This window comes from Siphateles boraxobius, unplaced genomic scaffold, assembly GCF_051911475.1.
Source record: "Siphateles boraxobius isolate OS27281-9 unplaced genomic scaffold, OSU_SipBor_1 12, whole genome shotgun sequence".
Lineage (NCBI taxonomy): Eukaryota > Metazoa > Chordata > Actinopteri > Cypriniformes > Leuciscidae > Siphateles > Siphateles boraxobius.
In genome coordinates this window covers 9,776,581-9,848,669 of record NW_027508722.1, presented here as the reverse complement: position 1 = coordinate 9,848,669, position 72,089 = coordinate 9,776,581, and the positions used below count along the sequence as shown (strand labels likewise).

Here is a 72,089-nt window from a genome sequence, read left to right as displayed (position 1 = left end):
GTACACTTATTTTGAATTTGGTTCAAACCACAGTTGAATTTAAAATTTAAAAGTAAGCAGTTACAGTTTCTGATGACCACTTAGGAGGAATGCGCCCCTTTGTGGCCTCCCCCCTCTACGTCAGCTCATCACTTAGTTCCTAACAATCATTCTTTTCTGAAGTGGCTTTCTCCCAGTTGGTTTTATTTTGGTTATTATCATTGATACCTCACCGTAGTCGTGATCATCATCAAATATAATGCCAACCTTTAATTTCCTACACTTAATCAAATTTGGTTTGAAACAAACAAATTTCAAGATCAATTTGAATTAAGTCTCCTTTCCTGTTGGGAATGGTTTTATGGCTTTATTACTATATTTCCTTTTTCAAATTATTTTTAATAATTTTGATTTGATACGTTACGTTATGTATTTGATACGTTATGACAACTGTATCCTTACTATTCTAGAAGTTACTTAACATCTATGCATACGCTTGATTTGAATTGTATTTAAACCAGTTTGAATGCAATTTAAATCAAGTTCTCTGTCAGCCAGGTTGACCACTAGGAGGAAGTGGCCCAAACCCTTAGTGGCCCAAACGCGCCACTACAGCTTGCTTCCTCCTGTGCTCTTCCTGCTGCACTTAATCTCTTCTCTGAATGGAGGCTAGGTTGTTCTGATAATTAACATTGTCATAATTCCCTTTTTGTTTGTACCATAATTTTAGTAAAACCGTTGCCTTTGATTTTTCTACAAAAAATAGACACTCAATTTGATTTAGATAGAGAGAGCTTTAATTCACGTTGAGGTTCACTTGTCCTTCATCCTGTTTTGTGTTTGTAGGTAGAAATTTCTCTCGTGCTGTGGTGATTTGACAGTCATCTCTGCTTGGGGTCCAGCTGGCTGGTTCGTCTGACCTGCGTCACCAGCGCTGACTGAGCACGGGTCTCGGACTTTCCTGTATTTCTCCGTTGGTGCAGCCCGCAACACGACATCACCAATTTGGCACTGCCGGTTGTGTTCAAGGTCGGGTTGCGTGAGGGCACACATCGGTACAGATATGCGGAAGGGCCCGGGACACTGCTGTCAAGTGTTTGGGGACGACAGAGAGACCAACCAAAATGCTGACTCCAACCCGAATGACCTCAGTTCACCCCAGGGAAACTAGAAAAGGTATTAAATCCATCACTTAGTATTGGCCACAGAATCTAGAGATTCCCCCGGTCATTGAAGTGTTTGGCTCCCTCCTACTCTCCTAGCCACAAATCGCAGGCTTAGGCCTCCTCTTCCCCTGTAACACTTCCTGTGTACTATTAACGCCATTTCATTACAGACCTTTCCGTCTTGGATGGTTGCATGTTACTTAAAACTTTGCTATCTTGCCATTGCTCTTTTCTGTTGTGCTCTGTTCCTTTCAGTTCACTTAGAGACAGAACCTATCTGAGACAACAAGGAACGCTGAATAATAGTTTGACAACCAAGCCGTTAGCATCAACAGGTGACCCCTAAGCTACCGCCCCGTTAAAAATCTTTATTCAGGCCATGCTGACCTACCCAAATTGTCCTACCAAATGATTTAACTGTCGGCATCAGTTAACCAAAATTTTCTTACGCGGCATAGCCCGTATTATAGCTTGTTAAACGTAGAACGAACCTGCATACAGATAGCTTTATTAATCCCCAAGGGGCAATTTAGTTCCATTGGTCTCTCTGTGTGTGTGTTGTGTTCCTCTCGCCCACAGTGAAGCCAGTATGTTCCGGTCCTACAGTCCCACAACCCGCTGGGACAACCTGGAGACATGGCTGAGATTCATGAAACCTCCATTCCTGACCAAGGTCGCCAGTGACTCAGAGCCCCGAGCCAAGAGCATCGCAGACGTGGACAGGCTGATGGCGCACAAACCAAGCCAAAGCTCCCACGACAAAGACCGGTCAGATACGTCAACCTCACTTGCCAGCTGATCGCACAAGCACGTCTCCACGAAAGGAGCCGCATCGCCCTGGAGCACGAAGTTGCAACGCTAAGGATGCAAGCCGAGGATGACAACGACCCCGAGCTACAGAAGGAAGTGGAAAGACTTCAAACTGCCCTATCTGATCTTCATCTGCACATAGACCAAAGAGTGCAGTCAGAGAAAAGAACCAGAGAGGAACTCAACGAGAAACTCCGACAAAAGTGAAGCCCCTTGCAAAGAGCAGAGACTGAACTTAAAGAGACTCGAAAGCCACGGCCTGCGAAAGAAACTCGCAAGAGGCCCGTGCTACCATCCACAATCACGTTCAGCAGAGACAAGATCTCGAACACGAACTTGACACCGTTCACACAGAGTTGAAACCCTCTTATAGACCGGGAAGGGGAAACGCACACCACAAAGTTTCCCTGACCAGCCAGTCCGCACCTTTCAGCCAAGAACCCAGAGCTGTACAGGGGGGTGAAAGCCCACTGTTCAAAACATCACCAGCCAGCCCACAAGAACCCCCGTCAGCAGCGAGGGGGGAAGAGCCTTTCCAGGAGAGCCCCGGCCACTAACCACGGCATGGCTCCCAAAAGACTTAACAAGCTGGCCAGAAACATCCCTATGTTCACTCCGAACCATGCAGGAGGCCACAACATGCACGCCATCCGCAGGACATTGACTTTAACTTACAAACTGTTACCAACGTCACCGCGTGGGACAGATTGTACCTGCTCAGAATCACGTCCAGTCGTGATGCGCGCAGCTTCCTCGACCGTCAACCAGAGACAGCCCAGAGCGGAACCCCTCTCGACATGCCACTGGTAAGCACAAGTCTGAACCCACATCAAAAAAAAAACAGTGCCGCCACATCTGAGACAGCTGAGACCCTGAAGTCGCTGAAAGAGCTTCTTCACAAAAGACTTTCCAAAGGAGACAAGAGGGACAAGACAGACATCCTATGTCTAAGCGTAAGACCTGAACCAGGCAACCAGAACACTGCTCGTTAGCCTCAGAGCACAGAGCTAACTGTCACATCACAAAATGACAGCATCACCCAGCCACCACAGCTGACAGCTGCACAGCCTGAGCGACACAGCACAGTTTCCCACAGCTGGGTCCAAAAGCCCAAAATACCTAGAAATGCTGCTTGTCTGTCTGTCTCTGCAGAGAACTACACAAGACCGGCCCTAACCGCCCATCGATCACCACACCAGCCCCTACGCTAAGACTCCTGGGGAACCTGATCGAAAAAGGGGGTGGCCCGGAAACTCTACCTAGCCATCACTTTGGAAAATGAGGTGAGCTTGGAAGCCCTGGTAGACACCAGCTCAGACCTCACTTTAATGTCAGCTCAGCCCTTTGAAAGACTCGGCACTAAAGCTAAGAGCAAAGATCGAACTCTTATACCCCAGACGTGACAGCTGAACGTGCAGTCGTACAGCCAGAACAACATCCGGCTCGAACAAGTAGTTCCCAGGAACTCCAGCAGCCATCCATGGGTACACAGCCTCAGCACCAAGTCAAGATTCAAGTTCACTACCCTGCACCTTCCAGCTCGCCAGAGACCAAGAAATGCTGCTCAACGATGCGTGAACTGATACAGAAGGCCTCTAACACATAAGGCCTCCTCAGAAAGGGTCCCCTAAGATCCCATTGTTTCCGAACTGCAAAACCAGAAGGCACACAGAATGAACATAATGCAAGACTCTGTAAAAGGGTCCCTGGTCAGCATAAAACATAAAACTTTTAAAGTAGATGAAAATGTGTGCTCGAAGAGAAGCAAGACTCTGCATTAGACAATTTAGAATTTAACTGATTTAAAGAAAATCTTGAATGGACGTGTATGCCTCACCTGCCAACACACTATGCACAACTTTTTCGAAACAAACATTTGCTACATGCTGGTTGAAATGACACTGCTAAACATTAGTTTCCATGACAATAAAGGGTTACAGGAAACCCTAGCTCCAAATAAGGCATACGTCACCTTGACGCCATAGTGTAGGAAAACCACCTGAGTTGAAACTACTGTTAACCTACAGGTTTAATTTGATCATTGCAATCCAAACGGAACACAACATGCGATAAGCATTTTGATCACTGGTTGCTGGCTTGTCTAAATGCAGATAAAACAATAGCTGGAATTGACATCTCTACTGTAAGTGAAAGAGTCTTAGATTTCCTTAATATAAGTAAGTTCAGCAGTAAAGCGTAAGTCTGTTTGACAAAAAAAAAAAAAAATCTCATCTCAGCAGCTTGTAAACTGTACCGATATCTATCCTGCTTTGGTTAAAGAAATCCAAATTGCAGTATTGCTAAACCTGTTTCTGACAAAGGAAGCTCAGGACAGTGTTATATATACGTAGACCTGGGTGATGCTCCCCTTTCTACAATGTAAAGGCCTTACAAATTATTGTTAGATTGATGTAATTCACCTAAAAATTTTAGCTGCATCTACAAGCAGAGAGCTACCTAGCGATCAAAACTGTTCACTCGCTGAAGAGCCAGCATTTGTGCATGAGAGGGACGTAACTATAGATGCTTAGACAACCTTTGACTTACAGCAAATCTATTTCCTTACTCGGTAAACAAATAGAATAAGTTGTGTTAAGTAAAGAGAAGAGTTACATGAGTAAAACTAGCAAATGCCAAAACACAGTCGCATTTTACTTAATGTAACGTCAAGTTCTCAAAAGACTTTAAAGTATAGGCGCCCCCTTATAACCCTTTTAACCCGTTAAAAGGTGCAGACATTCGTCAGGTACTGTCGAATTGTTCTGACATGCTCTAGTTCCCATGACAATGACTTGTCACAGGAAGTGCTAACTCGTGATGTCACGTTTTAAACAAACCAGCCTAGGTGGCTAAGCTAACCTAACCTAGCGTCCATCCAGCTTAGGCTAAGCTAACCTAACCTAGCATCCATCCATCCAGCTTAGGCTAAGCTAACCTAACCTAGCATCCATCTAGCTTAGGCTAGGCTAACCTAACCTAACATCCATCCCGCTTAGGCTAAGCTAAATAATAACTTCTACAGTTAGCATCATTTACTTTAAGCCTTAATTACAGCTGCTGTTTATACAGCCCAAAGTATTCTAGAATACTTTCTTTAACCCCAGTTAGGGTTTGTAGTTCTTCACTTTCCGTACCTTCAATTCTGCTCAGCTAAAGTTCACCTTCACTAGTTTAGGCATAGGCCTTGCTGAGCACTGTAGGCTAAATCGCCAATTAAACTTAAGCTTAAGTACATGTAAAATGTGTAGCTAGAGAAGAATCTGTATAGTAATGAGAATTTTCATCAGCATGTTGACTAAACATTTGAAGGGACACACAAAGTGGTCTTGAACACGCAACCGCTGTAACCCACCATCGAGTGTTGGTCCAAGCGAATTCAAAGTTTAGTCACTAGTGCTACTGACTATTCTCACATTCAGATCATTCCCGCTGTTGTGACCACTCACCCACGTTTTATTTTTATTTTTACTTTAATAATAATAGCATTCAGCTATTACCTTGTCTTTTCGGTCATCTATATGATTCAATTCCATTTCCTCTCTTGTTGGAATGTGGTTCCATTTCCCATAGGGCCCAGAAAGGAAACAGAGACACCTTTATTTGTGATTTTGTTTATTTTCAACAAGTGCACTAATTTTTATGACCCTGCAACACAAGTAATTTCAACGATTACTAGGGCATAACTATAGTCCTGAGGATTGATAATAAGCCTAATTTGAATAGGAAAGCTGTCCTTTTTCCCCCTATCATTCACTTCGTCAAGCCGTAGTGAACCACTAGTTAAGTCCTGAGAAATAATTTAGTCATAAGAACCATCTTAAGTCAGTTATTTCATCTCGGCTATGCCCTTTCCGGGAAATACTCTCGGAACCACATAAGTCTTAGCCTCCTAACATCCACAGCTAAGATGATAAGGATACAAGACACACTTCACTAGCTAGATACACGTGAAACGCATAGCTTTATGCTACATTCCTAGCGAACCCATTAAACCTTGGTTCTGAACTTTTAGGGTCATGCATTAGTCTCACCCCAAGTGCGACAAAATGTCACAGAGCCTCTGCTTAACCTGACCTTAACGTTCCAGCTTACCAAAGACTATGACAAACAATGGACACTATGAGAAACCACCTCTCATACCCCTCCAACCACCCACGAACGCCGTCTGCACCCACCGACAACCAATGCCCCAGACAACCGACGTCTACCGGCACATGCTGCGTGCACAAGACAACATTCAGCGTTCTGCACCTGATGCCATCACTGCGCCACAGCTTGTGGTGCCACAGTGCAAAAGGGGGGTCATGCCAATGTATGCCCATGACGCACCATGTGCTGCACACCGCAGCACCAGAGACACTTGCAAGACACCGAACCAAGTGGCATACCGGCGTCCTCAAAAGCGGAAAGACTGTCCTACCCAACCAAGGACGACACTCGCTGAAATTTTTCCTCCCTTTCTCTTTCTCTCTCCCTTTCACTTTTACCAGGATGCTGCTGTGGTTTGCCATCCTGTGCCTTCAGTCGACCAGAGGCCAGCCGCGATCGGAGATCATCTCACCAGGTCCGGCATCAGGCATCGTCCTGAGGGAACAACCGGGACTCCTGATCACCAACTGCCGGACCCACACCCAGAAAGTATATGTTCGACTAGACCCGCGTAATGTTTACAGAGCACATTACCCCAGCGCAGTGGCCCAATACAGTTGGGCCGGTGCCCGATGGACAGAGGACTCCCTCACTCACGCTGAGGCCGATGTCAGGCACATGCTCAACCAACTTGAGAAAATGACTGTCACACAAGCGGAGCTAAGTGGACACAACCGCCGCTCCAAACGGTTCCTTGGAGCTTTGCTCGGAGCCGCCGCTGCCGTCGGAACTCTGTTTAACATCGGTATGTCTAGTGTCAACTCAGTGAACTTAGCCACCGTGAGACGGCACGTGGCCGAAATCCGGACTGAAATCCCACAGATAAAAGAGCAACTCAACACACAAAGTGCCTCCCTTCAGACCATCGGCAAGACTTTGAGGGGAACTGTGGTGGTTCTCAACACTCACAGCGTCCTGCTGAACCAGACCGTGAACTCTATGAAACAGCTGTTTACGGTTTTCCAGAATGACTTTGCTCAAACTCAGCTGGTCACAGCCCTGATGGCAGACATGCTGCGGGAGGTGAGCTCTTCCATTGACAGCCTAGCCAGGGGAAGGATTCCACCGTACCTGATACCCTTAAGCCTTGTCCAAACGGTGCTGGCTTCCGCCGTCACCACGCCAACTGACCCTCTACAAATACACCTCACCTGTTGTCCAAGCCTGGACCGCAGCCGACACCGCGCTGTGTATCTCTATGGTAGTCAGCCACATCCTGTCACTAGGCCTGGCCTTCATCCTGTATAGGAGGCTCAACGAGATGCGAACATCGACAGCCAAGCTCACGAAAGCCGTGTCTGGAGGTTTCCGACGGAACCCCCGGAAAGAGGGGATCACACCAGACACCGCTTTGAATCTCATCGAGCTGAGCCCTCAGCCTCAATAACCACCTGCTACAAAACCCTCATGATTCACCTGCCATCCGCCATTGTGATGATTGTCGTCCGATGATGTCTCCACAGAGACGTCATCCGACGAAAAGGGGGAATGTAGGGTATGAGCGCAGAATCATGGAGTCAGCATTCCTTAACACAATAAACACACGTTAACAGGGGTTTCTAAAGCCCCAACCTATGACTCTTCCAATTCTAAATCTTCCGTTAGCGCCAGCCAGTCTGGAGGGTAGATTAGTTTGTGACACCTTTACAGCGTAATGAGTCCCCAAAGAGATCCTCGCGCGATCCTGATTTGTTCGCGAGCCAACATCCAAGAAGACCGTTATCTCCAAACCCCCCCCCCCCCAGCGAGGAAGGAATGCCAGATGCGCAAATGGACAACACACACTCACACACACACATATATGCATCTATAACATTAAAACCCAGAAATGAGTGATTATGAAATGTATACATGATGTATTCCTGTATGTTTGAAGTTTATACTGTATCCTGTCTATCTAGGACTGTTAGTTATGTAGTTGAACCTTGCGGACTTCTATAAAGGTCTAAGAGTTTATATATATCCTTGTATGCGTAACAGACACGGAGTGATTGGTATTAAACGAAATCGCTCAACTTGCTCGAGCCAAATATATGTAAGAAGTTAATGAAAAACATAGTTTACTATGTTTTCCATCTTTGGAGTGAAAAGAGACCAAAACTAACATCACTGGTGTTCTTAGATAACGGCGTTTACGACCCAAAGGAATGTTCACAGAACTGCCACCCTCTCTGAATTCTAACCAAGGAGGAGAAATGAATCCTGTATTCATATATATACAGTATATGCTATTATATATCCACTTGAGAATTGTATGAACAATGTATCTAAGTTCCCTATTTCATGAGTTGCCTTTTGGTGGTTTGGTCTATGTTTCTCGACAACTCTAATGCGATAATGTTTTAAACTTGGCCAACTAATGTTTAACCAAATCCATTTGTGGCAAGTTTGGTCTTGATAAACTCCAATCTTCATTCCCCATTTGTTAATTGACATTACATTTAGCTAAACTTGTGACGCATTAGTATTATAAGAATTGTGAAGATTCTGGTCTTAAACACCCTAATTTCGTCGGTTTCAAACGTCTCTCTCTTAGACAAAGAGCAATAAAAACCAAAGTCCCGCCTGTGAAATTCCAACCCTCTAATTGGCCAAGTCAACAGGAAGAGGCCGGATTTCTCCAAGGTGATAAATGACGCTTCCCCCCTCCGCTCGTCTCTCTGTTACTCTGACTGTCAAAAATGTAGGGTCTCGCCTCCGGGCGAGCTCTTCGCCTTTCTTTTATTTGTTTCTAGTTTAGTTTGTGTTTTTCAGTCTTAGATAAGTCTCCGTGTTTAATTCCAATCGACGAGTGAAAAGAACACCGCGTGACATATCTCTTCAGCAAATCCATCTACAAGGGACCTTTAAACGAGCGCGCGCTCGTTTTGAAGGATAAACACGCGCACGTGACCATGTGGCGAGAGACGCACACACGCTTCTTCACCAGCCATGCGAAGATGTGACGTTAACTCCGCGTGATTTCCCCGTAGAGATCTTTATTTCTTTTCTTTGTTAGTCAGTTTTGTTTTCCGTAGTCGACTTCCACTTCCACAAAGTGAAACAAACTTAGCCGAACTATTTTCCTTTGGTAATGTTACCCCAAAGACTTGGAAACTCCGTTCAACGCGCGCCAAGCAGCACCCAGTGACGCTTCCTAAAGGACTCCGCTCACGCACGCGCAGGAATGCCGCGACACAGAGAGACCCAGAAACTTAAGTATATCTCTTTATAGAGCTTCTAAGAAGCATTAAGATGATGTTTTCGTGTTGTCACAGGCAGGGGACTGTCAGGGGAATGTTGCCAATGCTCTCTCTCTCTCTCTCTCTCTCTCTCTCTCTGTCCCTTCCCCTCTCACACGTGTTTCCATTGTCCACACTCTATGCATTTCTCATTCATCGATGCCTTATCGTGTATTGTTGTTTATTATGTTTGTAAATACATATATCCCATGTAACCGTAGTAAATACATAAGTAGTTCTGCCTTATTAAATTCATTATATTCATCTGATTGATGTACTGCCTTTTTGCTCATTTAAGTCCCTTAAGTGCCAAAAGATCTTATAGCAACAAGCTTACAAATTAAAGATACTTTAAAGAGTATGTGTTTATAGGGCAGGAAACCCAATTCTTGTGGCCACAGAATTGCTTTTCCTGAAATCCTATAAAGTAAGATGATATTGTGGATTCCCACGGATATTAGTCTGACAATTGAGCTAATTAATTTTGCCTGGTTTGTAAAACGTGGTCCGTGCAGGTAATTGCAATCAACTTGTGGTTAAGTGCAAGGATACACAAGCATGCATGCAGGTAAAATTACATATCATCCCTTATCGGGAGTTTTATTAACATGTAAGACAGATCTAATCCAAACATGTATGAATAATTATTAATTACCAATTATTAATTATGATATGCAAATTCCCCACGGATTAGATCCGCCCAGAGTCTTTACAGAGAGCTCGATTGCTTACAGAGAGGCTTTAAAAGCTGCTAGATCTGCTTATTTTTCAACCCTATTAAAAGAAAATAAACATAATCCAAGGTATTTATTTGAAAAAGTGGCTACACTAACGAAAAAGAAAGCTTCAAGCCCAGAAGTTTCCAAGAAACACAGCAGTAATGACTTTATGAACTTCTTCACTTATAAGATTGATAATATTAGGGACAAAATTATAACTATGCAACAGTCTACTACAGCATCACCTCAGGGAGTGCATTATAGTCTCCCTGAGGTAAAATTTTATTCATTTGTTGCCATGGGAGAGGAAGAATTTTGCAAACTCGTTAATTCATCTAAATCGGCAACATGTATGTTAGACCCTATACCGACTAAACTACTGAAAGAGATGCTTCCAGAAGTCATAGATCCTCTTCTTAACATCATTAATTCGTCTTTGTCTCTAGGATACGTACCAAAAACCTTTAGCTGGCTATGATTAAACCGCTTGTTAAAAAAACGCAACTTGATCCTACAGAATTAGTCAATTATAGGCCGATCTCAAATCTACCTTTTCTGTCAAAGATACTAGAAAAGGCAGTATCCTCACAACTATGTTCCTTTCTTGAAAGAAATGGTACCTGCGAGGATTTCCAGGCAGGATTTAGACTGCACCATAGCACTGAGACAGCTCTCATTAGAGTCACAAATGATTTGCTCTTATCATCCGACCGTGGTTGTATCTCTCTATTAGTGTTACTTGATCTTAGTGCTGCATTTGACACCATTGACCACAACATTCTCTTAAATAGACTAGAAAACTATGTTGGCATTAGTGGAATTGCATTAGCATGGTTTAAATCATATTTATCTGACCGCTATCAGTTTGTAGCAGTAAATGAAGAGATGTCTTATCGATCACAAGTTCAGTATGGCGTACTAGGACCGCTGCTGTTCACTCTGTACATGCTACCTTTAGGAGATATCATTAGGAAACATGGAATTAGCTTTCACTGTTATGCTGATGATACTCAGCTCTATATTTCTTCCAAACCTAACGAAACTCACCAATTCACAAAATTATCGGAATGCATAGTTGATATAAAAAATTGGATGACTAGTAATTTCCTACTACTAAATTCTGAAAAAACAGAGATTCTAATTATTGGACAAAAAACTTCCACACGTAATAACCTAGAATACCGTCTAACACTTGATGGCTGCTCTGTTAAGTCTTCGTCGTCAGTTAGGAACCTGGGTGTGCTCTGATACCAATCTTTCATTTGAAAGTCACGTGTCTAGTGTCTGTAAAACCGCATTTTTCCATCTTAAAAATATATCTAAATTACGTCATATGCTCTCATTGACAAATGCGGAACAACTAGTTCATGCGTTCATGACATCAAGGCTAGATTATTGTAATGCTCTACTGGGTGGTTGCCCTGCACGCTTAATAAACAAACTACAGCTAGTTCAAAACGCAGCCGCTATAGTTCTTACCAGAACCAGGAAGTACGACCATATTAGCCCGTTTCTGTCAACACTGCATTGGCTCCCTATTAAACATCGTATAAATTTTAAAATATTGCTGATTACTTACAAAGCAGTAAATGGTTTAGCTCCCCAGTACTTGAGCGAGCTCTTAATGCATTATAGTCCTTCACGTCTATTGCGATCTCAAAGTTTTGGCCAGTTGATAATACCTAGAATATCTAAATCGACTGCTGGCGGTAGATCCTTTTCCTATTTAGCACCAAAACTTTGGAACTATCTTCCTAACATTGTCCGGGAAGCAGACACAGTCTGTCAGTTCAAAGCTAGACTAAAAACACATCTCTTTGACCTAGCATTCACGTAACACTCTATAGACTTCTATAATTCAATATTAGGCTGCTTAGATTAGGTCAGCCGGAACTGGGAACACTTCCATTAAATAATGATGTACTCGTTACATCATAAGAAGAATGGCATCTACGCTAATTTTACTGTCTTTGTTTATCCCAAGGTTTTCCCGCAGCCTGCCGGATCCAGGCCGTTTCCAGATCTGACGACGGACTTTCACCTGGATCTGATGACAATGCAGTGCTGAAGTGCCAACTAGCCTCTCCTTATGGAGGATCCCTATACCACTCTACAGATAAAGCGTTGTGGAATTTTTCGGTTCGCGTACCTACCCAAAGTGATAAGATAAAATAAAATTCTGCATCAACATTTATAGACAAGACAAGTAGTTTGTTTAGGCATGGTTTGTAAGGAATTACAAACCTGCGCACATATATTCAAACGCACATAACTATAGAATCAATTCTTAATGCGGATGTGAACGCCATCAGCGTCTATCACAGGTTCACGTTTAAAGTAGACGAAAGTGAATCAATCAAAACTAACTTTAGCTGGAAAAAACATTTTTCAAGAACCACTATAAAACCAAACCAATCTCTGTTACCTTAAATTATATGTTTATCTCTGTAAAGCTGCTTGGAAACAATCTACATTGTTAAAAGCGCTATATAAATGAGGATGACTTGACTTGACTTAAGTCTGTTTTATGCCAAAGCAATTCCAAAGTGATTGAGAACAAGTGTTATTATAATTTTGATACACAGTTTATTTTAAAAGTTGATCACTTTGTAATTTGTCGTAATTATACATAAATTTGCCACTTTACAGTGACACAAAAGAAAAAATGTTCAGATTAACTGAAATAATTGTTTGAAAATGTAATAATATGAACTCCCGGTTTGACGAAGGAGGAGATGGCAGCTTAGAGAACGTGCTCCCGACAATTTCGGACAAAGTTACCCACTACAACCCGAATATTTAGAAAAAAACTTAGTTTGAAGTGTGATTTAAGACAGTGGGTTTTGAGAATGCCCAGAGGGAAAAATAAAAAGTCAAAGCAGACGGAGTTACTCGACGTCAAAGAGGCTGGCCAAACTTCATCGCCTAGCAGCGTAATGGAGGATGAGGATGATATGCATACGCAACTCAGAGTGGGTCAAAGTGAGACCGGGGACTCTGGCCTCATACTTAAAGAGCTGAGAGAGTTCAGAAAAGACAGCAGTCAGCTGCTGAATGCGATTCGGGAAGATATTAATAAATCTAATACTAGGATCGAAGAGGCAGAGAGGAGGATTGACGTGACTGAAACACGGTTACAAGTGGCGGAAGATACCGTGCAGGAACTGCTACACCTTTAGATACACCTAAACGCTAAGCTGACTGATTTAGAGGGCCGCTCCAGACGAGAAAATATCAGAATTCACGGCGTTAAAGAGGGAGTGGAGGAAAATTCCCCATCGATGGTGGTGTATGTGGAGCGTTTGTTGCGGGAGGGCTTGGAGCTTCCAGCTACATTTGAACTTCGAGTGGAAAGAGCTCATCGTGCCTTGATGTCGAGGCCCCCCGGGGAAGCCACGGCGAGATCCATCATTGTCAAGATGGTCAGCTACAGGATGAAACAAGAGCTGTTGAGAATGGCCTGGCAAAAGCGAGGATTTCAACATCTCAGGAAAAGAGTCAATCTCGATCACGATTACGCGCCGGATGTCTTAGAGTTTTCTACCGGGGGGAGTTGTGATGTACAGTTCGGCGGAGGAGGCTAAGGAGGATATGGCGAAGAGGGGGTTCCCAGTGTCGATAATTAAACACCCAGACTCACTTTTGGAGCGGATCCAGCGGTTCACGTGGCATATCGTCAAGAGACCAGGGAAGCAGCACAGAGCTGGCAGGGTTTGGGATTGTAAGGAAAAATCACAGGCTTTCAGACACCAGGATTCAGGATGACTGTTAGTTAACAGAAGATTGCTGGGTGCGAGTTTGCTGGAAATATAACGGGTGAGTCCGTTGAGTCATTCGTTTCTTTTTCTTTTTTCGCTGGTGACTCCCAGTAGAGAGAGGAATAAAATCCTTTAACACGTTCTGTTTACTAACGGAGCATTGAACGGGCTGCATAACTAAGATTATAATGTAAACGACTGTGAGATTTTCTTTTATATGTTGCCAAGACAGTCATGCATGAAGGCCCTCTCCCATCCGTAAGGGGGGAGGCTTTACCACAGAGCCCTTTTTCCATCAGGGTCAATATTAAGACCCCACAGTTGGAAGTCTTTTTATTTCTGTCTTTAATGTTCTTATTGTGTTCTCGGTGTCACAGCAGTTCTTGCTGCCGTTCTTTGTAATTTGTGAGGTATACTATACATTTAGTCTAATGTACTCAACATTAGACTAAATCCCAAACTGGATGCCTCAAGTACACACACAGTCCAGCCCAGCCCAATTTGATAAGTAAAAAGATCAATCGGTCTATGAAAGAAATTGGATTAATTGATATCTTGAGGGAATTAAACCCTTCAAAGAGAGACTACACTTTTTTTTTCAAATCCACACTTGGTGTATTCGAGGATTGATTATTTTTTTACTTTTGCTCAAGATCTAAACAGGGTAGTTGGCTGTGATGTGGGGAGCTTGGACCTTTCAGACCATAGCCCCATTTATTTAAAACTAAATCTTACTGGAAAAACAGTACCGGAAAGACACTTTATGGAGGTTAAACACATGTACTGATTCAGATGACGGAAAAAATTAAGGGGGATATTGCTGAATACTTAGAACAGAATGACAATGGGGAAGTTCCCCCACCAATATTATGGGATGCATGTAAAGCTGTGCTTCGAGGCAAGATAATTGGGCACAGTGCTCACCTAAAGAGAGTAAGACAAAAAGAGTTAATTCAGTTAGAAGTAGAACTAAAACAATTGGAACAACACCACAAAGACACAAATGAAAAAAAAATAAAAAAATAGAGAGCTACTTAGGAAGAAAAAGAACGAAATAAATGTACCTTTATTAAAACATTACGAGCTCTCTACGATAGCCCAAGGGCAATAATTAAAATAAATGGGGCTGTCTCTAGCCCCTTTTCATTAGAAAGAGGAACAAGACAGTGATGTCCAATTAGCCCTCTCCTTTTTGCAATCTTTATTGAGCCCCTGAGCCAATAGATCATTCAGGACATCAATATTAAAGGAATCGTTATGCATGGGGGAGAACAAATTATTTAGTTGTTCGCTGATGATTTACTGGTGTATTTAACTGACCCTGAGCAATCTTTGGCACAAATTACTGGAGCAATATGGATCTTTTTCTGGTTATAAGCTGAATGTTCCAAAAACACAAATTCTATGTTTTAATTACAACCCTTCTGTAAATATGAAAAATAAGTATAATTTGAAATGGGACTCGGTTTCAATTAGATATTTGGGGGTGAACATTCCAGGGGATTTGACAAATTTGTTCTCACTTAACTACCTCCCTTTGAACAAAAAGATTAGGGAAGACACAGGGAGATGGGATCTTTTAACTTTTTTTTGATTTCGGATCACGCGTAGAATCTTTCAAGATGGTTATTTTGCCGAAATTGATGTATCTCTTTCAATCTCTTCCACTAGATATACCTGACCAACAATTTCAGGAATGGGACAAGCATATTTCAAGGTTCATTTGGTAGGGACGAAGGCCAAGAATTAGATTCCAGAATTTACAATTGTTAAAAATCAAGGGCAGGGTCGCACTCCCATACTTAAAAACTACTATACTGCTGCTCAACTGAGGCCATTAATATGCTGGTGCAACCCAGATTACTGTGCTAGATGGAAGGAGATTGAGGGAGCTATGTCAGATGAATTTCCAATTCAGGCTGCAATTGGGGACAATGACTTGTTGTACAATTTAAAGGAATTGGGAAACCCATGGATATGTTTGTGACTTAAGATATGGAGCAAGGTAATAACTCATAATAACCTGAAGGATGGGGTAAAGGTCCTGAGATGGTGTGCATTTGATACAGAATTCTTGCCCAATAGATGGGACAGAAGATTTAAGAGATTGTTACGGTTCATGTCTCGTGTTTCCCTCTACTTGTGATGACGTCTTGACTCTGTGTTTCTTTTGTGTGTCTGAGGTTACTGATGGGTCTGCACCTGTGTATCATTATACACCTGCACCTCGTTGGGGTCGTTTATGATCCACTATAATAAGGACGCTGAAGCGGAGTATGGCAGGAGAGAGGAGAACCAGCAAACAAGCTTTTTCTTTTGTTTCATTTCTTTCATTTAAATTACTTGGTTGATCGTCTTGTTAATATTTGTTGCCTTCATACTATCTGAAGTTTATTATTTATATTTATTTGTGATGCGTGTTTCTTGAGTTTTTGCATGTTTGTGAGTAATAAATGTCAACGCAGCGCACTCAAGTTTTCACGTGGACAATGCTCTAGTGGAAGAGATGGTAGCCAACACCGGTGGTGGTAGGTTACTCAAACCTGCCTCGACCCGTCCAGGAGCCACACGTTCCAAAGATCGGGACAAGGGTGCCAGAGGGTGTCCCGTCCCTGAGAAAGGAGGTCCTTCCTCAGAGGGATCTGCCAGGGAGGTGCTGTACTAGGAGTACTAGTTCGGAGAACCAGGTCCCGGTGGGCCAGTGTGGCGCAACCAGAATGACCTGCTCCTCATCCTTCCTGACCTTGCGCAAGGTCTGCGCAAGAAGGCTCACTGGGGGAAACGCATATTTGCGGCCCCGCGGCCAGCCGAGCGTGCCCTCGGTCAGAGAATAATACCGGGAGCAATGGGTCGAGTCGTGAGAGGCAAAGAGATCCATCTGTGCGTCCCCGAACTGGTCCCAAATCAGCTGAACCGACTAGGGATGGAGTCGGCAATCTCCCGGGAGGGGCTGAAGCCCTGAGAGCTCGTCAGCTGCACAGTTCACGGCTCCGGGGATATAGATGGCACGAAGTGACCTCAGATGCTTCTGACTCCATAAGAGGAGGTGGCGGGCGAGTTGCGACATACGGCGGGAGCGCAGACCACCTTGACAGTTGATGCATGCTACAGTGGCGGTATTGTCTGATCGGACTAGTACGTGCTGACCCTTGAGCACGGCCCGGAAGCGGCGCAGGGCTGCCTCAACAACCTTTGTGAAGGCGCGAGGAGACAGGGCCAGCCCGAATGGGAGAACAGCGTACTGATATGCGCGCCCCCTGACAGTAAACAGTAGGTACGGTCTGAGTCGAAGGAGAACGTAAACATAAAAGTAGGCGTCCTTCAGGTCGATCGCTGCAAACCAATCCTGTGGCCGCACACATTCGGAAATGCGTTTGGCCAGAAGCATCTTGAACGGCAGCCTGTTAAGGGGCGGTTCAGATGCGCAGGTCCAGGATTGACCGTAACCCACCGGATGGAGGGACAGTCTTGATCGTAGCCTTCACCAGTAGGGTAGCAACCTCCGCTCTCATGATAGGGGCATAGCCACCGACCATATTGGAGCGGACTCCCCAGAGGCGGGGAGGAGACCGTGTGTACTGAATCGCATAGCCGAGCCGATGGTCCGCGCGACCCAGCGGAACAGATTGGGAAGCTCTAGCCAGGCTCCGACAACTGTGCCAGCGGGGTCACGTGAACCACAGACGTCCCCACGGTGGTGCAGCGAAGTGGAATGACCGACCCGGACCAGTGTTAATTTTGGCAGCAATTTTTGATTTAGTCTTAGTTTTCATTTTCAGACGAAAATGCTTATTGGTCTTAGTCACATTTTAGTCATTTTGTCTTTCATAGTTTTAGTCTAGTTTTAGTTGACGAAAAGTCATTGCATTTTTTGTCAACTTTGTCATTACTTTTAGTCAAATTGCAGTTACCGAATTTTGGCATATGTAGCCTAGTCTTTAGACAAAAAATGTCATAAATGTTTTTCTCTCTAGGCCAGTTCATTAAGCTTATGAGAAATTTGAATCAAGGTAACAGGCTGTATTGACACAACACTGCTGGATATCAGCCTGAATTTTGACCGCAGATTTAGTCTCACAAACAGCGCAAGCGGCTAGTGACAGAAAAAAGACAGACTGAATGACACTTTAATTTAAGTAGAAAATCTCAAATGAAGATCGCTGAACTCTGTTTTTTCAGATCATCCGCGCTTCTTCAGCATGTAGAGAGAGAGCGCGCGCGCATGGTTGCCAGATACCATTGAAAAGACCGGTTAGAAAACGTGTTATTTAAACAGAAAATTTTAACTGGGGATTAAATTATTGAAATATGGCAACCGTAAGCATGAACGCTCGCAAACACAGTCTGTAACGTTAATGTGTTGTCTTCTCCTTTATTCGAAAAAACAAGTGGTTTTGGTAAAGTCTTGTTTTTGTTTTAACCGATCTGTCTCGTCTTTTTTCGTCGATCGTCGACAGTTATCGTTCAATGACGTGGGTGTCTTCTCTCATCGTCTTGTTTTAGTCAGGGGAAAAAAGGTCGTCGACGAACATTTTTCGTCATAGTTTTCGTTAACGAAATTAACACTGGCCCGGACGTGGACGGTATAGCTTCCCGGTGTGGGGGCACGGTCATAGCAGCATCCTGACAGAGGAGGCCAGGGAAGGACCAGCGTTCTGCGGGGGCCTGCTCTGCCAGGGTTCTGGCGAAAGAGGGGGATGATAGCGGTACCTTCCGGGGACGGCACGCACTGTCATCCGGCTCTGAGACAGAGGGGGACGGAGGGTGCACGGATCGGGGGCTGTGCACCGTGTTGTCCGAGAACTCTGTGTGCTCAGAGACGGGAGAGTCAGTTCTTTCTGAGAATAAGGATTCTTCCCCGGCCCTCCACCGGGGAAAGGAGTGACCCTGCTACCAGCTCCTGGAAAGAACTGAGTCCCATCTCTGAGCAGCCCGTCTCAAGAGCGGGGGGCGGGTCTGGGCCCCAGGAGGGCCCCTTCGGCGGTGGGCAGACTGAGGGATCTGAGGGCCGCCGGGACAGAATATGCCTCAGTCTGCTCATGGCCGGTTGAGAACTGTTGTACAGCCCTCAACCACACTGCCGAAGAGCCGACCTGGGATATGAGGGTGTCGAGCAGACGGGTCCGCCGGACATCCTGTACATCGGACAGGTTAAACCACAGGCTTGAATGGTGGACATCACCTGACCCAGGGAGCGTGCGGCCACTTTCGTCTCCCGGTGAGCAAGGTCAGTGGCGGCGCGCAGCTCGATGAAGAGCCCTGGGTCAGTCCTACCCTCATGCATGTCCATGAGCACCTGGGCCAGGTAGACCAGCAGAATGGCCATGGCATGCAGTGAGGCGGCTGCCTGTCCTGGGCGCTATAGGATATCGCCACAAGTGTAGACAAAAAACTACAGGCTTCGGACGGGTGCTTAGGATCGCGCCGAGGAGACTGTTATTTTAGTATCACAACAGAGCGTTCAACCGGGGGACCCCAGTGTACCCATTGGCAGCGACCCCTTGGAGGGGAGGAAGGGCGGAGAAGATCAACGAGTGATCGCTGGAAGACAGGGTCTTCGAGGATTTCGGGATCTCCTGATGCACATCCGGGAAAAAAGGTATTGGAGTGGACGCCGACAGGTGTCAGCGGCCACACCCAAAAATCAGTCGTGCAGCAGCGAGCGCACAGGACAGGGTGGAAGGTTCCACTCTAGTCCGACGCTTGCGGCGGCCCGGGAAAGCATGGCCGTCATCTCAGGATCTGACTCAACAAATGCCATATGCACGGACATGGACATATGCAGGGGCACGGACGGATAGTCGGCACCTTTCTTTGTTCCACACCATCACCCTCAGGTCACCCTGGCCACCAGCCGAAGTAGCACCTCACGTGGAGAGTGTTAGATCGGGGTGTGGATGAGGGGACTCTCTCTCTAACGAGATCATTGAGTCTCGACCGTAATGACGCCTACTGACCGTCTCCTGCGGGGAGAACGTGAGTCATCCACAAACGCTGCTCTAGCGTGATCAAGCCCAAGCACGCAGAGCAGAGAATGTGCCCATCAAAATCGGAAATGAGTCAACGGCAACCAGAAATGCACGGGCGAGCCGTCTTTTAAAAGATGTGCCGCGTGTGAGCTCTTTTGTGAGAGGAAAAAACTCCACGATGTTGAAGCGAGCAGGGAGAAACACTCACTGGCAGATCACTGCACAGATCAGCAGGCAATGTGAACTCGCTGCTTTTACATCGCCGTCACACCAACACCGGAGAATGGCTCATCTCGTAGAGTGAAGTCAGGAATGGCTGTGGAGTGAAATGATACTCCTGGCTCCGAAGCGGAAAAAAATATCTATATGTTGCCGGCGTCCTCCTTTTATACCCACGAGGTAAGGCGGAGATACGCTATGCAAATTCCGCAGACCCATGGCATTTCTTTGCCATTGGCTCGTTTTGTAATACTCAAAGTCGATAGGCTTTCTAAGCGAAACCCCATTCGTCGTCATCCGACATAACTCTGAGTGACAATGAAAGGGAACTTCCAGTTCATCTCTATTGCGAGAGTTTTAACGTATATCACTCCATTACGCCCATCATTTGTTTAAAGTGGATTTTGGTGTTCGTTTTTTTTTTTTTTTTTCTTGGTAGAGGGCTTTATGAGTCATTGAGGTTTACCCCAACATGTTTGTTTAGTTCTCATTTGATTATACTATGTCTAAAAATGGTTATGTGTATGTAATGTAGAATGAAGGCCTAATGGATCCCTGCTTACTGTAGTACTGGTTACCGAGTCTGTGATACTTTTCTTTTTTTATGAGTTATTAATGTACATTTACAGATGGCTAAATGAGAAGTTTGACAGGTAATATCATTGACTTTATTGTATGAACCTGTAAAATAAAAATAAAAAAATAATTTAAAAAAAATTAATAATAGAAATATTAATTTATAAATGATAATTTAATAATACAAATAATAGTTCTAAATGGTTTTTACCTTTTTCTAGATGGGTAGTAAAATGCCTTCAGGACCAGAAGATTTGCCATCACATTCAAGAAACCATCTTTCTCCTACAATTTCATCTGGAAAAAAAGATGAGTGTGTTCCTAGACTAAGACCAGACTTCTCTGAAGCTGAATGGGAGGCAGTTGGAAGAATCTGGGTAAAAGGATTACTTGACCTCAGTGTACTGCCAATGAGGCTTTCCAGTGCTTTCATTTTAGCATGCATGCATGGAATTGACTCAGTCAGTGATGATGTCCTGATGTCATTTTTCCACAACTACCTCTCTCCGACTGAACGATCTGCTGTTGCAAAGGCTCGTTAAGGCGCACTTGAGGAATGTGATGAAGAGGATTTGCTTGAGCAATTCTTCAAGAGCCCAAATATATAATAGATTGCTTCTCCAAAACCATGCCATTTGCACTGCTGAATGTACCAGACCAGGAAAGTCTCCAGTCTCTCTATCACACAAAGAAGGCCACTGGCAAAAAAGTGGCAAACCTAAGCGACCAAAGCGAAGCACAAAAAATGTCTACGTTTCTGTTCTGGTTCTTCTGTCATATGTGTTGATCAAATCAAGGGAGGCTACAATGCAGAATCTGGCCACATTAGAAGACCAGTTGCTCATACTTGTGGAGCTACTCTTGATTTACCATATACTTACAGTTCTTACCCAGACCTCCGCACAGAGTTTGATAATATTCTGTCCAGTGAATACTTTGAAATGGACATCCTGTGAATTTGATGCTGCTCAGGAATAGTTCATAGTCATTATAATTTCTTTTTTGGAACTTGACAGTCTGTAGTTATTATAAACTTGTTGGTAACAATCTATGTGATTAATTTTTTTTTTGTTCCATGTGGAAAAGAACAGCATACTACATTCAACAGCAGTCTTTGGATAACATTTCATTTAAATGGCCCCTATATTATTATGTTTTAAATTTGATTTTCATTACATTGAATTTACTTTTCAAATAAATTTGGAGTTTTCCAAATAAGTGGTCAGATTTTCTCATTTAAAGCACATCACCAGAGCTGTTAGTACAGTTTTATTGTTATTTGTTAGAGTCTTATTGTTGTATGCGTTTTGTTTACACAAAAGAAAAAACATTTTAGTATAATATTTTGAAATGTACTCTACAGCTGCAAAGTGCTGAACTGAAACAGATGGCTGATCTGTTTTTCATCTGATGCAATATAACTTTTGTACAGAAAAACTTACTCTAACAGAAACAGTTGATTGTTCAGAGTATTTTTTCTGTACAATTACATACAATTCAAGCACAGTCTATTCAAGTCTTATATGTATTGTTTTTATGCAAAAAAATGCATAAAATGCATTCTATGGGCCCGAGTGCCCCTGGAACGAGTTTCCCGGCATGCTGTCGTCTCAACAGATGCCTCCACGGGCTGGGGCGCCATGCGCAATGGACATGCTGTCAGAGCAGTATGGCATGTCTATTGCCTCGAGTTGCTGGCAGCACGCCTTGCCCTGCACCGCTTCCGGGCGTTGCTCTGGGGTCAACACGTACTAGTCCAATCAGACAATACCGCCACAGTAGCGTACATCAACCGTCAGGGTGGTCTACGCTCCCGCCGTATGTCGCAACTCGCACGCCACCTCCTCTTATGGAGTCAGAAGCACCTGAAGTCCCTTCGTGCTGTCTACATTCCAGGAGATCGGAACTTTGCAGCCGACGAGCTGTCACGGTTTCGGCCCATCTCCGGCGAATGGCGACTCCAATCCCCATTCGGTCCAGCTGGTTTGGGACCAGCGAGAAGAGCACCAGTTGACGAAGAGGCTCCACTTCAACGCATACACATGTCTCGTGGACGATGCTCTAGCGGAAGTGATGGTAGCCGCCACCGCTGGTGGCAGGGTACTCAAACCTGCCTCGTCCTGTCCAGGAGCCACACGTGGAGCCTCCAAGATCACGTCGAGGGTGCCAGAGGGTGCCCCGTCTCTGAGAAAGGAGATCCTTCCTCAGAGGATTTGGCCAAGGAGGTGCTGTCGCGAGGAGTATCAGTTCGGAGAACCAGGTCCGGGTGGGCCAGTACGGCGCAACCAGAATGACCTGCTCCTCGTCCTCCTTGATCTTGCACAATGTCCGTGCGAGAAGGCTCACTGGGGGAAACGCAAATTTGCGTAGGCCCCGCGGCCAGCTGTGCACCAGTGCATCCGTGCCGAGGGTGCCCTCGGACAGGGAGTAATACACGGCGCAATGGGATGAGTCGTGGGAGGCAAACATGTCTATCTGTGCGTCCCCGAACTGGTCCCAAACCAGCTGGACCGAATGGGGATGGAGTCGCCATTCGCCGGAGATGGGCCGAAACCGTGACAGCTCGTCGGCTGCAAAGTTCCGATCTCCTGGAATGTAGACAGCACGAAGGGACCTCAGGTGCTTCTGACTCCATAAGAGGAGGTGGCGTGCGAGTTGCGACATACGGCGGGAGCGTAGACCACCCTGACGGTTGATGAACGCTACTGTGGCGGTATTGTCTGATCGGACTAGTACGGACTAGGACTTAGTACGTTGACCCCAGAGCAACGCCCGGAAGCGGTGCAGGGCAAGGCGTACTGCCAGCAACTCGAGGCAATAGACATGCCATACTGCTCTGACAGCATGTCCATTGCGCATGGCGCCCCAGCCCGTGGAGGCATCTGTTGAGACAACAGCATGCCGGGAAGCTCGTTCCAGGGGCACTCGGGCCCGTAGAAAGCTGAGGTTCGACCACGGGGTAAGGACTGACGTCAGGTCGGAGTAACTGGTACTCGGAGGGTGCCGTGTTGCCAAGCCCACCTCGGGACTCGGTCGCGAAGCCAAAGCTGAAGCGGTCTCATATGAAGCAATCTGAGCGGCGTACCGCGGCTGCAGATGCCATATGATTCCCAGACGAGCTAGGTGCCGGAGCACTGGGTCCCTGTATTCGCAAACCTGGTCTCAGGAGTAAGCTTAAGACAGCCAGTCACCGAGATAGTTCAGGATGCGAACCCCGTGTTCCCATGGAGGAACAATGGCTGCCTCAAGAACCTTTGTGAAGGCGCGAGGAGACAGGGCTAGCCCGAATGGGAGAACTGCGTACTGATATGCAAGCGCCCTGACAGCAAACCGTAGCTATGGTCTGAGTCGAAGGAGAACGGAGACATAAAAGTAGGCGTCCTTCAGGTCGATCGCTGCACACCAATCCTGTGGCCGCACACATCCAGAAATGCGTTTGGCCAGGAGCATCTTGAACGGCAGTCTGTGAAGGGAGCGGTTCAGATGCAAAGGTCCAGGATTGGCCGTAACCCACCAGACTTCTCCGGGACAATGAGGTAGGGGCTGTAAACCCAGACCTCATTTCGGCTGGAGGGACAGTCTCAATCGCACCCTTCGCCAGTAGGGTAGCAACCTCCGCTCTCATGATAGGGGCATAGCCAACGACCAAAGTGGAGCGGACTCCCCTGAAGCGGGGAGGAGACCGTGCGAACTGAATCGCACAACCGAGCCGATGGTTCACACGACCCAGCGGAACAGACAGGGAAGCTCTAGGCAGGCTCCCAACTGTGCCAGCGGCGTCAAGAACCACAGACGTCCCCCCGGTGGTGCAGCGGAGCGGAATGACCCGCCCAGACGTGGACGGCATAGCGGCCCGGTGTGGGGGCAAGGTCATAACCGCACCCTGACAGAGGAGGCCAGGGAAGGACCAGCGTTCCACGGGGGCCTGCTCTGTCAGGGGTCTGGCGACAGAGGGGGACAGGGGCGAAGCGGTCCGTGGACGGCACGCCGTGTCAACCGCCTCTGGGACAGAGGGGGACGAGGAGAGCACGGCTTGTGGGCGGCTCTCTGTGTCGTCCGAGAACTCTGTATGCTCAGAGACGAGAGAGTCAGTTCTTTCTGAATAAGGATTCTTCCCCAGCCCTCCACCGGGGAAAGGAGTGGCCCTGCTACCAGCTCCTGGAAAGAAATGAGTCTAATCTCTGAGCAGCCCATCTCAAAAGTGCCGCTTAACCGGCGTTTAGCGGGGGGCGGGACTGGAGAGGGCTGTGGCATCCCCCATACGGTCTTCCAGAGCCAGCCCCGGGTGAACGGGCGGGGTTGGAACCGTGGGAGGGAGCCTTCGGTGGTGGGCAGACTGAGGGATCTGAGCGGACGGCGGGGCCGTCGGGCAGAATAACCTCAATCTGCTCACGGGCAGTTGAGAACTGTTGGGCAGAAGCACTCAACCGCACCGCCGAAGAGGCCGACCTGGGAGATGGGGGTGTCGAGCAGACGGGTTCGCCCGACATCGTGCACATCAGACCGGTCAGCCCCAGACTGTCGAACATCACCTGACTCCGAGAGCGTACGGCCACTTTCGTCGCTCAGGGAGCAAGGTCAGTGGCGGCATGCAGCTCACTGAAGAGCCTCGGGTCAGTCCCGCCCTCCTGCATGTCCATGAGCATCTGGGTCAGGTAGACCAGCAGAACGGTCATGGGATGCAGTGAGCCAGCTGCCTGTCCTGTGGCACTATAGGATTTCGCCACAGATTAGTGTAGACGAAAAGAACTACAGGCTTTGTACGGGTGCCTAGGATTGCGCCGGGAAGCACTCTGAGGACATAGTAGCATGGCAACAGAGCGTTCAACCGGGGGGACCCTAGTGTACCAATGGGCAGCGGCCCCTGAGGGGAGGAAAGGCGGATGAGACCGACGAGAGGACCCGTAATCTTATCATGCACGTCCGGGAGGAAAGATATTGGGGTTTGCCGTGGACGCGTCGGCGGCCTTACCCAAAACAAATCGTCCCGGGAAAGCATGGCCGTCATCTCCGGATCAGACTCAGGCACAGCCGTATGCACACCAGAGGGTGGCAGCTGTGACGAGTCGTAATTTCCAGAAGAATCAAGCCCACCTAGTGATGCTGCTACAGACACAGCAACGTCCTCTGTAGCTTCAAATGAAAACACACGGGCCACCCGAGGGTAGACTCGTGGATTCATCAGTTCGCTAGTGGGCACCGTCATCAAGGAGGAGGGGCTGGGGCGTGGACACAGAGTCGGCGCCTTGTTCCAGACCAACACCCTCAGGTCACCCTGGCCACCAGCCGAAGATCGGGTGGTGGATGAGGGGACTCTCACTCTTGCGAGTTCAAGCATGATCAAAGCCCAAACACACTAGACAGCGCTCGTGCCCATCAGAGTCCGATACCAGTCCGCTGCAACCAGAAATGCACGGGCGAGCCGTCTTTAAAAAGACGTGCGAGCTCTTTTATGAGAGGAGATAAAACTCAGCGATGTTGAAGCGCACAGTGAGACACACACACACTGGCAGATCACTGCACAGATCAGCAGGCACTGTGAGCTCGCTGCAGATCGCAGAGAGAGAAGCTTGTCTCGTAGAGCGAAGTCAGAGATGGCTGTGGAGTGAAGAAATACTCTTGGCTCCGAAGCGAAAACATGATCTGCCTTTGCCGGCGTCTCTCCTTTATACCCACGCGGTGGGGCGGAGATACGCTATGCAAATTCCGCTCGTTTTGTAATACTCAAAGTCGATAGGTGTTCTAAGCGAAACTCCCATTCGTCGTCATCCGACGTAACTCAGAGTGACTACGAAAGGGAACAGCAGTTAACGTTCAGCAATACATTTTATTTCCATACTCAAAAACACCATTTAAAATATCAATGACAAAAAATAATTCTAATATATCATAAACATATATATATATATAATATTTTATAAATCCAAAACGTCTCTCTTTCATTCAGCTAAGTTCTCTATTTTTCACATGATCAGTTCCTATTATTATTACAATTCCTATTATTACTATATATATATATATCTAAAATGTTTTGCCATTTACCCCTCCTGATGGCATTTATGTTCAGCCAATCGACCCAGTAATAGTATTTTTGTTCTCCCAATATAAAACACCTTACGTTGAGGATATTCCAGTCTATAAATATCATAAGTTGTTTGACAATTAATAAAATGTTTAATAGAATAGATCTTTTTTGTTTTTAAATCTAAAAAAGTTTTACCTTGCATAACATTATCACAATGATTACAATGGTGACATATAAAGCAACCCTCAAGTTTAACCCCTAAACAGAAGCTTTTACAGGTGGGTGGTACATAGCTTTGCACTAATTTGTCCCCTAGGGTTGTTGTAATGAATGGCTGGAGGCAAGCTGGTAAGGACCCAAATGCAAACTTTAATTAAAAAACAATAATCAAACACATAACAATGACATGGCGAGGAATGAAACAAAACAAGAACAAGTACCTGTGCAAGTAACATTCACACGTAACATACAATCCACAACAAAGACACAGGGCAAACATGAGGGCTTAAATACACTGACTAATTACAAGACAAGGAACACCTGTGGACAATTAACAAATGACAAGACACATGGCAGGATCACATGACAAACAGGGACAGACAAGAACAAGGAACAAGACACAAAACCCACACCGTGACAGTTGTACTTAAAAAAAAAACGTATCTGGAGTGTCTGGGAATATATTTCTCAACAATTCATCACTGTAACATTTATTTTTTTCAGCAATTGTTCTGTATTTTGTTACAAAATAGACTTTTTTTGTTTTTTTTTAATTTTCTGCTCTTGTTTTTCTTTTTAACAAATCTTACCTTGTCATAATTTTTGCAAGTATCTTAGCTTTTTGAATGGTTCAAACGTATACCCTCTATTTAAAAATCGTTTCTCTAGTCTAGACCCTTTGCTTTATCCTCAAAATCTGGTTGTTTCTGCGTAATCTTTGAAATTGCCCAAAAGGTATATATCAATTTTGGGGATGAAAACTTCTAGCATGGAGACTTATTACTATCGCTAATAAACTACAAACAAACAAATAAAAATTGCTCACAACATGCCACCTTGATAGGCCTATTAGACATAAATTTCACATCATTTGTGATGTGCAACAGGTGTAAACTTGATTTTCTCCAAAATAAATGTGATAAAATGTTACATGTTATGTGCTACATGTTATGTGCTCCCATATTATTGTAGCACCGTTTGTGCTGAATATTGTGAAATCAGACTTTATCCATTAAAATGTTATATAGTAAGTAACTGAAATAAGCACAAATGTCTGCAATGCATGTCAAAACCTCTCCAGAGCCCCCAAAAAACAGAGGTTTAAGTGGTCAGGCGCTGCTGCGGCTTTTGGGTAGTTCTTTTAGGTTCTTATAACTCTAGGTCACTACCACCAACAATTTGATTAGATTGTTAAGACACTTGCACAACATTTCATAACAACCTCTGTTTAAACTGTGATGAGTATATTACCTGGATATATTTAAATTTTTAAAAAGCATACAAATGTATAAACTACACTTTTTTCCCTGGAGTTTCCTGTGTTTGTTAAATCTTATTGTCCTGCCAAAAAACAATTCTTAGGTCACCCAAATTTTGCCATGTTGGAATAATTTAGACCAGCATGACAGATAACCCTTTACAGTCATGATTGCCAATCAAGCAACACACATTTCCAACATTTCCAATCAAGCAACCGACATCACACTGTCAGGGTCAAAGATTTTACTAGTGTGGGAAATTACAGACATTTTAAACATATAAAGGTTTAAAAACTTGCAATAAATAAAAAAGTGAAACAAATTGTTTAATATTTGCCTTTGAAAATAGTAATTGATACAAACGTCTCAGGTTACGACTGTAACCTATGTTCCCTGAGAACAGGGAACGAGACAATACGTCAACGACGTTATGGGGAACGCCTCAGGCGTGACAGGTGTCTGAAATCACTATCAAATCACGTCAATCATATTGATCGGCGACAGCCCGTGAATCATTAGCGTGAATGATTAACGTGCGACCTGGAAGTATAAAGGGGCGCCTTGCAAACATGACAAATCACCTTATCGTCTGAAGGGACTGTACGGTAGGCAAGCCCCGAGGCATGGCAGGGAGACGTATTGTCTCGTTCCCTGTTCTCAGGGAACATAGGTTACAGTCGTAACCTGAGACTTTCCCTTTCGAAGGGAACTCAGCAATACGTCAACGACGTTATGGGGAACGATATACCAACGCCGCCATGCTAAGGGGAGTGCATGCCAAGTGGCAGTGACAACTGTCAGAACCAGCAACTTCAAATGAAACGCTAGAACCACTCACCCTCAGGTCACACTGGGCTGTCAGTGACAGCATTCCCTACGGTCATAGCCCAAGCTACAGCCTCACAGAAAAACCTTCATAAACATGGTTAAATGAAAGGTCTACCTGGGCCGGCTCCGGGCCTGGAACCTCAGCTTCCAATTAGAAGGGGTCCCTTCTAGGGAATGTGGCTAGGGAACCCAAGGGAACCCCAGCCAGTCACTATTCAGGGGAACGTACTCACCCCGAAATGCCACCAGGACGGCCTGACCTGGCGCCAGTACATAGACACTTAGTCTGGCCAAATCCTGTCTGTCTGAAGACAGAGCCTCTGGACAAATGCCTTAAGTAAGGCATCCAACCCGAGGGACTGCGAAGCTGGCAGTGAACCACTCGGCCCGGATCTCAGAGACGGGATATCCCGGAGAGTATGACTCAGCATAGTGCTTTCCGACCCTTGCTAGCGAGGGGAGTTTCTCTACTCGATCCACGGATCAACCCAGTGTCTGTGTTTCAAAACACTGAGGAGGCCTGTGAAGGCCTAAGGGCTGATCTAACTGGGAGGCCTCACGAGAGGCCTACGACCGTCTGACCAGACTCAGGAAGCCGCATGCTCATAGAGACCCTCGTGAGGGGAGCACAAGGTCTGCCTGGTAGGCAAACCAGGCTGTAGGCAGAAAAGGTTCCGGGAGGGAACCTTTAGCAGAGAATGAACACTTTAGCGAGCCAGGGCGCAAGCTCGCCATCAGCAGCTGCCTATTAAGGCTAGCTGAAACTGATAGCAAGAGACCACTAGCTTCATAATCCCAGCACCACTAGGGAGCGTTACAGGGAGGCCCGGAGAGGCCTACTACCTGATAGCAACGTAAGTGGGAATTCACCTTTAGGGAGGCACGTGAGGCCTACTACCTGATAACCACAGTACGTGGGAACTCACCTTCAGGGAGGCCCGGTGAGGCCTGCTACCCTACGACCACAGTATGTGGGGAGCTCACCTTCAGGGAAGCCTGGAGAGGCCTACTACCTGGTAACCACAAACTGTGGGAACTCACCTTCAGGGAGGCCTGGTGAGGCCTACTACCTGACCGTTCTCAATCAAGGAGGCCTGGAGGAGCCTACTACCTGATAACCACAGTATGTGAGATGCTCACCTTCAGAGAGGCCAAGAGAGGCCTACTACCTGATAACCACAGTACGTGGGAACTCACCTTCAGGGAGGCCCGGTGAGGCCTGCTACCTACAACCACAGTATGTGGGGAGCTCACCTTCAGGGAGGCCTGGTGAGGCCTACTACCTGGTCACCACTATCTGTGGGAACTCACCTTCAGGGAGGCCTGGTGAGGCCTACTACCTGACCGTTCTCATTCAAGGAGGCCTGGAGGAGCCTACTACCTGATAATCACAGCATGTGGGAACTCACCTTCAGGGAGGCCTGGTGAGGCCTACTACCTGACAGCCAAAATATTTGGGAGCCCACATCCAGGGAGGCCCAGAGCGGCCTACTACCTGACAGCCACAATATTTGGGAGCTCACATTCAGGGAGGCCCAGAGAGGCCTACTACCTGATAGCCAACGTAAGTGGGAATTCGCCTTCAGGGCGGCCGGGTGAGGCCTACTACCTGATAACCACTGGTAGCTTTGAGCCCTGAGTCCGGGTGAAAGTATAAGGGGGCCTGCTAAGGCCAGCCAGCTGGGGACTCGCCTATCAGGGAGGCCTGGTCGGGCCTACTAGCTAATAGCAAGTCATATTCTGCCATAAAGTACACTGTTGGAAACCATACTACACAGCATAATTTACTAATGGGCTTCCAGTAGCGCTATAAGGTATGTCCCACAATGTTGGGACTCACCTCCGAGGAGGCCTGTTTAAGGCCTATTACCCATCAGTGAGTCAACTGCCCGAACCACCAAGGCCAACCACGTAAAGTGAGCTGGGGTACAGTGCCCTCTGGGGGGCTGTCCAATCAAGGAGGCCTGCTGAGGCCTACTACCTAATGGCGCAGCCTTCGTTGGCAGAAAAACTGTTTACACAGCGCCTACAGCATCCTGGTGCCTAATCACATTGCCCATGGCAGTGTACTCCGCAAGAAAGCTAGCACCCTTAAAACAAGGGGAGTACAACATACGCCACTCTGCCTCAACGGAGGCCCCAATTAGTCAGCGGCCTACCATCTATGCATGGGCGTCAGCTCAGGGCAATGCTCTGGCTTCAGGGGAGCGTACTTCGACCAAAGAAGAAGTGAAGCTTACTTCATACTCGACCCGAGCCATAGTGGTGCGAGGTAGGATAAAACAGAACTGGGAGTGAAGTGCTCAGACCTACCCTGTATCACAGGGGAATACTCACACCTCACCCTGAGGTTACCAGGGTGCGGGCCTGCCAGCGGCTCTAGGGGTGACAGAAATGTATCTGCGCCCAACCTAGGGGAGTGGGGCTTGAATGAAAGCCAACCACCTACAACCTAGCACTCGAGCAGTAGCTCAGCGAGGTGAGTGAAGCCTAAACTGGCGGCCTAAATCCGTAGGCCAGTTCTGCATGGCAGGGTCGGGCAGGAAACCCAGTCTTCTTCGTGAAGCGAAAGACGGCCTAACCCTGCTCAATAAAGACATATATACCACGGAGGCCTGTTTGAGGCCTACCATGTCCTTACAAACCATCCTCTGCACCACGCTGCATTACTCTAGTCACCCCAGAATGCAGAGAAGGGGGCGGGCCTTGGCCTAACGACTCCCACGGGAGGAGGCTGTTTATACAGGGATGCTAGAAACCAACATTCACACAGTGAAGGGTCAGAGGAAGAAATGCTAAAATTTTTAGCAGAGCGCCTCTATTATCCCTGGCACAGCCTAGGCCAGCTACAGAGGCGGCCCTGGTGTGGGCCAGCCTGGAAGCATAGATCTATCTGAGGGCTCGGAGGAGCCACAGCCTTACTAAAGAATATAGTCTGTATTATTCCATACAAAGGGCTGCAGAATCGCTCAGCCTAATGAAAACCCAAACAGAGCTCAAGGGGCGACATACTCAGGAAGAAGTCAAACGGACCCGTGGGCCGGACATAAGATCTATCTGAAGCTCTAGCGTCAGTCAACACTCTAAGTAAAACAATTTAAAGAGAGAGACCAACCACTCTACCCTGAGGTGGCTAGCAGCCCGAAGGCTAACACAGTTACCGTTCTGGCCACCTAACGGGGAACTTCAGGGCCCTGATAATCCAATAAAGTTCTCTTACCTTATTACCTTGACATGACCCCATGACTCTATACAGGAAACGAGGTCTGTAAAGAGAAATATGTTATTTTTTTAATCACAAAAAATACTCTTTGAAAAGACCAGCAGCTCACCTGCGGCATGCAAAGTGAAGACTCGCCAGATAGTTCTTTACAAACCTGGGATCCGCCACTTTACATGCCTGAAAGGGGCGTTTCCACTAACCAAGCCTAGGTGGGCCATCAGAACATAGTTCTCATCATAGGCCCATCCCCAGGCCTGATGTTATGAACGCCTGGGGGTCAGAAGAGAGAGGGCAGATTTCGTGACCCTCCGGGGAGGTTATCCATTACCGACGCTGTGTGCGTTTGCGCTGGATAACCTCCCTCAAATCTCTTCTGTTGCGGGAGTCACGCCTTCTCTGCGACCTGCTCCTCAAGGGAGGGGGCGCACGAGAGGCGACACTAGCTCGCTGACCCTGCCTACGGTCCTCAGACCGTGAAGGGCCAGGCCCTCCCGCTTGCCGGGGTACGGACGCGGATCTCAGCGGTATACAAGTTTTAAACGCTGCTGAGCGCGCCTTCGCCTCCCTGAACTTCCCCACCACCGCCTCTACGGAGGTGCCGAAGAGTTCGGAAGGCGAAACCGGCGAATCGAGGAGAAAGGCTTTTTCTTTCTCCCCGATGTCGGCTAGATTTAACCACAGATGCTTCTCCGTGGCCACCATCGCCGCCATCGACCGTCCGAAGATTACGGTGAGTAATCTTCCCCATCGACCTGCAGTTCGCCCTCGTCAGCCGTCGAATCATCTGAGAGGTTAACAACCCTCTCGAGGCGATCGACGAGCTCCATCTGGGAGCCCCATGATGTAAGTCGCCGCTCGGCCTCGGCACGAGCGGGACCCGCGCCGTGAGGTCCAGACACTGAACCCCCTTCACTCGAGAAGAGGGCCAGACGAGAGCGGAGCGTTTTAAGAGAAAAACGCTCGCAGTTAGCACAGAGGGCTCCCTCGAGAACCTCCCGTGCGTGCTCTTCACCCAAGCAAAAAACGCACAGCTCGTGTGTGTCGGCCGGTGTCAGAAACCTCGGACACGGGTCGGCACACTTACGAAAACAATCTGCCTTAGCTGTGCGTTTCATCTTTCTCTTACCTTCGTATACTTGAATAGCGTTTCAAACAAACAGTCCCTGAAGACGATGAGATGATTTGTCATGTTTGCAAGGCGCCCCTTTATACTTCCAGGTCGCACGTTAATCATTCACGCTAATGATTCACGGGCTGTCGCCGGTCAATATGATTGACGTGATTTGATAGTGATTTCAGACACCTGTCACGCCTGAGGCGTTCCCCATAACGTCGTTGACGTATTGTTGAGTTCCCTTCGAAAGGGAACAAATCTTTATCAACAGGGTAAATGGTTCACTCTAATACATTTAAATGATGCCTCTGTAACTGGCATTTTGCAATGACAGTAAATTGTGGGTACTGATAGTGAGGCTGCTCTAAAAAAAACTTTCAATAAAGGAACCAGGTAATTACATTTTAGTTTTTATAATTCATGAAAAGGATGCCCTCTAGTGGCCACATTTCACCAAAACAGAAAATTCCACTGGGTATTACAAAAAAAAGTATGTTTTATTAAAACTATTATAAAATTTAACATGAGTTAGGTAAAAAAAAAAAAAAAAAACAGTTATACTAAATATATTATGCTAGCTGCATCTAATTTAAGCACATGTGTCCTAAAAATAGCTTTTTCCATCCTGCTGTTGTTAAGGTGATGGCTACCCTAGTGGAAAGAAACCTATACCAAAATGTATTTAAAATACATTTATTTCATACTACAAACCCATTAATATATTACTGACATATCGGTTGAGACTTAATAATATAAATATTATATTTAACTTTATTTGGGGATATTCTTTATTGCACAATGCACATTTCTTAATATTAAGCCTAAAATGTGTCTAATAACACTATTAGTAAGGATAGTATGATATCTGTATAATATCAGACTTTAAATGCAAGATATATATATTTTTTTACTGTCTTAGAAGAAAACAAACACAACCTATTTGATACAGTGGCTAAATAAACGAGAAATAAAGCTTCAACTTCTGACATTTCCAAACAGCACATCAGTAATGACTTTATGAACTTCTTTACTTGCAAGATTGGTAATATTAGGGAGAAAATTATAACCATGCAACTGTCTACTACAGTATCGCTTCAGACAGTGTATTGTAAGTGTCCTGAGTAAAAATTAATTCATTGCTATTGGAGAGGAAGAATTGTCAAAACTCTTTAAATCATCTAAATCAACAACATGTATGTTAGGCCCTATTCTGACTAAACTACTGAAAGAGATGCTTCCAGAGGTCATAGATCCTCTTCTTAATATCATTAATTCATCTTTGTCAGTAGGATATGTACAGAAAACTTTTAAGCTGCCTAGATTAAACCTCTTATTAAAAAACTGCAACTGCAACAGGCCAATCTCAGATCTTTTCTGTCAAAGATACTAGAAAAGGCAGTATCTTCACAACTATGTTCCTTTTTAGAAAGAAATGGTATCTGCGAGGAATTCCTATCAGACCGTATCATTGTACTGAGACTGCTCTCATCAGAGTCACAAATGATTTGCTCTTATCATTTGATCGTGGTTGTATCTCTCTATTAGTGTTACTCGATCTTAGTGCTGCATTTGATACTATCCACCAGAACATTCTTTTAAATAGACTCGAAAATTATGTTGGCATTAGTGGAATTGCATTGGCATGGTTCACAAAATTAACGGAATACTGATACTGTGTAAAAAAAAAACTGGATGACTAGCAATTTACTATTACTTAATTCCGAAAAAAACAGACTTTCTAATTATTGGACAAAAAACCTCTGCACGTAATAACCTAGAAAACTGTCTAAAACTTGATGGCTGCTCTGTCATGTCTTCATCGTCAGTTAGGAACCTGTGTGCTCTTTGATACCAATCTTTATACACATGCTGGTAACACTTTAGAATATACTGTTCCTTCATTAATAAATAACTATACAGGAACAAATGAGTAACACACTATTAACATTCTAGTAACTACTATTAACTAACAAGAAACTCTGATTAACAATTTAGTAAGTAACAGCGCTCAATTGAATGTCGTAGTTCACTATTAACTAATCAATAACTACCTAATACTGACTGAAGAAACTGTAAGCTTTCAAGGTTTTGGATAGTAATAACTCAAGTGTTACTACATATTTCTAAAGGAACTACAAATTATTTGGATCAGTTTTCTAAAGTGAAGATCATGGTAACACACTAGTAATGACTAAAGTGTTGCTAAATACATCGGAAGGAATTACTATCTTAAAATCTTAAAAGCTTGCAATGACTTTAGTCAATATTAGGTAGTTATCATGTTTTTCACTTTAGAATACTGATCCAAATAATTAGTAGTTTCTTTAGAAGGATCTAGTAACACGTGAGTCATTACTAGTGGGTTACCGTTACCTTTTATTATAAATTATGTATTATTCATGTTAATTATGAACCTGTATATATAGTTCTCTAAGAGGTATGAAAAAAATAGTAGCTACTGTAGTTACTGCTACAGTAAGTTACTGCTAATAGAACTACCACATTCAACTGAGTGCTACTCACTAATGGTTAAGCAGAGTTTCTTGTTAGTTAAATAGTAGTTACTAGAATGTTAATAGTGTGTTACTCATGTGTAGTTATTCATTAATGAAGGAACAGTATTCTAAAATGTTACCCACATGCCTATAGACTAAACACACATAATATGCATTGGCATGCCGTCACCGTTTTCACCGATTCACGTTTTAGAAGTTTACACAGAGATGATAACAGTATTGTTTTCAAAACTCGTTTTCAAAAAAACCTACTTCAATGTTTGCGTTCTCAGGCCAACAAAACACTGTTGTCATGTAAATGAACGGTCAGAACGTTGTGTAAATGAACGGCCTATTTTCAATTGAAAACGGTGTCGTGTAAGCGGCCCCAAAATTAATAACAAAGGATTTTTACAACAGAAATGAATCAATCAAAAACTTACTTAAGCTGTACAATGATTTTCTTCTAGGAACTGCTGTACAGCCACAACAATCTTTGTTGCATTAATTTCCTATTATCACTGTAAAGTTGTTTTGAAACAATCGGTATTGTAAAAAGTGCTGTATAAATGAAGTTTACTTGACTTGATTGGCTATTTAAAGTGTACCTAAAGTATACTTGCAATAGTTTCACTTTAGCACAATCAAATATACTTAAGTATATAACAAGTATAAATATATATATATAGAAATACATACAACAACTAAAGACTTGATCCTCAGCACTATTTCCGGATAACTTAAGTGCATTAAGTACAAAATTAGTTGTTCCAATTTAGAAGACTTTAAGTATACCCATTTAGTATACCAAAAGTACAATTGCATGGTATTTATACTAAGTACATAAATATGTAAATGTATTTGTAGTATACTTAGCATAAAATAAATGTATTTCAAATAGAAAAAATCATTAATTTTTCACTGGGGTAATACAGGTGAAAAAGGATTTACAATTTGTTTTTGGGACTGATAATACATCTAGAAATATTACCAATAAGGTAAAATCAAAATCTAGCACTGACTGTTGAAATATTGTACCTCTCTGAGCACCAGTGAAGTTTAAGGATAACATCTTAAAACAAGTACAATTGGATTGGGTAACACTTTATTTTGCAGTGTCCTTGTTACATATGTTACATGTACTTACCATAGTAATAACAGTAAATTATGCATAATTACATTCAACTATCCCTCAACCAAATCCTAATCCTACCCCAACCCTAGTAAGTACATGTAGTTGCTTAATATTACCCAGTACTTAAATATATAATTACACTGTAACAATGACACCTTAAAATAAAGTGTAACCTATGATTGTATATAATTTTTGGCCAAATCAACAAACGATTTAAACATTTTACAACTGTTACTCTTTACTTTAATGTGAATAAAGAACTTGGAAACATTGTGGTAAACCAGTGGTACCATTATCACCTTGTGTAATGTCCATAATAGTACAGTTGACATTTGAAGACATTCGTGTTATGAATGGGTCACATATGCTCGACTTTTTGTGTGCTATTTTCTCCATCTCCTGAAGCCCATGAACATACTGCAGCCATAACACAAAGTCACTATAAAGGCAAATATCTGTGGAGAGAGAAATAACAGAATTATTTACATACTGTAAGTGTTTAGTATTTTAAATACCTGAAAGCAAATGCAAGCATGGCTCACATAAATATTATGATTTTGTTTCTGCTTTAGAATGTGAATGGTGAAGGTTGCATAGTATGGACCTTATTGAACACTGTTCAAACTCAAACAGGTAGATTACCAAATGTTATTTTGGCACAAAGTAGAGCTTAACTAAGTGACAAATGATGCAAGCCATTGATGCCATTGACTGGCCCTCACGTTCCCCAGAACTAAATCCAGTTGAGAACCTTTGGGACATTATGTATCGGAGCATCCGAAGCTGCCAAGTAGCACACCAGAGTGTCCAGCTGATGCCCTGATCCAGGTCTGGGAGGAGATCCCCCAGGACACCACCCTTCATCTCATCAGGAGCATGCCCATACGCTGTTGTGAGTGTATACAGGCTCGTGGGGGCCATACACACTACTGACTTACATTAAGAGTTGCTGTGTTTAACTTCATGCAAGATGAATCAGCCTGTAAGTTCAGTTTTTAACATTGATTTTGATTTTGAATCCAGCCCTCGGTGTGTTGATGATTTTGGTTTCCATTGACTGTTGTCACATCATTTTGTTCTTAACAAATTATTGAATGATAAATAAAGATTTTCAAATTGAATATTTCATTCATTCAGATCCAATGTGTGATTTAAATGTTCCATTAATTTATTTTGAGCAGGTATAAGTAGCCACTGGTAAGTAGCCCTTGAAATTTGTCAACATTGTGACTCAGTGGTGTGTCCAAATCATTACTCTGTATAAGCATCCTTACCAGTTCAAAACAGCAACACCTCGAGCAAGCAAAGGAATATGGGCAGGGAGAGGTGGATCTTAATATCAGCCATTTTATTATTAAAGGAATAGTTCACCCAAAGAATATGGGTAACCAAACAGTTCACAGTAGCCATTGATAGTTTTTTTTTTCTTTTACATACTATGGAAGTCAATAGCTTCAACTGTTTGGTTACTCACATTCTTCAAAATATCTTCTTCTGAGTTTAGATGAAGAAAGAATTACATAGAGGGTTGAAACAACTGTAAATGATGACAGAATTTTCATTTTCTGGTGAACTCTCTGTAGTGGGGGCGTGGTTCAGCGCGGTCTGCAGCAAGAGAGCGGTGGCGGAGCCGAGCGGTAAGTAAGTGGGTCAAGTGCAAAATGACGAACACCTGTTTCTGATTACAGTGATTGGCGTGGGGAGACCAGATAAAAGCCAGTCGGGTGCGAGAGCTGAGGGAGAGAGAAGGACTGGGATCTGGTGCACAAACGGACTGAGCGAAAAGCATTTCTTATGGACTATTTCCTTTTCTGAGTGCTATAGTTGACCTATGGTGAAGGCGCTGCCACGCAACTTTCTCTTGCCGTTTGTTTACTTTTCTAAATAAAGTGTACCAGACCCAGTCACACCGACCTCTGTCTTCTTCCATCCCCACGATACTGAACCAAACATCGTTACACTGGTGCCGAAACCCGGGATGGAAGAAGGAGCCACCGGCAGATCTACTCCGTCGCCACTTGAGGACATCATCCACGCGCTCGCGGGACTCTATCAGGAACAACACCGGGCCCTGTTGGATGTCAAAGAGGAGCAGGAACGACGGTTCGAGATGCTCCTCAGGGCCCAACAAGAGGACCGCGAGCTGTTCCGGAGCTGGATGGACCGGGAGGGTCGGGCCGCCCCATCAACACCAGCTTCGGCCTCTGCCGTATCTATACCATTACAAAAGATGGGACCTCACGACGATCCGGAGGCATTCCTCGACTTGTTCGAGGAAGACGGCCGAGGCTGGGGGCTGGCCCCTAACGGACTGGCCAGTGCGGCTGATTCCTCTGCTGTCCGGGGAAGCGCAGATCGCCGCACAACAACTGCCAGTCCAGAACCTCCTGGTCTGTCAGGACCTAAGGCGCGCCATTCTCCAGCGGGTCGGTCGGACCCCTGAGGAAAGCAGACAGCGGTTCCGGCTATTGGAACTCGGGGAGCCGACCCTTCGTCTTCGCGCAACAGCTCCGGGACGCGTGCCGCAAGTGGCTGATGGCCGGAGGACGCGACATCGAGGGAGTGATCGATCAGATGGTACTGGAGCAGTTCGTGGCAAGGCTGCCTAAAAAGACTGCGCAGTGGGTCCAGTGCCACCACCCGACGTCGCTGAATCAGGCCATCCAATTGGCGGAGGACCAGCTGGTGGCGTGTCCAGGGGTCGGTGAAAGCCTGGCATCATCCTCTCTCTCTTCTTCTTTTTCTTCCTCTTTCTCTCCTCCTGTCCCTGCACCCAGGTACCAGGGAACGGCTCCGCCCCGACCAGCACCGAGATGGAGGTCTGGGAAAACAACGGAGTCCAGTACGGGTCCCAGGGCGCCCCCCTCGGAGGGTCATTTGCCCGTCCGGCGGCGTACCCGCACCGGCATTTTCGCTCTCCCCACTTGACCCCCCCACTTGACCCTTTTCCCACCGCTGGAGCCTGTTGGCGTTGCGGGGACCCTGGGCATTTCATCGACCAGTGTCCGGTGATGGAGGTGGGGACACTGGTCAGGGTCCCCGACACACCACAGGCTGCCCCCGTTCATAGCGGATTGTACCAAATACCTGTGAGTATAAAGGGGGGTACCTATCAGGCTTTGGTGGATTCAGGTTGTAACCAAACCTCGATTCATCAAAGCCTGATGCAGTCCGAGGCATTGAATAAGAGCCTTAAGGTGAGGTGTGTGCACGGGGAGGTGATGGAATACCCATAAATACCAGTCATTATCCAAGTCAGAGGACAAAAGCATAGTGTGGAGGTGGCGGTTAGTCAGCATCTCCGGCATCCGCTGATTTTGGGGACCAATAGGCCAATGTTTAAAACTTTATTGGGACATTTATGTGCGGGTGCTTCTGGGATAAAAAAGAGGCGAGGGAGGAAGGCGGTTGCTCAGGTTGGAAAGGCTGTTCCGGGACCATCGGAGCCTGTTTTGGAGGAACGGAGCGCGATTGATAGGACAGATCTTTCAGAGCGCGATGATTTTCCTCTGGAACAGTCCCGAGATGAAACGCTGAAAAATGCATTTGATCAGGTCCGCACAATCGACGGACAGCCTCTTCACCCGGACCGACCCCTTCCTTATCCTTATCCTTATTTTGCGATCATAAAAGATAAGTTGTATCGGGTGACCCAAGACACCCAGTCAAAGCAAGATGCAACACAGTTTTTAGTTCCCAAAAGCCGCCGGGAATGCTTTTCAAGGCGGCTCATTGTAATACAATGGCTGGGCATTTAGGGCAGGCAGCTACACTTGATCGTCTAATGACCCGTTTTTTTTGGCCGGGCATCCACGAGAACGTGCGCAAGTGGTGCGCCTCTTGTCGTGAATGTCAGCTGGTGAATCCGCCAGCCAACCCAAAAGCACCTTTGTGCCCTCTTCCTTTAATAGGGGTCCCCTTCGAAAGAATTGGTATGGACCTCATAGGGCCATTGGAGCGATCTGCACGAGGGCATCGCTTTGCTTTAGTCCTAGTGGATTATGCAACGCGATACCCAGAAGCAGTGCCACTTCGTACTATTTCCGCGAAGAGCGTGGCGAGTGCACTGTTTCAGTTAATCTCCCGGGTGGGAATCCCGAAAGAGATTCTCACCGATCAAGGCACGGCTTTTATGTCACGTACAATTCGCGAGCTTTACGAATTACTGGGCATTAAATCGATTCGCACCAGCGTCTAACACCCACAAACAGACAGACTGGTGGAACGATTTAATCGCACGTTGAAATCCATGATTCGGAAGTTCGTTCAGGAAGATGCCAGAAATTGGGATAAATGGCTAGAACCCCTCTTGTTCGCTGTACGCGAGGTCCCCCAAGCCTCAGCGGGGTTTTCCCCCTTTGAGCTTCTCTATGGGCGTCAGCCCCGTGGTGTGCTGGACGTCTTTAGAGAAACTTGGGAGGACGGACCTTCGCATAGCAGAAACGAAATTCAGTATGTCATGGACCTGAGAACAAAACTCCACACGTTGGGGCGGCTCTCTATGGAAAATTTGTTACAGGCCCAGGACAAGCAAAGTCGGCTGTACAACAGTGGGACTAGGCTGCGAGAATTTGCACATGGAGATAAGGTACTTGTATTACTTCCCACGTCCAGTTCTAAATTACTCGCAAAGTGGCAAGGACCATTTGAGGTTACACGGCGAGTTGGAGATCTCAATTATGAGGTTATTAGTACAGATAAGGGTGGATCACGTCAAATTTATCACCTTAATCTGTTAAAAAAGTGGAATGAGGTGGAATCAGTGATGTTGGCATCGGTGGTGAGTGTGGAGGAGGATCTCGGTCCAGAGACGAGCTCAGGCACTTGGAGGAGACCACCTCTCGCCGATCCAGATCACTGATATACGTAGTTTACAAGCCGAGTTTGCTGACGTGTTTTCGCCCCTACCTGGCCGAACGAATCTCATTCACCACCACATTGAGACGGATCCGGGCGTGGTAGTGCGCAGCCGGCCATATCGTTTGCCTGAACATAAAAAGAAAGTGGTTCAGGAGGAATTAGAGGCGATGCTGGAGATGGGGGTAATAGAGGAATCCAACAGTGACTGGGCTAGCCCGATAGTTTTAGTACCTAAAACGGACGGCTCGATTCGGTTCTGTGTGGATTATCGCAAGGTGAATGCCGTGTCGAAATTCGACGCGTATCCAATGCCTCGGGTTGATGAGCTACTTGATCGGCTGGGTACTGCTCGTTTTTATTCAACACTGGATTTAACGAAAGGATATTGGCAGGTCCCCCTAACTCCAATGTCTAAAGAAAAAACAGCTTTCACCACGCCGTTTGGATTACACCAATTTTTCACCCTTCCTTTCGGCTTGTTCGGGGCTCCGGCAACCTTTCAGAGCCTGATGAACAGAATTCTCCGGCCGCATGCTGCATATGCCGCTGCCTACTTGGATGATATCATCATCTATAGTAACGATTGGCAGCGCCATATGCAGCATTTAAGGGCTGTCCTCGGAGCGCTGCGAGGGGCTGGGCTCACGGCCAACCCAAAGAAGTGTGCAATTGGGTGTGTGGAAGTCAGGTATCTTGGTTTACACATGGGTCATGGACAGATGCGTCCCCAAATTGATAAGACGGCAGCAGTTGCGACCTGTCCAAGACCTAAGACCAAAAAGGATATTATAGAAGGTTTGTGCCTAATTATTCGGACCTCGCTAGCCCGCTGACTGATCTAACTAACAAGGAGGCACCAGATACCGTCCAGTGGACGGAGCAGTGTCAGCAGGCCTTTACCCAGATAAAGGCTGCTCTATGTGGCGGACCGCCCTTACAGGCTCCTTAACTTTTCTCTCCCTTTTATTCTGCAGACTGACGCGCCGGACAGGGGGTTGGGCGCAGTCCTGTCCCAGGAGATGGAGGGTGGAGAGCGGCCGGTGCTGTACATTAGTCGAAAGCTATCGAAAAGGGAGACTAAGTACAGCACCATTGAAAAGGAATGCCTAGCCATCAGGTGGGCCGTTCTCACCCTCCGTTATTATCTCTTGGGACGGGAGTTCACCCTCTGTTCGGACCATGCTCCCCTGCAATGGCTCCACCGCATGAAGGATACCAACGCGCGGATCACCCGTTGGTATCTAGCGTTACAACCTTTTAAATTCCAGGTGGTCCACAGGCCGGGTGTACAGATGGCTGTGGCCGACTTCCTTTCCAGGAGGGGGGGGGGGAGGCTGCAGTCCGGATGGCTCCCCGGCCTGAGTCGGGCGGTGGGGGTATGTAGTGGGGGCGTGGTTCAGCGAGGTCTGCAGCAGGAGAGCGGGGGCGGTGCCGAGCGGTAAGTAAGTGGGTCAAGTGCAAAATGACGAACACCTGTTTCTGATTACAGTGATTGGCGTGGGGAGACCAGATAAAAGCCAGTCGGGTGCGAGAGCTGAGGGAGAGAGAAGGACTGGGATCTGGTGCACAAACGGACTGAGCGAAAAGCATTTCTTATGGACTATTTCCTTTTCTGAGTGCTATAGTTGACCTATGGTGAAGGCGCTGCCGCGCAACTTTCTCTTGCCGTTTGTTTACTTTTCTAAATAAAGTGTACCAGACCCAGTCACACCGACCTCTGTCTTCTTCCATCCCCACGATACTGAACCGAACATCGTTACACTCTCCCTTTAAAAAAAAAAAAAAAAAAAAAAAAAGGCAAAACAAAGAAGAATATCCAAAACCATTGCCCATAGCAAAACATAAGAGCTTTGCAAAAACAAAGACCATACTGGACAGTGAGTAGAACTAAACATAAGATAACAAACTGGCTTATCACTTTTTAAAGCACTGTGTACCCCTTTAAGGCCATTTTTTGACATGCAGGCTTTCGCATTGTTTTCAATGATAAACCTTTGCATGACACACAGACATGATGGGCATGGGAATTTTATAGTCATGTTGAAATTATATATTGGGTTATAATTTTGCCACTATGACGTATGTGTTGAGGTATGACTTTCAATTTAAACAGCCAAAATAATTTTATTTCCATTCAACAATTTAGATATTTTTAAGCTCATAACACAACCCCTTACCCAAACCTACCCATTTATATATTATATAAAATAAAACACCAAAGTACCAAACAATTGGTTTGTGTTAGGAACAGTACCAAAGTGATCACTTCCATCCTGTACTGTCAAAACGAGCCAATGCACATTGGCGTGCGAGATCTGCATTTCACACTCCGCCCCGCGAAACGGGTATAAATACGGAAGTGGATGCACACACAAGTTGTCTTTTGCTTCGGAGTCGATCGGTCTTCATGTTGATGTTTCTGAAGAGTGTTGTTATATTACAACGAGCGAGTATGTCGGCGCTTCTTCAGGAAGTCTCTCCCGTTGCTGGTGGTTCTACAGCGCGAGTGCAGCAGTGGTCGCAAGCTTTCAAGCTCTCAACTGCTTTTTTAACAGCGTCACAATTCTGTGTTTGTGTTTGTTTGTCTGATGGCCGGTTGAGGGCAAAGAAAGTGAGTGCTTCACTGGTACAGGCTGCACCATCAGCGTTGCCGCGATCATTCCCCTGTGTGCTCCGACACTGGTGAGAGTTTTTCATTTCCTGAAAGAGCAACATGGGTGCGTTTGCGTCTTTTTCCAGATGTCATTCCACCCGTGCGTTTCTGGATGTGGTCGTTCCCTATCCCCCTCTGACGGTCACAATTGTTGCATATCGTGTTTTTGGGGCTTACAGCACGCTGAAGCAGCTTTTGTGAATGGTTCATGTTCCCATTGCGGTGTTGAGATCGAGACTCGCCTTTGTCCGCGAAGGTGGAGTCCCCGTTACCATGCCCCACCCTAGGTGCCGTGTGGGATGGTTGATCGCTGTGGCGAGCAGGACTAGGCCGAGGGCCATAAGAGAGCCTCACAAGGCCGGTGGCGGGATTACTGATGAGCGCCACCTGCGCAACGCACTGGTCTCGTATCTCTCACGGTGCATAAAGCATAATGCATGAAGCATAAAAGGAGGAGCAACGACAGTGGAGATCGACAGAGGCCAGGCCTGGACCTGTGATGTGTTTGTTGTTTTGGTTATATGTACAGCAGTCGTCAGTGAGGGGCTGCTGTCTTTTACTTTCATTTTGTATTTGTTTTATTTTATGTCATTAAAGTATTTAAATGTTCACCGGTTCCCGCCTCTGAACTGAGTTACACCCGCCATCCCGAATACCCGATAATGATAGAACCAATCCCTGTGGGGTCCCCACTCCTCCATCACACCGCAGCCAGTGGAGTCCCCCGTTGAGCGTACTGGTCCCTCTGTAACAGAGGAACGTGTCCGGTCGGTGCTGAACTGCCTGGATACTATCAATAGCAGAACAGTGGTCCCACTGAAATCTTTTCAGAGGCTCCTGAGGCATGTGGCAGCCGCAGTAACGCCACTCGGCTTGCCCCATATGAGACCGCTTCAGAACTGGCTTCACGGCAGAGTCCCGAGGTGGCGAGGTGTCGCCAAACCCTCAGCCCTTGGTCAGACCCTTCGTTTCTCCGGGCCGGAGTGCCCCTAAAACAAGTGTCCAGGCATGCTGTTGTCACCACAGATGCCTCCAACACCTGCCCGGGGGGCCAAGTACAACGGGCATGTAGTAGCGGGGATCTGGACGGGCCCCCAACTGCATTGGCACATCAACTGCCTCGAGTTGTTTGCAGTACTTGCTTGGAGACGCCTCAAAACGCCGCTGCTCGGCAAGCATGTACTGGTCCGTACGGACAACACTGCGACCATTGCGTACATCAACCATTAGGGTGGTATACGCTCCCGTCGCATGTCGCTCGCCTGCCACCTCCTCCTATGGAGAAGCATCAGAAGCATCTGAGGTCGTTTCGTGCCATTTATATTCCTGGCCTGCTTAATCGTGCCGCTGACAAGCTCTCACGACATCCTGTGGCCCAGGGTGAGTGGCGACTCCATCCCCAGCTGGTCCATCTTATCTGGGACCACTTCGGGGCAGCACAGATAGATCTGTTTGCCTTTCCAGACTCTTCCCATTGCCAGTTGTTTTGCTCCCTGACCGAGAGCACCCTCAGCACGGATGCGCTGGCACACATCTGGCCCCGGGGCCTCCACATATATGCGTTTCCCCCATTGAGCATTCTTGCACAGACTCTGTCCAAAGACAGTGAGGAAGAGGAGCAGGTCTTGCTAGTTGCCCCTTATTGGAACAACCGGACCTGGTTCCCCGAACTTGTGCTCCTCTCGACAGCCCCTCCCTGGCTCATTCCTCTGAGGGAGGACCTTCTCTCTCAGGGACGGGGCACCGTATGGCACCCGCGTCCAGACCTCTGGAAACTCCATGTGTGGTCCCTGGACGGGACGCGGAGTTTCTAGGTGATCTACCAGATTCAGTCGTAGACAACATCACTTCTGCGAGAGCACCCTCTACGAGGCATGCTTATGCCCTGAATTGGAAACTATTCGTTGAGTGGTGTTCTTCTCACCGAGAAGACCCCCGAAGGTGTTCGATTGGTTCCGTGCTTTCTCTCCTGCAAGATGGGTTGGAGCGAAGGCTGTCTCCCTCCACCCTCAAAGTGTATGTTGCCTCTATTGTCGCACATCACGATGCAGTGGATGGGAGATCCGTGGGAAAGCACGACCTGATCGTCAGGTTCCTAAGGGGAGCAAGGGGAGTTCCTGATCCGCCTGCGCCCCCTCTATACCCTCTTTGGACTTACCTACGGTGCTGACTGCACTGCAGAGACCTCCCTTTGAGCCTCTACAGGCAGCTGAGTTAAAAGTACTGTCTTTAAAAACAGTTCTCCTTTTTGCTTTTGCCTCCATCAAGAAGGTAGGGGACCTGCAAGCATTTTCGATGGACGAATCATGCTTGGAATTTGGGCCGGCTAACTCTCACGTTATCCTAAGACCCTGGCCTGGATGTGTGCCTCAGGTTCCTACCACTCCCTTTCAGGACCAAGTGGTGAACCTGCAAGCGCTGCCCCTGGAAGAGGCAGACCCAGCCCTCTGGCTTTTCTCTGTCCCGTTTTAATTGGGATCCCAATCAGTCGACACTTCGACTACGTCGAATGTGAGCGACTGAAAGGGAACGTCTCAGTTACGTATGTAACCCTCGTTCCCTGAAGGAGGGAACGGAGACAAGGTCCCGTTGCCAGTATTGCTGGACCACCGCTGACTCCGGGCTCCGCTCGGCTCCTTAGCGAAAAACAACTGGTGCATGCATCCACTTCTGTATTTATACCAGAGTCAGTCGTAGAAAACATCACTTCTGCGAGAGCACCTTCTACGAGGCATTCTTACACCCTGAGGTGTCAGATGCATATCTCGCACGCCAATGTGCATTGGCTCGTTTTAACAGTACTCGAAGATGACAGGCTCCCTAGCATGATCCGAGTCAGTCGACTACGTCTCCGTTCCCTCCTTCAGGGAACGAGGGTCACATACGTAGCTGAGACGTTCAGTTCTGTCTTTCTCTGCCCCCTGCCTGTTTGTTTCCATGGTAACTGATTTGATTTTAGTTTCAGTTCAGGTGTGTCTTACAAATTTGCTCCTCAGTTGCTGTCTAATTAAGCCCTGTGTTTCTATCAGTGCTTTGTCAGTTCTACGTTGCATGTTCGTGGTTGTTCTGGTCATGTTCCTGTTCCCGAGATTCTGTTTTGTGAAGTTTTGAGTTTGTTTTTGAATAAAGCTGCTGCACTTTAATCCTGCAAAAAAATGCTGTTTCATCCTTGCTGCATCCACATTGTAACAAAATACTAGACAATGCAAATTAATTTACATTTATTTGCCTGTTATCAGTTTTATATTGTTGAGAAATGGTTAAGGTTTAGGGTGGGTTAATTTTGAAATATCTAAAAAAAAAAGTTAAATATATAGTATAAATATTTGTAAAATTATTTCTACTTTTACGAATACAAACAAAGAATTAAATGTGTCTTGATCAGATGGATAAGGTAACTGAAAGGAATGGTGTAACCTGCTCATCAAAAAATTACGCTAAAGGGGTTCAATGAAAAAGCAAGGGAAAATAAAGGTAGTGTTAACAACTCACCGCAGCTGCAACATTAATGCTGTATTCCCGATAGTCCAGAAATGTCATTATATTCCCACGGGGTCTGCTTATACAGGTGTTGTTTACATATGCACCCGCAGATGAAACTGTAGCCTCCAGCAAGAATGCACCAAAATAAAACAGCAAAGCGATGAAATGGTAGAACATATCCTGCAAATGGAAGACAATTTATAATGCTTATGATGTGTACAGATTCACCAGATCAAAATACTGTATTTCAGAGTATCCTATTAGATTAATAATTACTTCTTAAAAATCAGTTTTAAATGTATTCACAGATTAAAATGAGCAACATTATTATATATACATCACTGCACTATTATTAACCTCAGTTATGGTTTATGTAAGTTGTCACATTTGGTTTTGGACCTTGAACAGGTTCCATTTCTTTTATTTTGTAATTGTCATAGCTATATGTTCCTATGTTTGTCATGTTCCTGGCTATGTCATGTTGTTATTGGTTTATTCTAGTCATTTGTTTCTCTGTTCTGTTTAGGGCTGCACAATTAATCGCAAAGAAACTGCACGCGATTTGGCAAAGGCTGTGATTTTTTTACGCACAGCTTGTCAGTGCAGTGCGGCTGGTCGGTAGTAAATGCTGCTCCATCTGAACGCCAGAGGGCGCTCTCACGCAGACACGCCAAATATGCCCCGCTGCAGAAGAACAATAACGCGCATCATTGCAGGAAATCCCTATACGGCATCATCATTGTAGCTGAATAAACAGGAGAGATGGTATGGGTCCAGGTAAGGGGGCAGTGTCCGGCGGTCGCACGCACTTCTCTCTCTCTTCGGCTTCGGTATCGCGGCTTGTCCTCTCTAGGCCCCGACAACTGAGGGGAATAGCGGCCCGGGATCCTACCCCGTCAGCAGCGTCACGTTTGATTCTCCATTCCAGACCGCGGGTTCAGCGACTCACATATTGAATGGCGCGGGTATCCCTCCGCAAAGACATGGGTGATTTTACTATTACCATCGCAAATTACTTGTATGTTGATTGAATGGGTTTCCTTGCGGTTGATGTATATCAGTGCGTTTTTTGATGGGGCAAGTAGCTGCACATGGGTGCAGTCTATAGCACCGAGGGCACCAGGAAACCCATACTTTGCCCAAAACGCCTGCTTCACACTTTCCTGGCTGTCAGGTGTGACGGGGAATGTATTCCCCATGGCGGATGTAACTGCATGTATAGCCGAACTTATGGCAGATTGTGAAATGCCTCCAATGGAGCTAAGGGGGTGCTGGAACAACCCAGACGCATAGAAATGCAGTGCCGCTGTAACTTTCACTGCAATCGGGAAGGCATAAGGACAGGGTGCTTCAGTCCCCAGCTCATCTGCCAGGAGATGGCAGACATCTGTCACAGCCTGACGGGTCTGGCGTAGCTTACGCCTACATTCCTCCTCTCTGAGGGAGAGATAGGTCAGTCTGGGCCGGTAGATCCTCTCCCTCCTGTGTCTAATTCTCTGTCCCAAGACATACTCCATCTCACTGTGCAATAGAAAAATTATGAGCAAGCGCAACTTAAATGGTAAGTTGAAGAGTAAGGTTTTTAATGAACTTACATGATGGTAAAGGTGATTTCGCAGTCTTCAGTATTTTGTTTTTCCTGGTTCCTGGTTCAACCCACTTTGTCAGTTGTCCTTATATACCTATGTTTCTTGCCACTATTGGTCAAACAGGTTTGATGCGTTATAACTACAATTAGCCTGAATAATTTGGGTAAATGTGAAAGCTAGATTTATGCCTATTTTTTCACATCTTCATGGACACCACAATGATTTCCCTCGTGTGGTAATATTTATCCTTGTGGTTTGCAAAAATGGGAACTGCTGCATTTGTGTAGATGAGAGAAGCAAAGTGTATGCTCGTCGTGCACACGCTACATTATGGCCAATGTGCCCTTAAAATAGCATCTGAATATGATTCCACTGACTTTAGACTAGGTTTTTCCTGGCCTGTGGTGGAATTGTTTTGCAAAATAGCACCAGGAAACGTTTGCGCCGGAACACGCCTCTTCTTTTCGCTGAACCGCCCCCGGGAGCGCAAGTTCATTCCCTTATTTACCGACGTGCGTCTGTGGAGGGACAAATCCGCTGTGCGTTGGGTGCAAAATAGGAAGGATACATGCGTCGGTGTACAAAGTCAATTGCGCTGGGTGATAGGGCCCAATGTGTGTTGATTACAACAAAGAAAAAAACATAACAATGTGTGGACACTGGCAAAGGGGTTCTAATTTGATGTTTCAACAACCATTTCTTGTTACAGCAACTTTAAAAAAATTATTAAAAAAAAAGATAATTGGGGAAAATTTGTTATTTGTGGTGACACCAGAAATCAGAGATCAAATGATTATTTTAATGTAGTATAATAGCTATGTAATAACTAACATTTCTGATATGTTTTTAAAGTGGCATTTATATTACACAAATTAAAGTGAATTCCTGGCATATAAAATAACCTGTAAAATGACCTTAAATCTTGCAAGCACTATTTCCTGCTCTACCAAGCCTGTGACCTTGAGGCAAGTGCTTAACCTCAAACTCTACTTGGAGGATTGTCCTGGAAATTTGTGTACAATAATCTACACTAAAGTGTCAACTCCATGTATGTGTTAGAAATAGTCTGACAATGTGCATTTGTAAAGAAATGCACACTCACCATGAAATTCCAGTCAGTGTTAATCTTGTCAGCCAGGCCCAGCAGAAACAGGGCGAGGTATACAGAGGAACAGATGAACATGGTTACTGACACAAACATCACCCATCCCTGCAACAATGGCACGGACACATTCGTCGATGCTACTAATATCCACACCAATCCTCCAAACACCTAGTGTTTGGAAAAAAAGAAGAAGAAATTTCTGAAAACAAAGACCTCAAAGATTGTGTAGCATAATGTGTACAGACATAATTAATATAGTATTACTGTATTCTCTCTCAGACTATCAAGTATAAATAATCATAAACACCATATTATTATGACTTCCATTTTTTCCCAATGTTTTAGTTATCAAGGTTTTACTGCCATAATACTACAAGGGACACAACTTTGTAAGTTACAGAAGTTTAACCCCGTAAGTCTTGAAATAGCTACAAACAACAACAAGACTTACAATTTCCAAACAAATCAGGGCCCCGGAATACGTCCTCAGTATTTCCACTCCAAGGGGTAGAGAAATAGTTGGTGCTGGGAAGGATGTAGTGGCCGGGTTCGGTGTTTCCGCCATCCTCATTCAGCTTGACAAGCACAGGTTGAACAAAAGACTAATGCATAGGAGAATTCTGCTGGAGTCATGTATCAGGAACAGGTCTGACAGGTGTGTGGCCACTCCCATTTTGTTCAGTCCTTTCTCACTCCCATAGTTCAGCCAAAACCCTGGGACTGAGGGCATGCAGTTTCATTTACTGTGAATGAATACCTCCTTTAAAAAGGAGGTATTTAAATACCTATTTAAATGAAAGTATTTAAAACATGCCTCTCAATTTTTATTTTCTTTGCACCCTATGATTTTTCTTTTTCTGTTTGGCCAGGTACAAAAATATCTGAATAGTTTCACAACTTTGGTTAATGATTAATGCATATGCTTAGGTTCAACATACCTGAGTAAATAGTATGTTACACCCTAAAATGATTATAAAGAAAAGCCCAGAAAAAAGCCCAGATAAACGTGAATGTGCGGTGTTGCAAATTAGCCTTGGCTATAAACACTATGATACTGACATGGGATTGCTTCGAGAAGATAATTTATGTTCACTGTATCTGTCCCTACCAAATAAACTATAAAATAAATAATGTACATTTCTTCCAGTGCTTTGTGGAGTTATGAAATGTATTAATGGAGTTTCAAATTATTTGTTTTATTTGAATTCAGGTACTGAATGAAATAAATATTCTAACAGTTAAAGTGGAATCATATTGAAAGGGGAAAAAAGGTTTCTGAAAAGGTGATTTTTGATAGAGAACATTCACCATCCATGAATAAAGGTGAAGTGCATAGGCCTATTTTCATAAATTATAGCCTAGTTTCTGTCACAGTCTTCGTCTGCACCACTCTGTCTTCATCTGCACTACACTTCCCAGAATCCCTTGTGTCTTCACCAAGGGGGTAATCCATCATCAGGAAGTTGAAGCATCCCGGGAGCCGCTAATGTAGCAGAACTTCACCTGCTGTTAGCATTCCATTGACTCCTGCTGTTAGCATTCCATTGACTCCAATGCGCCGCCCGCACAGCCTGCTCCACCCTGGCCGCTTCCTGACACAGATAGGCCACACCCTGGTCTGTTATACGGCGCAAGGTCGCGCCTTTTTGAAGGGGGGTGTACTGTCACAGTATTTATCTGCACTACTCTGTCTTCGTCTGCACTACACTTCCCAGAATCCCTCGTGTCTTCACACCTGAACTCACTCCCTCATTTACCCACCTGTTCATCGTCATCATCCGTGTCACCTGTGCTCACCTCATTATTGTTGATTTGTGTCTGTATTTAGTTTCCTTCTTTTCTGTTAGTCCTTGTCGGTTCTCTTGTATGTTGCATCATGTGTGAACCTTCTGCCCGTTTGCCTGCTTGTACCAGATATCACATGTAACACATCTGCGGATTTCCTATCCCTCACATACTCTTTTAATTTTATTCAGCATGTTACTGGACCCACACACATTAAGAGTCACACCCTGGACCTTGTCTTCTCACTTGGTCTTGATATAGTTAATGCTCGTGTAGAAGATGTTCATGTGAGTGATCATAGCTGTGTGTTTTTTGACATTAACTTTCCTCTGTATCCTCCGCCCCTGGGAATTAGGGCCCAGAGGCAAAGTATTAATCATGATGCTGGGGAGAGGTTCTCTGCCTTGTTTGACCCATGTTTACTGATTGGATGCAGTGATGTAGATGTTTTTATCCAGTCTTTTAATAAACAGTGCTTAGCACTTTTAGATAAAGTGGCACCAGTGAAATCAAACATTGTCTCCCATAAAAAAAAAAACCTTGGGTTGATGAAACTATCCAGGGTTTTAGGAGAACTTGTAGAAAAGTTGAACGTCTATGGATGTCTTCTAAACTTGAGGTGCATAGGCTTCATCTGAGGTAAGGGTTACCTTGAATGAGATGTTAAGAAATGAGAACTCGCTACTTTTCTCAGCTTATATCCTCTAATAAGCAAAATCCTAAAATCTTGTTTGACACTATAAATGCAATAATTTCTCCTTCTGCCCCTCAAGCAACTGTGTCCTCTAAATCAGGCTGTAATTAATTACTTCACTTCTTTGTAAGTAAGATCAGAGATGTTAGGGCAAACATTTCCCCATCACTTACTCTGAACTCTGTATGTGATCTGTCTTCTGCTCATTCTTGGTCATATTTTAAACCTGTGACATTACAGGACATCACCTATCTGGTACACACATTGAACCCCTCCTCTTGTCCTATGGATGTTCTCCCAACTGTGCTATTTGGACAAGCATTTGATTCTGGCCCCTGTATTGTGGAGATGTTAAATACTTCATTTTTAACTGGTGTCGTTCCTTGTTTTTTTAAACATGCTGTTGTTAAGCCTGTACTTAAAAAGCCCAGTTTGGATCTATTACAACCTAAGAGCTGCAGGCCGATATCCAAACTTCCATTCATGTCAAAAATTCTAGAAAAAGTTGTAGCAGAACAACTCACCCTTTTCTTAGAGAATCACGAGCTGTTTGACAAATTCGAGTCTGGTTTCCGTAAAAAGCACTCCACAGAAACTGCATTACTTAAAGTTTCTAGTGACATTCTTATGTCAGTTGACTCAAAGGAATGCACAGTTTTGGTTCTCTTGGACCTTTCATCTGCTTTTGACATGGTTTATCATAATATTATGATATGTAGACTCCATGATCCGGAAGGGATTTCTGGATCAGTTTTTCATCGTACCTTTCTGTTAGAAGTTTTAGCGTTTATGTAAATCAGATCATGTCTGAAACTGCAGGGTTGTCGTGTGGGGTACCTCAGGGTTCTGTTTTGGGACCCATCCTGTTCCTTTTGTATATATTTCCTCTAGGACAGATAATTAGTCAATTCAATGACATATCTTACCATCTGTATGCTAGGGGTTGAACCGACTAGTCGATTAGTCAACTAGTCGTGCTTAATGCAATGCATGACGCTTTAAGCTTGACGCCGACTAGTCGCGTTGATCATGTGACACTGTGATTGCGCTAATTTTGATACTAACAACATGGCCGCCTTGCAGACGACAACAGATGAAGAGCCCAGAGGGTCATTGCAGCAAGAAAGCAGCATTGGTACATCAAGTGTGTGGAACTTAACACAAGATATTGTTGAAAACGAAAGTAAAAGCATGACGCATGCTCATTGTTTTACCGGGAAATAAGAGTTCAGTCTCTTTATTAAAATCATTAAAACATTATTTTTTCCATATATTTATTTAAACATATTAATAATTTATCTCTAATTCACCCACAATTAATTAGAATATTATTTTGTATTACTTGGATCTGCTCATCACTAACGCGCAGATGTGAATATAGCTTTTTTTTCTTTGTTTTTTTCTTTTCATCCTAAATGATGATGTAACCAGCTAGCTGTTTACACCAGGCCACTTCATGTGTTTCTGTGGTCTGATAGCTGTCCGATCGTCAAAAGACCAGGTGTAAATGCCCTCCGAAACGCATTCAAGACGGATTTAAATCCGTCCGCTCAAACCACTTCAGGAGGAGGTCTGGGCCGCATTCCAGACGAAACTGGACAAGTGTAAATGCATCTGGTTGTTGAAACCACATATGTAAATTGGACTCCTCCCAACAATCCTAAAAAATACGTGTAAGAGCGTGTTATAGGCTATATGTCATGTTATATTCATTATATGACGAGGCAACACGCATAACCGCAGATGAGCAACTCGAGCATCTATTCATCAAGCCAACGTGCAAACTATCAAATCAAAGTGAAAGTAAGTCGCAGACGCTTAACACACAATCATCTTCGTTAAAAGTAAAGAAACAAAATGATCTTACCAGGGCTGTTGCTGCTCTCTCTTATTGCGGTCTTTGATTTTGAAATTAGCTGATGATCAATACAATGCAGCTCATTACTGTTGCTTTCGGTGACGTGAACTCCGTTAAATCTGCATATAGCGCGTTGTTTGAAGATCGGATTTATATCTGATTTGCAAAAACACATTTATGTGACCAGGTGTAAATGGAATCGTTTTGATAAATCAGATAGCTATCCGATCTGAGAAAACGCATGAAGTGTACAGGTGTAAACAGCCCCATAAGCTGTCTGTCAGCATCTGTATAATTGTCTGTATAAGAGGGCCTTGACGGATAATGGGATAGCATGTACACAGATGAAGTTAAGTATACTGGTAAAGGTTACCAGAACTCTGTGTTACTTATTAAGAGGGCCTTGAGGATAATAAGTTAATTGCATGTGCACAGATTAAGTTTGGTTTATTGTTACCGCCTTGTTATAGGTTAACAAGGGACTGGGTAAGTTTTATGTGGATTTCGCCAAGAGGGCCTGGAAGGATGGCGAATATTGCACAGATAAGTTTAGCTTTTGGTTACCGCCTTGTTATAGGTTAACAAGGGACTGTACGGAAAAGCTATGTAGTATATGACTCTGTTGTGTCGGAGGAAGTGAATCGCAGAGGTCTTATAGTTTAAAGTTATTGTATTGTCAATGTGTTGTGTGAGTAGAGTGAATGTAGGATCCTGTCCTGTGTGTCTGCTTGACTGTGACTGTGGTTAAAAATAGGTGACAAGGAATGTGTGAATGAGCTTGAGAGACAAGTAATGTATAAATGAGTATTAAAAGTAAAGGAAATAGTAAAAGAAAACAATTGTTTCAAGATATTAATCTTACAGATTATTGTAGCATGAAATAAGTAAAAGTATAAAATATATATTTAATTAATAAATGGATTGATATAATGATATATATGAATAGATAATGATAAATAAGAATGCACGTGCTTAATATATTATATATTATATCTGAAGACGTCTAAAATTTGTATCTCATTATCCCTGAAGACAAAGTGAGAAAAATGATTCCATTGTAGATAATTAAGTTTGTGCTAAGAAAAAATAACTTGTGCAGTGTGCTAAAACTGAACAAGATTGAGTGACAAAGTTTCAACAGTCATAAATAATTTACAGCAATCTTAGAATTGTAGTAAATGTGAATTGTTGGAAATGGGTGAGGAAAAGTTTATTCACCATGTTAGATTATTTTGAGCACAGCATGCAAATATAGGAGAAAGATTGAAGGCTGATTTTATGATAGGGAAAATTATTTAATTTTATTATACTCAGAAAATCAAAAGTTAGATTATTACTCATATTGCAATGAAGAAATAGCTTGCTTTTTCCTGCAACGAAGAACTTGCTTTACTAAAAACAGAATGGGAGAACTGCTGTTGTCAACCAGTGATTATTATATAGTATAAAAGAACTAGGAAAAAGATGGTTAAAAGTGGAATTTAGATAAAGAGCTAATAGCTCAGGAACAAATATTTATAAAGACTAATTTGATCTATGCAGCTCTCTGAGTGTTCAAGTTTCAGATGGCTTCAGTGTCGAATGGAAGAGGTGAAAGGTCAAAGACACAACTGCAGAGAGAAGAAGAAGAGTGGGTGAGGGGCGTTCAGCTCCCCTTCTGAAGATGACCACTTTCTGGAAGACTCAGCATGGAGAAAGACTGATTTAATGCTGGAAAAGGTGAAACTTTCACTATTTCACTGGAGACTTTTTCCTGAGGACAAGAGGAAAATCCTGAGATGCAAAGCTGAGGCAAAATCTATCAAAAGCCCAAACTCAGCAGAGGCAGAGAAACAACAGAGCCAATATACAGTCTACTACACCAAGCCTTGAGTGACAGCTAGGCTGACGACACATGCAGAGCGACAGCCATGAAGCTTCAACAGACTGATAATCTAAAAACAGAAGAACTGACTGAAACCCTTCCCTTACGGGCAGCACAGGTGTGGCAACTCCGATTATCACTCTAGAGACTGCTTCAAATTTAGTTAATTATTAGATTAACTTTATTCATTCTTATTATTCACTGGTCCCATAAGCAATTCTTTATATTCTCTGCTAAACTAACACTCTCTGCTTTTTCAGTAGGTTCAAGTCCAGCCATATAAAAAAGAAAGAAAATACACTGAAAGAGAAAAGTGGGTGCTCAACTCACCAAATAGTTCAAACTGAGGCTGGATTTGTTATAGTGAGGGCTAATACATTAAACAATTATAGGGCTTAAAAGCATGAGAAAAATCAATCTGTAGCAAAGAAAAAGATAGGGAAAAATTGTCAAAGAATTATCATTATTGTTTACAAAACAATGATACTGGTCACTCCATTTTGTTTTGATAAGTTTTTAGAGATATAGATTGGAGAAAAAATTACTCCAAAAGTCCAAAATTATGAAATCGCAAAAAATGCTGTCAAAACTGGGATAATGAGATGGAAATGTTGTTGGCCATGGATCCAAGATTATGCAGAGATCTCCAATTTATTTCTTAAAGCAGCTCATGAGCAAAAAACAAAAAAGAATAGGAAAAAACAGAAAAACAAATGACAAAATGTATTTGAAAAATTACAATTGGCAGGCCTATTATACTAAAATACTTAGTCTATTAGATTTTGTAAAAAGAAAAAAAGGATTATAAAAACGGTGTTAAACTAAACCTTATGATCATTGACACTTCTCAGTAGTGTTTGACATAGCTGTGTTGACCTGATCAGACCTTATGGCTAAAATTATAGGATGCCTCATTTAGAGCACAACCTGCAAGAGTGTATGCTGGCCAGTGTGTGTGAGAGAGACACTGAGTTTGAATGAGTGAGAGATGATGTCTGAAGAGACACTAAGGCAAATCAATTATTTTGCCAATACAGCTGTATTTAAAATTTAACATGTGGGCCCACAGGGCAAATTCTGCCCAGTAAAATAATGACCATGGATGGATTTGGTTAAATTTCCTGGTCAGGAACTGAAGTAACAATATGAAAAAACAAAGAATGAAAAGAGAAAAATAAAAATATAAAAAACAGTGCCACATTTGCGCAGCGCATAACATATCTGCCTTTCTTTTCAGCATATCGTGATGGAGCTGATCTTTGTCAAAAGTATGAAATATTGTCTTAACCCACTTTGTTACAATACAAAAGTTACGAGTATTGTCCAAGATGCCTAATAAATAGTGGGTTGATAGTGGAACTCAAGACAAAGAGATAACTGAGTTGAATTGACTAATTATAAGAGTACATTGAAATTTATTGTGAGAAAAATGCAAAAAGTTGCAAATAATGATGAAAAGTCAAATTTATGAAAAACAAATGAGAATATATGGATTAAAGCACTGCTGTTAATGAAAGCAGAAAGGACACCACTCAGCCCACATGACCTTTCTACAGGTAACATCGAGAAGGACAATGGGACAGATGAGCAGATGATTGAAATCACATGTTGTTGTCACTAACAAAAATAATTAAGCTTTAATTTACAGATAGCAGCAGCTCGATTCCAGGAAGGATTCTGGGACGAGTCTAACAAAAAGAACCAGTAACTGTGCTTTGTAATTTCAGAAGAAGTGATCAACAGAGTGACATTTGAGTCCATGCCTCTCAACTTAAAATACACCAACTGACTTCAGCAACCCCCCACAACTGAAGTGAGGGATCAAGGACATGCTGACAATGAGAGAAAGAGTCCATTGCAACGAACGACTCACTGGAGACACCCTGGTGAAAGATCTAATGATTGATGACAAGGTTAACAGAATAATCAAATCATGAATGGAAGAAAAGACAAACTTAACCAGAAACACATGGAATGAGAAGAACTGTGCAAAAGAGAGACTCAACAGAGATGAGTACAAGCTCAAACAATTGTCAACATCAACCAACTTTCCTATGATTGAATGTTCAGCCCTTGAATAGATTCAGTAGCAACTTAATAATAACCCCACCATAACAAAAATGATTGAAAGGAAAAATATATTAAAGCAACATAGAAAACAATGATAATGAAAAAAAAAAGAAAAGAAACTAAAATAATGTTAACAATTAATTTAAGAAATTGATATAGCATAATGGGAATTAAGACAATTCATGAAGGAAAATTTTAAAACTAAAAATAACTTTAAAATAAATTTTAAGGGGTACTCAGATGTAACTTGTCAATACAATGGTATACTTAATTAATTTAAGGCTACAGTTGAAATTAAAGCAAGTATTAACAAATATTAAATTTTAATTTTAATTGATAAGAATACAATTTGATTCAAAATGCAATTGATTAATTAAAATGATATCAAGTAGTGCTTGATAGAAAGGATAGAAAGTTTATAGACTTACAAGAACTTATTGAAATCCAATAACTAACAGGCCCTTGTGAACAATCTAAATGGCACCAGAGGGGGGTCAAGAATAGATATTTAGCATTCACATGAAGGACAGATTGTTGAACCAATGAATACTTTTGAATATTCTCAGTCCAGATGCGCAATGGTTTTAAACCAGTGCGCAAAGGGGGGAGTAAGATAAGGAAATTAAAAATTAAAATGAATATAAAATTATAGGCATTTTAAATTAAAAGGCATTTTTGCAAAGTTTTGAAATTTGTGGCAAAAACAAAGTTAAGAAAAGAACAGCGACAAAAATAGGCCATATATCAGTATACCATGTGGACATGATATAGATGGGTAAAAGCAATGAAATCAACAGAGGAGGGACAGGAACAGAAATTAAATTTCTAACAGAGAAGTAATCCTTAGATTGAAAAACTATCAGAAATAAAGTCAGATTATATGTCAACTAAACAGAAGTATTAAAGATTAAAAATAAGTTGCATACGAACACAAGGAAGTTTTAATAATAATTAAGTTATAATGCTAATGGTTTAAATGGTTGATAGACAAACTTTTAGATTGTTAGATATAAAGAAAAAGAAATGTACATATAAGGAATATGTAAGAGTGCAAAAAGTTATTTGCTAGAGTTATTTTTCTAATTGTCTAATGAGTTTATTGAATGACTTTTATGAGATAAATGTAACATTGCTCTGAAGCTTTCTTAGTTAGAGTGATTACATGAGACATAATTAGTTTATTCATGATAGTTTATTTAGAAATTAGTAGAAAAGAAGAAAATGTATTCAGTTTAGTCTTGAACTGAGGAGCTACAATGAGAATAGGAAGCAATACGCAAGATTAAAAAGGTCAAAATGGAATTTATTGTTTAAATTTGGTAATAAAATAGAGAGTAAGCGAAATGTATTGCAATTTATTAGATAGGTGTAAAGTGTTCTGTTGATTTGCTCAATTAGGGATGTTTTTTCGAGATGCAGTATTGAAAGTGGGTTATTATTCTGTTGTATACTTTGTATATTAAGATCACTAGTTGGAAAACCACGGTTAAACGAATGGAAATGCGGAAAAAAGATAATGAAAACTAATTTGAGAGGGCAACCAAATTGATATTTACAAACCCTGGATGTTGATCCCATTAAATGAGGAATTGAGGACGAAGAAGATGATTGATGAGCCAGACCCTAGGGGATATCTACACCGCAAGAAAACTTTCAATAGTATAAGAGACTTTTATGTTTGATATACTCTACATAACTGTGACAATAACATGCAATGCAAGAACAAAGGTATACACACACTTATAACAATGTTTCAGTTTGTCTGACTAGGAGACCTCGATTCTTTTACTTTTTCCATTAAACAAAAAAGAAAGAACAACTAAAAGAAATAAAATGTATGGAAGAAGATGTTTGGCTCGAGTGCTCCTCCGGAGTGTGGTGGCTTAATCCAGTAATTGAAAAGGAGAATGGGTGACTCAGTTGAGTCACTAGGTAGCATAACTGAGGGAGCTGGATTTTGAAACTAAACTCTGGAAAAAAACTAGTGAAAGTGAGGCTTAGATAAGCCTCAGAGGAGGGAATGTAGAAGATTTTATTATTTAGAAAACAAGTCATTTTGCTATATATTTGGACACAATTATTTCTTCTGTTTTTGACTTTGGATTTCCTCTGTGTATGTGAAAGACCTTGAATGGAATGTTGTTTGCTGCAGAAAATTCAATTCTGAGAAGTCACATGGTAAAAGACCTTTACCCAAAACTATCTATAGGGTGTGTTACCTTCTATGGGAGAAGATATATGTATATAACTCTGAACCAAAATATACTCGGGAGCGCACTGGAAGGCCAGAGGGCCGCAGGCCAGAGCGTTAGAGTGTCGTTCTATGGAACGGAACGGCATTCGAAAATAAAGTCTAATTATTTCTGGCATCAAAGATCTCTGCGAAGTTATTTTTCAGAAAGATTGAAAACCACAACAATTCTCAGTGTATAATTGTAAATGTTGCAGAAATTAATTGCCTTTTTGATGTTGATACTTCCTCAATATAGATATTTTATTATTTCCCATTTGTGAATTGAACTGTTCTCAAATCTTTTTATTCTGCCTTTACACTATATTTTCCTGCACTAAATAACCTGCTACTATCTCTGTTTCTACACCTTCACTAAGCCGTTGAACAGGCTATTAGTAGGCATAGTCAAACTTGCATGTCTCAGACTAACCTAGCCTACTTTTTTCTCATTCCTGCAAATGTTATTCAGTTTCCCCAATTAATTCAGATCTGCATCATTTGACATGATGTTTTTACGATAGCAGATTGTAGTTGTATTATTTTTCGGATATCAGACATATATAGGCCTATATATAAACATATTATTTTTCCAATTCTATTCTTCTTTTTATTCCAAATAGTAAATATGAATTTACACAAATTATTTTGTGTAAAAAATGTTTTTTAACAGACATAGTTTTCAGAATATAATTTTTCTAGTTTACCAAAGTGCTCTAGCCATTTTACAATTATAAAAAATTTAAATCACAATAACAGCCCCAACAACAAGCTATAAAAATGCAATAGCCTATATTAATTTGGTTTCTTCATAATTCTTTGTGGGGGCATTTGGCCCTCAAAACGTAGTTTTTTTTTTTTTTTTTTTTTTTTCGCCCGCCACCTCTTTGGAGGACAACTTTATTTTTAATAAAACAGAAAAAGAGCATATATACACAATATATTACAATACAGACAATAAATGTGTATACAGTAACTATTCAAGTAACTATTACTATTGCTATTACTATCACAGTAACTGTGAATAGCATAACTATTCACCCCGTACAGTGTGAGCCTGGGTACATAAGTGAAGGGGGGGTTATAGCACCATATTCAAGGTGTAACACGTAACATAGGACAAGTGACAGACAAACAACAACAGAGAACACATCTTGAGCAAATTATTCTTATTCTTATTCTTATTATTCCTTCCCTTTTTTCTCCTCTTTTCTTCGCCCTCTTCCTTCCCTCCCCCTCTCCCCTCCCTCCCTCCCTCTTCCTCCTCTCCCTCCCCTTCTCCTCCCCTCTCCCTCCCCTCTCCGCCTCTCCCCCCTTCTGTTGATCTGAAATGTAGGCTATATTAGTTGATCATGGTTAAGGTGTTTGAGGGAAAGGGGGTTTGAAAACATGTTATGCATGAGTGTAGATGCATATATGTATGTGTGAAGTGATAGCTGCAGTAACAGAAGGGGTGAGGTATGTGTCTGGTTATATACAGACACATACCACAAAAAAAAAGTTATGTTTGTGCGATATTGAGAGATGTCAAGATGTCAAAAATGTAAGAAAAGGGGACCATATATCTTCATAGGCTGATATTTGCTTTATTCTGTACGCATTGTGTTTCTCAATTGAAATATATTCTGATATTAAATTTATCCAGTGATTGATGTGGCAGGATTTCTTTGATTTCCAGTTTTGGAGAACTACTTTCTTGGCGACAGCTAAAGAGATGAGCAACGGATTCCTATATTTTTGTGAGATATGGATTTCGGAAAGGTCGCCTATGAGACAAAGTATTGGGGATAATGGGGATAATGATGAAACGTAGGTTAAACAAGAACACACACACATATCCTATATAAAAATCATAGACGCAAGTATCACGTTCATTGAGACGAGTGCAAGTTGCAAAGTCTTTTTAAAGAACCGATCAGAACACCGGCCGCTGACACGCTGCACTGAGCTCGTCTGCGTCAGCCACATTACTCGTTCGTGTGCCGAACGTGTAAGGCTGTCTAACTCGATCCAATGGCGGTACTCGAATTAGCGGTGAAGGTCTTTGCGTGTTACTGTCTTTTCTCGCAGCAAAGTATTTTTGGTTAAATGCAATACATTTTCTCATATGTATTTTCTCGTTATTTCATCTGACTCCATAAATGAAAAAGGTTTTAATGATATCTGTGCATCATTAAATGTGAGCGAATGTTTTACTATTCTTTTAAACTCTTGAATGAAAATAATGTCAATTAGAATAATCAAATATCACAATTTAATATGTCAGGTAAATGGTATCATTACAATTCCATAATCAATTCAAGGATAATCAATGCAAAACATCAAATGCTCTAGAACGTCTCAGGTTACGACTGTAACCTATGTTCCCTGAGAACAGGGAACGAGACAATACGTCAACGACGTTATGGGGAACGCCTCAGGCGTGACAGGTGTCTGAAATCACTATCAAATCACGTCAATCATATTGACCGGCGACAGCCCGTGAATCATTAGCGTGAATGATTAACGTGCGACCTGGAAGTATAAAAGGGCGCCTTGCAAACATGACAAATCACCTTATCGTCTGAAGGGACTGTACGGTAGGCAAGCCCCGAGGCATGGCAGGGAGACGTATTGTCTCGTTCCCTGTTCTCAGGGAACATAGGTTACAGTCGTAACCTGAGACGTTCCCTTTCGAAGGGAACTCAACAATACGTCAACGACGTTATGGGGAACGATATACCAACGCCGCCATGCTAAGGGGAGTGCATGCCAAGTGGCAGTGACAACTGTCAGAACCAGCAACTTCAAATGAAACGCTAGAACCACTCACCCTCAGGTCACACTGGGCTGTCAGTGACAGCATTCCCTACGGTCATAGCCCAAGCTACAGCCTCACAGAAAAACCTTCATAAACATGGTTAAATGAAAGGTCTACCAGGGCCGGCTCCGGGCCTGAAACCTCAGCTTCCAATTAGAAGGGGTCCCTTCTAGGGAATGTGGCTAGGGAACCCAAGGGAACCCCAGCCAGTCACTATTCAGGGGAACGTACTCACCCCGAAATGCCACCAGGACCTGACCTGGCGCCAGTACATAGACACTTAGTCTGGCCAAATCCTGTCTGTCTGAAGACAGAGCCTCTGGACAAATGCCTTAAGTAAGGCATCCAACCCGAGGGACTGCGAAGCTGGCAGAGAACCACTCGGCCCGGATCTCAGAGACGGGATATCCCGGAGAGTATGACTCAGCATAGTGCTTTTCAACCCTTGCTAGCGAGGGGAGTTCTCTACTCGATCCATGGATCAACCCAGTGTCTGTGTTTCAAAACACTGAGGAGGCCTGTGAAGGCCTAAGGGCTGATCTAACTGGGAGGCCTCACGGGAGGCCTACGACCGTCTGACCAGACTCAGGAAGCCGCATGCTCATAGAGACCCTCGGTGAGGGGAGCACAAGGTCTGCCTGGTAGGCAAACCAGGCTGTAGGCAGAAAAGGTTCCGGGAGGGAACCAATAGCAGAGAATGAACACTTTAGCGAGCCAGGGCGCAAGCTCGCCTTCAGCAGCTGCCTATTAAGGCTAGCTGAAACTGATAGCAAGTGACCACTAGCTTCATAAACCCAGCACCACTAAGGCACGTTACAGGGAGGCCCGGAGAGGCCTACTACCTGATAGCCAACGTAAGTGGGAATTCACCTTCAGGGAGGCCCGTGAGGCCTACTACCTGATAACCACAGTATGTGGGGTGCTCACCTTCAGGGAGGCCCAAAGAGGCCTACTACCTGATAACCACAGTATGTGAGATGCTCACCTTCAGAGAGGCCAAGAGAGGCCTACTACCTGATAACCACAGTACGTGGGAACTCACCTTCAGGGAGGCCCGGTGAGGCCTGCTACCTTACAACCACAGTATGTGGGGAGCTCACCTTCAGGGAGGCCTGGTGAGGCCTACTACCTGGTAACCACTATCTGTGGGAACTCACCTTCAGGGAGGCCTGGTGAGGCCTACTACCTGACCGTTCTCATTCAAGGAGGCCTGGAGGAGCCTACTACCTGATAATCACAGCATGTGGGAACTCACCTTCAGGGAGGCCTGGTGAGGCCTACTACCTGACAGCCACAATATTTGGGAGCTCACATTCAGGGAGGCCCAGAGAGGCCTACTACCTGATAACCACAGTATGTGAGATGCTCACCTTCAGAGAGGCCAAGAGAGGCCTACTACCTGATAACCACAGTACGTGGGAACTCACCTTAAGGGAGGCCCGGTGAGGCCTGCTACCTTACAACCACAGTATGTGGGGAGCTCACCTTCAGGGAGGCCTGGTGAGGCCTACTACCTGGTAACCACTATCTGTGGGAACTCGCCTTCAGGGAGGCCTGGTGAGGCCTACTACCTGACCGTTCTCATTCAAGGAGGCCTGGAGGAGCCTACTACATGATAATCACCGCATGTGGGAACTCACCTTCAGGGAGGCCTGGTGAGGCCTACTACCTGACAGCCACAATATTTGGGAGCTCACATTCAGGGAGGCCCAGAGAGGCCTACTACCTGATAGCCAACGTAAGTGGGAATTCGCCTTCAGGGTGGCCGGGTGAGGCCTACTAACTGATAACCATCTTAAGTGGGAATTCACCTTCAGGGAGGCCTGAGTGGCCTACTACCTGATAACCACTGGTAGCTTTGAGCCCTGAGTCAGGGTGATAGTATAAGGTGGCCTGCTAAGGCCAGTCAGCTGGGGACTCGCCTATCAGGGAGGCCTGGTCGGGCCTACTAGCTAATAGCAAGTCATATTCTGCCATAAAGTACACTGTTGGAAACCATACTACACAGCATAATTTACTAATGGGCTTCCAGTAGCGCTATAAGGTATGTCCCACCATGTTGGGACTCACTTCCGAGGAGGCCTGTTTAAGGCCTACTACCCATCAGTGAGTCAACTGCCCGAACCACCAAGGCCAACCACGTAAAGTGAGCTGGCCTACAGTGCCCTCTGGGGGGCTGTCCAATCAAGGAGGCCTGCTGAGGCCTACTACCTAATGGCGCAGCCTTCGTTGGCAGAAAAACTGTTTACACAGCGCCTACAGCATCCTGGTGCCTAATCACATTGCCCATGGCAGTGTACTCCGCAAGAAAGCTAGCACCCTTAAAACAAGGGGAGTACAACATACGCCACTCTGCCTCAACGGAGGCCCCAGTTAGTCAGGGGCCTACCATCTATGCATGGGCGTGAGCTCAGGGCAATGCTCTGGCTTCAGGGGAGCGTACTTCGACCAAAGAAGAAGTGAAGCTTACTTCATACTCGATCCGAGCCATAGTGGTGCGAGGTAGGATAAAACAGAACTGGGAGTGAAGTGCTCAGACCTACCCTGTATCACAGGGGAATACTCACACCTCACCCTGAGGTTACCAGGGTGCGGGCCTGCCAGCGGCTCTAGGGGTGACAGAAATGTATCTGTGCCCAACCTAGGGGAGTGGGGCTTGAATGAAAGCCAACCACCTACAACCTAGCGCTCGAGCAGTAGCTCAGCGAGGTGAGTGAAGCCTAAACTGGCGGCCTAAATCCGTAGGCCAGTTCTGCATGGCAGGGTCAGGTAGGAAACCAAGTCTTCCTCGTGAAGCGAAAGACGGCCTAACCCTGCTCAATAAAGACATATATACCACGGAGGCCTGTTTGAGGCCTACCATGTCCTTACAAACCATCCTCTGCACCACGCTGCATTACTCTAGTCACCCCAGAATGCAGAGAAGGGGGCGGGCCTTGGCCTAACGACTCCCACGGGAGGAGGCTGTTTATACAGGGATGCTAGAAACCAACATTCACAAAGTGAAGGGTCAGAGGAAGAAATGCTAAATTTTTTAGCAGAGCGCCTCTATTATCCCTGGCACAGCCTAGGCCAGCTACAGAGGTGGCCCTGGTGAGGGCCAGCCTGCAAGCATAGATCAATCTGAGGGCTCGGAGGAGCCACAGCCTTACTAAAGAATATAGTCTGTATTATTCCATACAAAGGGCTGCAGAATCGCTCAGCCTAATGAAACCCAAACAGAGCTCAAGGGGCGAAATACTCAGGAAGAAGTCAACGGACCCGTGGGCCGGACATAAGATCTATCTGAAGCTCTAGCGTCAGTCAACACTCTAAGTAAAAAATTCTAAGAGAGAGACCAACTACTCTACCCTGAGGTGGCTAACAGCCCGAAGGCTAACATAGTTATCGTTCTGGCCACCTAACGGGGAACTTCAGGGCCCTAATGATCCAGGAAACTTCTCTTACCTTATTACCTTGACATGACCCCATAGCTCTATACAGGGAACGAGGTCTGTAGAGAGATACATCTCGGAATTTTAATTCACAAAAAATTACTCTTAAAAGACCAGTCAGCTCACCTGCGGCGTGCGGAGTGAAGTCTCGCCAGATAGTTCTTTATGACCCTGGGGTCCACCACTTTACATGCCTGAAAGAGGCGTTTCTACTAGCCAAGCCTAGGCGGGCCATTGGAACATCGTTCTTATCATAGGCCCAGCCCCAGGCCTGATGTAATGAACGTCTGGGGAGTCAGAAGAGAGGAGAGGGCTGGATTTCTTTTTAATGAAGCCCTCCGGGGAGATTATCCATCAGCGACACTGTGTGCGCTTGTGCTGGATAACCTCCCTCAGATCCCTCTTCTTGCGGGAGTCACGCCTCTTCTGCGCCCTGTTCCTCCACGGAGGGGGCGCACGAGAGGCGACACTGGCTCTCTGGCCCTGTCTACGGTCCTCGGACCGTGAAGGGCCAGGCCCTCCCGCCTGCCTGGGTGTGGAACCGGATCTCAGCGGTATGCAGGATCCTGCAGCAGGTCGGCCTGGTATGCCTGCAGCACCGCCATAGTGTGCAGGGAAGCACCAGCCTGAACCGCTGTCGTGTATGCTCTGCCATTCAAACATGCTGTTGACTTTAGCGGTTTGGATGGCAGGGTTGGAGCTCTCAGTGTCGACGCCTGCCCAGACACGAGATAGTTCGCAAACGACTCGTCAAATGGGCGGCATTGACACATACCCATGCTCTGCGATCCCCTCATCATCAGCGAAATTAACCCGCTGATGTCTGTGAATACGGGCAGAGTATGGGCTCCTCCATGCCCTCTCGATCTCCGTGTGAAGATCAGGAAGGAATGGAAGGCTCACCTGAGCTGGTGGTGTAAGGCAGGGGAGAAACCGAGCGCCAAGCCTACCGCGAGCGGTCTCTCCTCTAGCGCGTCGCCATGGCAGCTACAGCCTGTTGGCGGCGCGCTCCACAACATCCACCAGGTCTGCATACACGGGGCAGGGTGGCTGAGAGGGTTCAGGATCTACCTGATTATAAACCTCCTCAGCCATCTCCTGCTCGTCCTGAAGAGCAGCAACTGCAGGAAACCATTGGTGCCTGCAGTTCGCCCTCGTCAGCCGTCGAATCATTTGAGAGGTTTACAGGACTCTCAAGATGATCGATGAGCTCTATCTGGAAGCCCATGATGCAAGTCGCCGCTCTGCCTCGGCACGAGCGGGACCACGCGGACCAGACGTTGAACCCCCTTCACTCGAGAAGAGGGCCAGACGAGAGCGGAGCGTTTTAAGAGAAAAACGCTCACAGTTCACACAGAGGATTCCCTCGAGAACCTCTCGTGCGCGCTCTTCTCCCAGGCAGGAAAAAACACACTCGTGTGCTGTACATTTCATTTTCTTACCGTTTCATTGAGTAGCGTTTTCAAACAGACAGTCCCTGAAGACGATGAGATGATTTGTCATGTTTGCAAGGCGCCCTTTTATACTTCCAGGTCGCACGTTAATCATTCACGCTAATGATTCACGGGCTGTCGCCGGTCAATATGATTGACGTGATTTGATAGTGATTTCAGACACCTGTCACGCCTGAGGCGTTCCCCATAACGTCGTTGACGTATTGTTCAGTTCCCTTCGAAAGGGAACAAAGAGGAAAAAGTTTACCCGACAAGAAATGCGTGAGGCTGAGAGTCTAATCTAGGTGATCTCTCTCTCTCTAATCCTGACCTTTAGTTTCACTTTCTCATCCTCTTACTCTCTCTCTCGTTCCCTCTCACTCTCTCTCTCACTCAATCTCTCTCTCTCTCACTCCCGTTGTTATTCGTTTGTCTCGTTAGTTCTACTTTTTACTGTACATACATGTATCCCGGGTTTAAATGTAGAATTCTGTATCCGTAGTTTCATTTGATTAAAACCATATTCTTGATTGCTTTCTGTCTAAAATGCTCATTTTTACAAAGTCAATGAAATGTTGGTCCTTTAGCTACAAAAAGCTTGATTATTTACTAGCCTACGTTGAGTATTTTCATTTTATAAACACAGGAAAATTAATGTTCACGGACAGAAAATTAATATTTCTTGGAGTTTATAAGAAGTGATAACTTTTGTTGGGAAGTTGATGAGTTAATCTTACGGCCGTTTGCTGGACAAACAGATTGTTCGATAACTAAATTAATTCCATTTAAGGTTATCTCATATAATCGATCTGTAATAAGACTATTGATATATTAATGACGAACCATAACCCATAATGGTGATCATTCATATATACAATCGATCTATTTTCAGCTTCGATAATTTAACTGTAATGTGCAATATATTAATCATTCATGATTAATTATTAAATTCCTTATATATAATTTGAGCTAATTTAATGTAAGACTCATTGTCGCTACAGAGACCTCTGCCAGGATGAAGAATGGGGGAGAGAAATGTAGATTAGGATGAGGGAGATGAGACCTTCGTCTCAATAGTGCATGAGGGGGAGTACAAATGTTAATTTCCTTTGTTTTCTCAGAGAGTGGCCCTCTCTTAAAGTCCTTCAAGTTTTTCCAGTCTTACAGATTGGCCTCTTGACCACGTGGGTCAAATTCAGATGAACACTTACGTGGTCACAGTAAGACGGTTGTTGTAATCCTCGAGACGTAACTCAAAAATTGTCTTTGCAATGTTAGCATCTGTAGAAGCTTTCAGAGAGCTCTGTTCACCTGCAGAACGCCTGGTCTCACCAGGTGTAGTCTGAGTTCAGCAGGTGGATGAATGCGTTCAGGTTTTCTTCTTGCGTTTCAGCCTAGAATGTGACCAAAGTTCATAGAGTCAATCTGGACCTTTGTGACTTATTCAGTCGACGTGTCATTCCTTCATTGAGAAACTTCTGCTTCTCTGGCACCTTCCCCATGATGATAATCTGACCCTTCTTGACCAATCCTGTCACCTTCAGCGGTGCGGTTGTCTGGGCAGACCTCGATGGATGAAGGTGTTCTCCTTGGTTCCACACTGCTTCGAGTGAGACACCTGAAAATCGTCTTAAATGTCCACTTCACGATTGAGCACTTATGAACTTAAAAACGTGCGGAAATGCATACGAACACATAATGCAACAAAACAAAAACAAAACAATGGATGGGTTCATGTCAGCAAGTGCGATTGGTACATCTGGTCTCAAATGTTTCTAAAGGTCCTGAATGGTAAGGTGATCTCATTTTAAATATCCAATTCTCCATTACCACTGTGATGAAGTTAAATGGGAGTGGAATTATAAATATTCTTGGTCTGAATCATTTAAAGGAAACGCAGCAAGAGGTCAGTGTAATCTAAACAATCAAATATATCCTATGCATCAATAAATCATGTAATAATAATAATAATATTCAATCAAAAAGTATGAAGAAGTACACACATATACACATATTATATCACTGTGTTTGTTCAGGAATCTTCTAATGCAAGTCACCTATGCAGATCTAAGTGACTTGGGACATGCTTAGTCATTCAATAATGTAGATAGTTTATTCCTTGCAACAGTTGGTTGTGAGTGTGAGTGTGTGTGGAAGAGAGAGAGCGATATAGAGAGAGTGTGTATAAGAGTGTGTGTTCTGGCTAAGTCACAGTCGATGAAAGGGTTAAATTGTAAATTTTGTAATTGATTGAAGCGCTCACACTTCAGATCTATCCGTTTTTTATTATGTTTTTGTTATGAGTGGTATGTTGAGAAATCAGGGGCCCTCCGATTTTCCAACCACCCTAATAACAATCAGAAAATTTTAACATTTTGAATTAATGCTTATAATTTGCATCATCGATTTGTGGCTGTGGCCATTCATATGTATATTACAGTGTTTTTGTGTGAGTGTTGTGAATTCCGTATGCTATGTGCGTCTCTGTTAGACTGTCATCATTGGATCAGCTCTATCATCCTATATGTGTGAACCTATCCGGATCTGTTAGTGTGAAGATGTACAATAGGTCTTTAGTGAGGTGATCTTCTTATGATTTGTAGTGTTCAGCCTGGATAGATTTGATCTATTCCAGGTGATGGTGATGTGAGGGTGTAATGATGGAGGAGTGTGTTCAGTGTTCATGTCTAGGAGATGGGTGGAATCTAATCTATAATAATTGTGTTGTAAATTTAGTTCCAGTTGTATACTGGGAGGCCATGCTTATATAGTGATTTGCTATTGTGAGATGTTAATGGCCTCTTGAAGTGTCTTTTCACCCATCTCCCGAGTCTCAGGTTATGTTCTAACAATTCCGCTGTCCTGGCTCTGATGCAGGTTGGGTCCGGCCCATCCTGGCATCCGTCCTTCAAGGAATTGCAGTAATACACCTGAGACAGAAACAAATGCAGAGAGAACCACAGTTAATTCTGATGTTTTAAACAGTTTGAAATTCAGACGTGGAATTCTTTTCCTTTCTCCATTATCATGTCCATTGAAATTTTAATTCCAGTTGTCACATGAAACCGAGTTTCATTGATGAGGTCTGAACTATTGCTGTTGTTTCAGTGCAGTGCGTGACACATAAAAGCTGCTTCTGCTGTGGAGCCTTCAAAGTCTGCTGTGTCATGAGCATTAGAGATCCCAGTTCTGCTGGGGAAATTTTCTGGATTAACTTATCAAAATTATCAAATTAACCAGAGTTTTTCTCACTCATATTTTTATGAGATCAAATGGGTCGATGCCCATGGCTTTATTTCAAAGTTGCTCTCTTTACAGTCAGATCTGTGGGCAGAAAATAGTTCACCTGTTTGGGTGTTGCCTGCTT

The 72,089-nt window shown here is 44.4% G+C and overlaps 1 protein-coding gene and 1 long non-coding RNA gene across 2 annotated transcripts; both read right to left on the bottom strand.

The window, feature by feature from the left end:
- Window positions 1-26,940: 26,940 nt before the first annotated feature.
- Window positions 26,941-32,863, bottom strand: LOC143715431 (uncharacterized). The gene is made up of 2 exons (XR_013195751.1): window positions 28,790-32,863; window positions 26,941-28,446 (listed from the first exon to the last, which is right to left on the bottom strand). It is a non-coding gene; the product is annotated as an uncharacterized LOC143715431 (long non-coding RNA).
- Window positions 32,864-33,911: 1,048 nt separating this feature from the next.
- On the bottom strand, window positions 33,912-51,217 carry mal2 (mal, T cell differentiation protein 2). The gene is made up of 4 exons (XM_077207212.1): window positions 51,006-51,217; window positions 50,552-50,722; window positions 47,870-48,040; window positions 33,912-37,319 (listed from the first exon to the last, which is right to left on the bottom strand). The coding sequence occupies exons 1-4, from the start codon at window positions 51,123-51,125 to the stop codon at window positions 37,248-37,250; spliced, it is 534 nt and encodes a 177-aa protein (XP_077063327.1). The 5' UTR covers window positions 51,126-51,217; the 3' UTR covers window positions 33,912-37,247.
- Between the last annotated feature and the right edge of the window lie 20,872 nt (window positions 51,218-72,089).

What these genes read in the sequence shown, in the direction of transcription:
- mal2 (XM_077207212.1), bottom strand. Translation starts at nt 51,125, where the DNA reads ATGAGGATGGCGGAAACACCGAACCCGGCCACTACATCCTTCCCAGCA. An exon ending in CCCTGATTTGTTTGGAAATT is followed by an intron (nt 50,723 to 51,005) that starts GTAAGTCTTGTT and finishes TCCAAACACTAG; the next exon opens with GTGTTTGGAGGATTGGTGTG. An exon ending in ACACTGACTGGAATTTCATG is followed by an intron (nt 48,041 to 50,551) that starts GTGAGTGTGCAT and finishes TTCCATTTGCAG; the next exon opens with GATATGTTCTACCATTTCAT.